The 72,089-nt window shown below is 40.4% G+C and overlaps 1 pseudogene; it reads right to left on the bottom strand.

Moving 5' to 3' along the window:
- Positions 1 to 46,442: 46,442 nt before the first annotated feature.
- On the bottom strand, positions 46,443 to 48,033 carry LOC148029252 (dnaJ protein homolog 2 pseudogene; annotated as a pseudogene).
- Between the last annotated feature and the right edge of the window lie 24,056 nt (positions 48,034 to 72,089).

Genomic DNA, 72,089 nt, shown 5'->3' with positions numbered 1-72,089 from the left:
TTTCTCTATTTTTTTGTATTTTTCCGCAATATTAAATAACTAAAAATACAAAATGAGTTGTGGGCTATGGCCCTTAGGTTCATTTGTAGCAAAAACACAAATTTAGTTAGTGTGTCTTACTATATTTCCATTTATATCTCGAAAACACCCAATTTTCCCATATTTCGTGTGTTTTACGGGTTTTACACTATTAATTTCATTCACAACACTTATGATTTTCTGATTTTCTGAGCATAAACTGATCAAACTCATAGCGAATAACATTATAATGCATAATCATCCCATGGGAACAAATATTCATGAAGCAAATTGCATAAAACATCAATTTCCTTTGTAAAAATGAGATTACCGTTCTTTGCGGGTTGCGGGTTTTATTTGCCATATCTCGGGACTGATGTCCAGCCACCATTAATACTCATGACAGTCCACAATCAGCAATCTTCATTCCTCTTGAACCATGGAGCAATCCGGTCTTCGTTGGACAAGCATCCGTCATCCATTCCTCTTCTTCTTCACCACATGAATCTGCCCTTAGAGAAGAGAGAGGGAGGAGAGAGAAAAACTGAAATCAGAGATGTTCATTGAGACCGCCATTGGAGGAGCGAAGGACGGCGAAAGGATTAGCATCCAGGGGGGATTGAAGGCCCAATGTCAATTGGCATGGTTGCTCACAGGCAGAAGATTGGTCTCCTCCATCCATGGCGTAAATTTCGGCACCTATAGGCCACGCCTTCTCTCCACGTTTTTTCCTATCCTATGCATGAAAAGTTTCATGCTACATTAAGTTGCTACATGCCCCCCCCAAAGGTCATGACCATTTGGCCAAACTTTGGTCCATCTCTTCGTATCTTGCCCATTTCTTGGCTCCTTCCCTGTCCGGACTCCGAATCGAGCTCTAAAAAATCCTGGGCGTCCGGCTCGGCATTCCGCATTGGTTGATAACACTTGTCAACCCGCATGACAGTCTAAAAAATCATGAAAAATCAACAAGTGTTGCTCAGGCATCTTTAAAGCACTTTGATGCTTAAAATCGTCCTAGATCGAGCTGCCCGCCTTCGACGTTGAATATTTTTCCCTTGATATTCATAATTTTTAGCTATTTTTAAGTACTTCTCGACATCAAAATTCCGCTCTCACATCAGTAGGGTATTATGAGAGGTTTATCAATGCCTTGGCAGAAAGAATGTTGCTAGTAATGAACCTATTGTCCTTCAATTGTCTGTTTGCATAGAGTGATGCTTACAAAGTATCTTTTGATGATGTGAAGCAAGAGCTTGCCAAAGCACTTGTTTTAAAAGCATCTGAAAGGGGCAAAATGTTTTATATATTACCGTTGCCTGATCATTTAGCAAAGTGGTTAATCACTTTGCAAGAATTTGATTACGATATTAAGAGCAAGCCACTGAAGCTGTAGGGCATTGTAGCATGTCTTGTGGATTTCAGAGAGCTAAAAGAGGTCTTGGCTGAAGAAAATGACTTGGAAACACTTTTTTAGATTCATACAGCTTCTATTCCCTCCTGATATGTTGCTATAACACACTATCTATCTATAGAAGAGATTGTAGCTTCTCTATCAAAATCCGAGAATAGAAAAAATAAAGAGCAGGCTTTAAAATTCATGTTAATCATAGGAACACTATATCGGCAGGGTGTTGATGATTCTATTGTCGATGTGTAATGCTTGACGAGGTTCCATTCATCTTGCAGGAGTGCCATGACTCCGCTTGTGGAGGACAATCTGCTAGGCAGTTGACAGTGGCACAGAAGGCCTTAAGAGCTGGATATTGGTGGCCATCCATCTTCCAATATTCATTTGAGTATGTTAAGAGATGTGATACTTATCAATGGCATGAGAATAGGGAGAATAGGAAGTGACCACTTATCCCAATTATGGCTATACTTCCGTTTGAAAAGTGAGGTATCAATTTTGTGGGTCCTATTACTCCATCGTCCGCTATACAAAAAGTGATATATTATCATGGTGATTGACTACTTTACAAAGTGGTCTCAGAAGCACGAGTGACAAGGAAGGATGATGTAAAAGAGACAGCCAGTTTCCTATTAGAGCAGATTATATGCCGATTTGGTTTGCCAAAAGAATTAGTATCGGACTGTGGAACCCATTTCCTCAACAAGGTGATTAAAAGCTTGACTGAGGTGTGGCAAATTAAGCACAACCAAATGACTCCTTATAACCCACAGGAAAATGGGCAGGTTGAAAGTACTAACAAGCAACTTGTGGGTATTCTATAAAAAATAGTGTCTGAAAAGAAACGTGACTCGGATAAAAAACTATATGTGGCGATATGGGTGTATAACATGATGTTTAAATGAGCCACTGGCCACACCCCGTTCAAATTAGTTTATAGGGAGGAGTGTGTCTTGCCCTTAGAGATTGAGTTTCCAACCATAAGATTCATGATCAATCATTCTTTAGGTGATGAGGATGCCCTCTTCGAGTGTTTTACAACTCTGGCCCACTTGGATGAGCTCAAATTGTAGAGTCTGTTGCACCAGGAAGTGGCTAAGCGTTGGATGAAGAAGCTGCATGATATAAAATCAAAGAAATATACCTTTAAGAAGGGGAAGTTAGTTCTTTATTATGATGCACAGAGAGAATTGTTTCTAGGAAAGCTTCAGCCCAAATGGGACGGTCCCTACAAGATTGTAAGAATAAATCCACAGCATTACTAGTTGATCTTGAGGGAGTGGAATTAAAAAATAAGGTTAATCTTAATAAGATTAAACCTTATTATATCTAAATGCACTAATGAAATAAATGCATGGCAGGTCAATATTAGACTGATCAAGAACCTACAAGAGACCAAAGAGGTTGATGGGGCGGTTGATTCTTTATTTGGAACACCCATACTTGGAGTAGAGATATCATCAGGGGAAGCTTATTGATTCGGGTTTTTTACAAACCGGATTGCTACCACAAAATTTGGCCAAAAATCCTATCAAGAGCCTTACCATATCACTTTGGGTTTACTCTTCAAGCACTAGATATGCTACATTTCTTCTTGATTATGATAACTCTAGCAAATGGGGGGGGACAAGTTCTTAGGAGGGATGTCAATGTAAAGGGTAAAGGGGATGGTTATCTTAGTGAAGATGGAAATGGATTACACCTAGGAGTTGAGTGAGTGCATAGATTTTTCAAAGGACTAGCCTCCAACTATACGTGGGTTCCGCCTACATGACTAAGATTTGGAATCTATCACCATCATTAGAGGACACCTCACCCTAGTACACAAGTCAATATCCACATCATGGTGTCATTTGGATCTTACAAAAAAGCTTACAAGCATGGACCCCTTTTATCACATGCTTATATGTATTTATATATATATATATAAGGAACTAAAGTCAAAGCAGTTTTTGGAAGCTATTTTTAATAATCTCAATAACTCCCAAGGAAAAGTGAATTTCAAGAAAATTCCGGTGATGCCCAATCAGTTTCGACCTAATCTAAAAAGTTGCAGAAGAAACTTTTTTCAGATTCTTCACCGATTTGAAGTTACGAAGGTGCAGACTGTTGGCTACATGAAATTTTCTTCTATCTTTCACCACACCAACTTTCCATTCTATCCTTCTTATAAATATATTATAATAATGTGCTTTGGGTACCCACCTCTTCTAATCTAGCTCCTTTTCTCTATTTTGTCTACCACCACCCTTGGCTTCTTGCATGATGACCAAGGTGGGGACTTGTCCCATCCACTATTCTCCATATTTTCAAAGATGCCATACATTGTGGGGGCTGAAAGATGAATGGGTTGCCTCTTACCCATCCAACCTCCAATCCTCACTAAGAGAACTAAAGAGGGGCACCACCTAGCCAAAGGGAGGATGGGCTAGGACATCCCTTTTCCCAAAGAGAATTAGAAGAACCAAGACACAACTTCACAAGAGAGAATATATGTACTAGACACCATATTAGAACATGAGAGAGAGAGAGAGAGAGAGAGGAGAGGAGAGGGAGACAAGAGGAGAAAAGGTAGAGGAAGCTTGCAATTATATATTCATGGAATGACAAGATGAGAAGAGAGGGAGACAAGAGGAGAAGAGGTAGAGAAAGCTTGCCATTAGGAGAAGAGGTAGAGGAAGCTTTCCATTGTGTATTCATGGAATGAGAAGATGAGAAGAGAGGAAGACAAGAGGAGAAGAAGTAGATGAAGCTTGCCATGATGCTACATAATAAAAGAACTCACTCATAGCTTACCTCAAAGAGATGGACTACCATGAGGGTATTTTAGAGTGCTCTCATGTGCTTGTCATTGTTTTTCCTTTCCATCTCCATGGGCTCCTTATATAGCCTCCATGAGGGATTAAATTAAGCTAATCTTCTTGATTAACATAATCCTAGATTATGTATGGCATCTTTGAAAATATGCAGAAATAGTGGATGGGACAAGTCCCCACCTTGGTCATCATGCAAGAAGTCAAGGGTGGTGGTAGACAAAATAGAGAAAGGGAGCTAGATTACAAGAGGTGGGTGTCCAAAGCACATTATTATAATATATTTATAAGAAGGATAGAATGGAAAGTAAGTGTGGTGAAAGAGAGAAGAAAATTTCATGTAGCCAACAGTCTGCACCTTCGTAACTTCAAATTGGTGAAGAATCTGAAAAAAGTTTCTTCTGCAACTTTTTAGATTAGGTCGAAACTGATTGGGCATCACCGGAATTTTCTTGAAATTCACTTTTCCTTGGGAGTTATTGAGATGATTAAAAATAGCTTCCAAAAGCTGCTTTGACTTTAGTTCCTTATATATATATATATAAATACATATAAGCATGTGACAGAAGGGGTCCATGCTTGTAAGCTTTTGTGTAAGATCCAAATGACACCATGATGTGGATATTGACTTGTGTACTAGGGTGAGGTGTCCTCTAATGATGGTGATAGATTCCAAATCTTAGTGATGCAGGCGGAATCCACGTGTAGTTGGAGGCTAGCCCTTTGAAAAATCTATGCACTCACTCAACTCCTAGGTGTAATCTATTTCCATCTTCACTAAGATAACCATCCCTTTTACCCTTTATATTGACATCCCTCCTAAGAACTTGTCCCCCCCATTTGCTAGAGTTATCATAATCGACAAGCAATGTAGCATACCTAGTGCTTGAAGAATAAACCCAAAGTGATATGGTAAGGTACTTGATAGGGGTTTTGGCCAAATTTTGTGGTAGAAATTCGGTTTGTAAAAACCTGGATCATTAGCCCTCCCCTTAGGCCAAAGGCATTCATGCCTCCAGCTTGCTAATTATGGTCCAATAGAGTAAGAAGGAATGCACCCCCTCATTGGTGGCTCTTTGTTGAATAACTGCTCCAAAGTGTCTATATTTCTTTGAAAGTAAAGCTTTAGTCACCATCCATTTACCCTTGTCTTGTGAACCCTCCCATCCATATCACCTAACTTATAGCTGCCATTTAGATATCTCCTTATGAGCATGAATGGCCCTTCCCACTTGAACACAAGTTGAGCATCCTTTCTGTTATCAAAGTAGTTATCATAGCGTAGCATAAGTGATCCTTCCCTTATGTATTTGCTAGGCAGCTTCTTATGTCTTCCTCCTCTCTTCAGCCTGCATGGAATAGTGTTGGACTGCTGCTTCTCTGTCTAACTCCAACCTCTCTAGATCCAATATCCTTTCCTCTTACTTTTTATCTTGATTCTTCTCTCAACCCTCCACTAAAATACATAAGCTAGCCAGTTCCACCTCTATAGGAAGCAAAGCCTCTTGCCCATAGACGATGTGAAATGGAGTATAGCCAAGTGAGGTTCTAAATGAAGTCCCATAGGCCCAAAGAGCTGCATTCAATTTTTTATCCTAGTGCTTGGGGTGCATGTGTACTTGCTTGGTAATTATCTTAGAAATCAGTCCATTCACTTTTTCGACCAAACCATTACACTGTGGGTAGTAGGGAGTAGAATGCATGCACTTGATTTTTAGCCTTTGCATTAGCTCCCCTACTAGATTGGCCCTAAAACCAGGACCCGGTCAGAGATAATTTTCAAAGGTGTGCTGCCAAACTTGCAACAAATGTTTTCAAACACAAATTTTCCCACTTCTTGGGCTATGATCCTACTAGTTGCTGAAGCCTCTGCACACCTCATCATGTAGTCCACACCCATTATGATGTATTCCTTGCCAAACTAAGTTCGTGGGAGTGGCCCTATTGCATCAATCCCCCATTTCTCAAATTGGCCATATGTAGTTATGGGATTTTTTTCCTCATGCACTAGCTTCCTTGGTCCGGCCTTTTGGCAATCATCACAAGTACGACACCAATGTTGCACATCTCGATATAGACTAGGCCACACAAAACCGGTTTGGAGAATCTTTCTGCTGGTTATTTCTTGAGCAAAATGTCTGCCACAAATCCCCTCATGGCAGCTCTTAATCAGATCCATAATCTCCTTTACTGTTGGCGCCCTTCTAAGCGCCGCATCCTTTCCTTTGCAATACAACACATCATTTATCAAGCGGTATTTAGTGGCCTTAGTAGCCAACCACCTTTTCTCACTCTTACTCATATGTGTAGGTGCCTCACCATGCTCAAGAAAATAAATCACATCTTGTAGTTGAAACTTATCGTGAAACAAGGGAAGCTTTATTGTAATGATGCCCACCATTACCTCTTTAATTTTTCAGCTACTAGAGCATCTGTGTCACAATTTGTGCACCTTGGCACAAAACAGATTTGGGCTTTCTGTAGCTTCCTCATGAGAGTTTTAGCTTCTCTCATTTTCATTACTAAGTTATCATTTTTACAATCCTAGATTCCTTTCATTTGCTTAACAATTAGCATAGAATCCCCAAAAACATTAAGTCGAGTGATACCATGTGAGAGACTGAGAGCAGAGTTTTGAGCTCGAGATGTGCCTAAAAATTGCCAAAAAATCTGGAATTTAGGGGAAAAATATTTAACATCGAAGGCCGTGGCTCCAGCTAGGACGATTTTAAGCACCAAGTGAAATACAACTCTTAAAAGGCGCCCGAGCGACACTTGTGGATTTTTGATAATTTTTTGGTCTGTGGTGCGGGGTGTCAGGAGTTGTCAGTCAGTGCGGGATATCAAGCCAGACATGCAGAAATTTACAGCACTCGAATTGGAGCCCGGACGGGGAAATGGCCACAAAATCGGAGCCCGGACGAGGAAATGGCCACAAAATTGGCAAGATATGAAAAGGTGGACATTTGAGAGGACCAAAAGGGATGCCCTTTGGGGGAATTTCAACCCCCCCTTCAATTTTTGATCAAGGGGGGCATGAAAAAATGTGGAGAGAGAAGGAAGACATGGTGTGAGCACGTAGGGCGCATTTTTTGCCTCTCTCCTCTCTCATCAAACATGGGGTTGTGAAGAATCCCTGGAACCGATGTTACCCCTGTTCTTCTCTCTATGGCCCGGTCTTATCACTTGTCTTTGCCCATCCAATGGTGGCCTGAATGAAGAGAGCCAATTCTAGTCTTTCTCTCTCCTCCCTCTCTCTCCCTTAAGGGGTTGTTCTTGTGTGCAAGAGGAAAATGAATAATGGTAAAGGAAAGCTTGTCCGGTTGGAACCGGATTGCTCCTGGGTGGATGTAGACATGAAGATTGCTGATTGTGAAGATGCTGGACATTGAATGTGAGCTGACCCGTAGTACCGCACCAAAACCGAGATCCCGAAACACAAAACCTAAGCGGTAATTCAAATTTTATGAAGGAAAAATGAGTTTTTATTCCATTTGGTTGATGAAATATTGTTCCCATGGACTGATTATGTATCATGATGTTGTTTGCTATGAGTTCTATCAGTTTATGCTCTAAAAATCAGAAAATCATAAGTGATATGGCTGAAATTAGTGGTATAAAACCCGTAAAACACGTGCTTAAGGGGTAAAATGGGGGTTTTTTGCAAAATAAATGGAAAATATGAGATATAACATCAACAAAACCTAAAATTTTGCTATCAAAGAACCTAAGGGCCACAACCCACAATCAATCTTAATTTCTAATCATTTTTTATTGAAGAAAATAAAGGAAAAATACCAAAAAATGGTGAGAAATGGGTTTTAAATGGGCGAAAATTAGGAAACGATAAAAGGAAAACTCCAAAAAATTACATGTGTGTTTGTGCAATAAATAATGAAGGTAGAGCACGAGGTTGGCCTCGGTTTACCCTCGTTTCTATGTTTCCGTCCATGTTTATCGCTTTCTCTATAAAGAAATACACCTGAAATGACATTTTCACCTATCAACGATTGCAAAAAATTAAACGGTAGGGTGAGAGGGGAGTTTGAGCATCAAAGTATAATCTTAAATCTGATTTATGTGTTGCATCATGCCTATAGGACGTTGTTTTAAAATAAAGAGAAAGGTAGCATGAGCGTAAGGCTCGGTGTCTTTTCTCTTTGCAGTACATAAACGCTAGTATGGAAATCATGAAAAGATTGGTTTCGCATGATACACAATGCTGATTTTCTGTTGTTTGTGCACTAAACCATTCACATTATGCAATATGCATAGTTCATGGTATCAAAGGAAGAGCTCCTGGACTACATAGCAATTGTTTTCTTAGGAATTTGACCCACGATTGAGAGTGTGAGGTTATCCCTTGCCGTAGGATAGAGGGTCGGTTTCCTAAGGGACTGTTAAGTGAGGAAACATGGTATTGGATTCGAAATAAAGAGAGGAGTTTGTGTTCGTTTGTGTTATATGTTGAGTAGTGCATCAAGGGGCCAATTCCTGCGATGTAGGAGAGCTGCAGTGGGGCCGCGGTGTTTCTATCGAGAGGTTGCCTCCATATGTGTGTGATCATGGCATTGCTAATGTGTAAGGGTTCTCCCTCTGAGGAGTTTATGGGAAAGGAAAACATTGGACTATAAACTATAAACACATAGATTAAGCTTTAGGGCAGTTTGTCCTTTAGCATTAGATTGACGCTCCTGGTCCGCGAGGCCGTGAGGGTGTTTGTGTGTAATGAGCATGAGGTCTGGCTAGTGCCATAGCCAGTGCCGGCCCATTTTAGGTCCCATCAGTGGTGCGTCTGTCGGGAGCTACCAATAAGTGGTGGTTCTCGAATCTAGGATTTCTAAGGACCAAAAGGAAGTTGGTTTATGTCCGCTAACAAGGACCATCAAGCCGAAATACAAAAAGAAAAACGTGCTGAGAGGGCTAGATGGCGGTTGGAGATCATAAGTCGTTATTCTCCTCAAAGGAGTAGCCCGATACGCATAAGAGGCAGTGGTCTTAGTAACCCAACTGCTCCACATAGTCCTTTAGGTGCAGGAGGAAGCATAAGTTCTTCCTCTTTTCCACCAAGTCTACCCACTTCAAGTGGGGTTGTGATTCCATTAGTTCAAGCTCCTATTGTGAATCCGATTGTCGCCATGGCACAACCCATTGCAATTCCTGCAGGGACGCCGGATTTGCCAGTTTTAGGAGTTCCTTTGCCCATTTTAATGGGTTAGCCGAAGAAGATGCAGAGTTCCACATTTGTGAATTCCAAAGATTGATGTTTAATTACCGCATCCAAGATGAGGGACATCTCATGATGTTCTTTAACATGACGTTAAAAGGAAGGGCTGCGGTATGGTATCATAGCATAGAGTCCGGAACCATAACCACAATCGATCAATTCTATGCAGCTTTCCGAGGAGAATATGCCCCTGAAAGAGGTGGCCAATATTGGTTGCATAAACACGCCAAGACCCCCATGAGAATATGAAAGCATATGCCAAGAAGCTTAAGGAAGTGTTTCGTAAGCTACAAACTTACATTCCCATTCCATCGGCGGCTGCCCAATTGCAATACTTCTTGCATGGATTGGATTTCAATATTCAGGTGCAATTGAGTAGTGTGGCTTTGGCTCACTGCCATTGCGCACGCAGAAGGAGCAGAAGCACGATTACAAATGGCTTACTCCTCTCGAATAAATGTCAATGCGGATTTAGTACTTGGAGGCAATCTATCGTTGACAAATGGAAGTCAAGGGATGTCTATGACTGACCCTAATGCAAGAGGAAGCATGGTTCAAAATGTACCTTTGTTGCCAGCTCCTCCCAGTGTGACTATGCCTATGGCAAGTCAGTTGGCTCCACCAAATGTTGAAGGCCAAGTTTCAAACCCTAATGTTGTTCCTGTGAGTCAATAACCAATGCCCAATCAAATTGTTAGGCCAATGGAACGACGGATAATGATCAAGGCTATGAGTCGAGTGCCTCTAATATCCTTGACGAAGTTAAGGATATGATGAAGCATTATACCGACATGATTTCTGAACAATATCGGCAAATAGCTGTTGATGTCAATTTCTTGAAGAAGTAGCAGAATCTGATAGGGAGTCGACACCCTGAAGAGGGTGGACCCTCAAGATTCAGCTTATAAGTGATGTGGCGGACAACATTTCCCTAGAAATTGTCCAAATGTTAAATGTGATATTTATGGAAAGTCGGGCCACTTAGCTGCTACCTATTGGAGTAAGATTAGTTTCCTCCAACAAGGGAGTAAACAGCCAGGTCCAGTTAATCATGGAGCGCAAGGTAATAACCTGCAGCAAAATGATGGACCAAGACAAATATTGCAAAGGGGAAAGACCACTATAGAAGAGTTGCCACAAGGCAATGGAGTCAGCCTTATCGAGGCTGTATGCGTTAATGATGCTGAAACCTCTAACCTAAGAGTCGTGACAAGAGGCCAAAAGGCTAAAGAGGTTGACAAAGATAATGCAAAACCGGGTGAGGGAAACCCTAAGCAAGGGGATAAGGGGACGCAAGTCCAGAATCCCAGCATGGAAGGTGGACCTCTAAGGCCTGTTGACAAAAAAGTTGATCCTAAGAAGGATGAGGAAGTGCCAAGAAAAAGGGGAAGAGCTAAAAGAGAAGCACCAAAACCGGTCCAGAGACCAAAAGAAAGGATGGTTTCGCGAGAAAAGAGAGCTTTGGCTACCTATCATGATTTTGATTTAGCAAGTTCTCTTTGCGAAGTTAAACCATATGTAAACCTCTTACAGTTGATTAAATTATCTCCAAGAGTACGCAAGGAATTCAAGAAGATCCTGCGTATCGGGTATATTGTAGAACCTTTGGGAATAGCATGAGTAGGGGAAGATTGGTTTGATCATGCTGAAAAGAATTGCCCTAGGGTTCCAGCATATGTGGATGGAATACTAGTAGAGCATGCCATCGTAGACACTGGATCCTCCGTCAATATCATGAGTTCAGAGTTGATGGAGAGGTTGGGTCTAGGCATCCAAAAAGATAGCTCCACCCTTCTTAGAATGGCTGATGACAGTCTAAGACAACCAGAAGGTTGCGTTACTAAAGTCCATGTTACAGTTGCAAGTGTAGAATGCTTTTTGGACTTTAGGGTGATAAGATTTGCAAGACGTGCTAGCTATCATAACCGCCAGTCGAGTGGTTCTAGGTAGAGGTGCTAATCGAGTAGTAGTCGATGCTTATCCTGAGTCTCCTCACAGTGAGAGAGCTCCTTTATCCTCTACTGAATTAGAAACATCAGATGATCCATCTGGTAGTGAGACATCATCTAGCGATGAATCTAAAGAGGGGTCCACTACAGAGGATATTTATCAGATAACTCTAAATGAGTCGATAGAGCCGCAAGATAGGATAAGAGACGCGGATGTGATTGAGTTGGACCTTGGCACGCCGAATGATTTGCGGCCAATTAAATTAGTTCCATGCTTAGTCCAGCAGAAAGGGAGGACTATGTGTCCTTGATCCAAGAATTTTGCAATATCTTTGCTTGGAGTTATGATGTGCTGAGAGGCATTCCTCCCAGCCTGGCTGTTCATACTATTCTTGTAAAAGAAGGTTGTCATCCTGTGCGTCAAAAGGTAAGGTGTATGCCTTTTAAATTGAGGGATGGGCTGTTTGGGAAGTTACAGAAGTTAAGAAAAGCTGAGTTAATCTTCCCTGTACAACACATAGAATGGTGTTCACCAAATGTTATCAGAAAGAAGAAAAACAACCAGATCCGACTATGTGTAGACTTTAGAGAGCTGAATAAGCAGACGGTTAAGGATTACTACCTATTGCTGTTTATTGACCAGATTTTGGATCAATTAGCAGGTAGGGAAATATATTCGTTTATGGATTGCTTTGCAGGATACAACCAAATGGCAATTGCAGAAGAAGACAAGTTGAAAACAACTTTTATTACTGTCTTTGGTACTTTTTGCGTACCATGTGATGGCCTTTGGTTTGTGCAATGCACTTGGATCATGGTAACGAATAGCAGACAAGACCTTTGGTGACATCTCCCCCGATGAGTTGAAAGTATTTATCGATGACTGGGGGTAGCCACTGTAAGGGAAAGGATGTTGATTATTTTAAGAAAGTGCTTTGAGCATTGCAGACAATTTTGTATCGCTCTTAACCCACAAAAGTGTGTCTTTGGAGTGCCTTATGGGCTATTGCTAGGCCATGTGGTCAGTTCAGTAGGGATTGCAACTGACCTTGAAAGGATCAAGGTTATAGTCGCTATGAGTCCACCACATACTCCAAAAGGGGTACATAGCTTTCTGTCATCAATAGGGTACTATCGAAGGTTTATAAATGCCTTGGCAGAAAGGATTTTGCCATTAACGAATTTATTATCCTTTACCTGTCTATTTGAATGGAGCAACCCTTGTAAGGTAGCTTTCGAGGATGTGAAACATGAGCTAGTAAAAGCACCCGTTTTAAAAGCACCTAAAAGAGGCGAGATGTTGTATATATTTTCAGCTGCCACCATGCATAGTATCAGCTGGCTGTTTGGCCGAAATTTGGGAGGAAAAGTGGTATCATCCGATAGCTTTTGCTAGTTGAAAATTGGGCATTTCAGAAATTAATTACACCTACATGGAGAAGTTGTGTCTTGCGATGGTCTTTGGGACTAAGAAATTCAGGCACTACATTCTCTATGAGAAGGTAGTTTTCTATATGAAGGCGGAAGGGCTTAGATTGCTTATGAACAAGTTACAATTGCCTGATCGTCTGGCAAAGTGGTTAATCACTTTGTAGGAGTTTGATTATCAGATTAAGAGTAAGCCACTGAGGTTGCAGGGTATTGTGGAATGCCTTGTGGATTTTGGGGAGTCGAAAGAGACTTTGGCTGAGGGAAGTGATATTGAAGAAATGTTTAAAATTGATACAGCTTCTATCCCATCTTGGTATGCTTCTATCACGCATTATCTATCAACAGGAGAGACTGGAGCTAGTTTGTCAAAGTTTGAAAAGAGGAAAATCAAACAACAGGCTTTGAAGTTTTCCTTGATATCACAAGAACACTATATTGGCAGGGTGTTGATGATATTTACCGCCGATGTGTGATGCCTGATGAGGTCCCTTTCATATTGGAAGAGTGTCATGACTCTGCATGTGGAGGGCACTTTGCGGGACAGTTGACGGCGTAGAAAGCTTTAAGAGCTAGATATTGGTGGCCGTCCATCTTCCAAGATTCCTTTGAATATGTTAAGAGATGTGATACTTGTCAAAGACATGACAGCAGAGAGAATATGGAATGCCCACTTATGCCTATCATGGCTATCCTTCCATTTGAGAAGTGGGGCATTGATTTTGTGGGTCCTATCACCCCGTCGTCTACTACCCAGAAGAGGTACACTTTAGTGGCAACTAATTATTTTACAAAATGGTCAAAAGCGCGGGCGACGAGACAAGACAATGCAAAAGAGATCGCAAGTTTCCTTTTAGAGCAGATTATCTGCCGTTTCGGTCCACCAAAGGAATTAGTGTCGGACCGTGGAACCCACTTTTTGAATAAGGTGATCAAAAGCTTGACTGAAGCTTAGCAAATCAAGCACAAGAAAATGACCCCTTATAATCCGCAAGCAAATGGACAAGTCGAAAGTACTAATAAGCAGCTTGTGGGTATCTTGTCTAAAATAGTCTTTGAGAAGAAACGAGAGTGGGACAGGAAGTTGTATGTGGCACTATGGACGTACAATACGACATTCAAACGAGCTACCGGCCATACTTCATTTAAATTAGTTTATGGAGAAGAGTGTGTGTTACCCATTGAAATTGAGTTGCCAACCATACGGTTGCAATTAACCACTCTTTAGGAGATGAGGATTCCCTCTTTGAACGTTTTACGACCATAGCCCACCTAGATGAACTGAAGTTGTAGAGCTTATTACACCAGGAGGTAGCTAAACGTCGGATGAAGCAGCTGCATGACCTTAAAGCAAAGAGTACCTTTAAAAAAGGGCAATTAGTTCTATACTATGATGCGCATAGGGAGCTATTTCTAGGAAAGTTGGAACCTAGATGAGATGGCTCCTACAAGATTGTAAGGATAGGGAAAAATAGGTCTACGGTTCTACTAGCTGATCTGCAGGAAGTAGAGTTTAAAAATAAGGTTAATCTTAATAAGATTAAACCTTATTATTTCTGAGTATGCTAATACAGGAAAAATGCATTGCAGGTCCATGCTGGGGTTGATTTGAGACCTGCACGAGAGCTTAAAGCTGGTTGATGGGTCGGTTAATTCCTTATTTGGAGCACCCATATCTGGAGCAGAGATACCATCAGGGGAAACTTATCTGGTGGAGCAAAGGATACAAAGTGATTGAGCAAGAAGACGAAACCTTTGTGTGGGAGATCAAAGTCTTCTGCCATCACTACTTATGAATGTTGACAAGTATCCCTGTTGGGTTTAATGAAGAAGGTGGGATGGAGCCGTCAGTTCATCCTCTCAACATGTTAAATTTTGACTATCACAATTACGAATAGAGGAGTTCATGATGGCAGGCTGTGTAAACCCATTGTGGACGTGCACATTATATTTTGACGGAGCATCCAGGGGCCCTAATAAAAAAGGGAGTGTTGGAGTAGTAATCCGAGATCCCCGACGTAGAGTTACAATGAAGTTAGCTGCTTATCTCGGGGTAGGATTCACTAACAATATGGCGGAGTATAAAGCCTTGATTATGGGACTGTATATTGCCAAACAAGAAGGTATTCAGCAGTTGCTAGTAAAAGGGGATTCCCAGTTGATCCTGAATCAGCTAGATGGGACATACACAGTGCGAAATCCCATCCTTTGTATGTATCATCGAACTGCGATGACCCTATTTGAGGAGTTTGAGAGAGTGTCTTTTCAGCTGATTCCACGTTACTGGAATCAGTTTGCGGATTCACTGGCAAATCTTGCTTATGAAGAAGACCTTTTCTTCAACTGTGGTCCTAGTTTGGATATTGCTATCAATGATGAAATAGGACTCGGTCGCTTGTGGGGAATATTATCGGAACATGCAATATATGGCAGACGATGGTTGATATGGGTGATGTAAAGAGTAGCCGAGACCAATCTACCATTGTTATCCTAGACCCATAGGCTGATTTCTCAATTACTTTGAGTCTTCTTACCAGTAGTAGTTGAAGCACATCACCATATGTAGCCTCTTACCAATACCGTACGCCATTGATGTGTAACTCCCCCTCTAAAAACTTGTTAATCCCTGAATTTGAAAGCACCTTCACCACTTGAAGACGAGGCTCCTTAGGGAGTTTCTTTATACTAGACACTAACAAGCACTCAACACAATGCCTTGACGTAGAGATGATGAGAGCAAGATTTCTGTTGAAACAAAGAAGGGTGTGTGTAATTAACTTGCTTTACCCGCATACGTGCTGTTTGCTGATAAAGATTCTTTTTCTCTAGAGCTTCTTTTGGAGACCATAGTGGTACTCTTGAGCAATGAATCCCTTGAATAGGGTTTGATGAAGATTCCTCCTTAGTGATTCCTTGAAGAAGAGGACAACTCCTTAGATGTTTCTTCCTTAATAGAAATTGTAGAGCGTAGCTTGAGAACTCATCAGCGAGGCACCAAAAATGAGGGCTGAAATGATGAATGGGTTGCCTCTTATCCATCCAACCTCCAATCCTCACTAGGAGAACCAAAGAGGGGCACCACCTAGCCAAAGGGAGGATGGGCTAGGACATTCCTTTTCTCAAATATTATCAAAAAAACCAAGACACAACTTCACAAGAGAGAATATATGTACTAGACACCATATTAGAATGAGAGAGAGAGAGAGAGAGATGAGAGGAGAGGGAGACAAGAGGAGAAGAGGTAGAGGAAGCTTGTCATTATGTATTCATGGAATGAGAATATAAGAAGAGAGGGAGACAAGAGGAGAAGAGGTAGATGAAGCTTTCCATTATGCTACATAATAAAAGAGCTCACTCATAGCTTACCTCGAAGAGATGAACTAGCATGAGGATATTTTAGAGTGCTCTCATGTGCTTGTCATTGTCCCTTTTTTTACATCTCCATGGGCTCCTTATATAGCCTCCATGAGGGATTAGATTAAGCTAATCTTCTTGATTAACATAATCCTAGATGATGTTGATCCGGGTTTTTTACAAACCGGATTTCTACCACAAAATTTTGCCAAAACCCCTATCAAGAACCTTACCATATCACTTTGGGTTTACTCTTCAAGCATTATGTATGCTACATTGCTTCTCGATTATGATTACTCTAGCAAATGGGGGGGACAAGTTCTTTGGAGGGATATCAATGTAAAGGGTAAAAGGGATGGTTATCTTAGTGAAGATGGAAATGGATTACACTTAGGAGTTGAGTGAGTGCATAGATTTTTCAAAGGACTAGCCTCCAACTATACGTGAGTTCCACCTGCATCATTAAGATTTGGAATCTATCACCATCATTAGAGGATACCTCACCCTAGTACACAAGTCAATATCCACATCATGGTGTCATTTGGATCTTACACAAAAGCTTACAAGCATGGATCCCTTCTGTCACATGCTTATATGTATTTATATATATATAAGGAACTAAAGTCAAAGCAGAATTTGGAAGCCATTTTTTATAAACTCAATAACTCTCAAGGAAAAGTGTATTTCAAGAAAATTCTTGTGTTGCCCAATCGGTTTCAACCTAGTCTACAAAGTCGCAAAAGAAACTTTTTTCAGATACTTCACCGATTTAAAGTTACGAAGGCACAGACTACTGGCTACATGCATTTTTCTTCTCTCTTTCACCACACCAACTTTCCATTCTATCCTTCTTGTAAATATATTATAATAATGTGCTTTGGGCACCCACCTCTTGTAATCTAGCTCCCTTTCTCTATTTTTTAAACCACTACTCTTGGCTTCTTGTTCTCCATATTTTCAAAGATATCATACATAATCTAGGATTATGTTAATCAAGAAGATTAGCTTAATCTAATCCCTCATGGAAGCTATATAAGAAGCCCATGGAGATGTAAAGGAAAAACAATGACAAGTACATGAGATCACTTTAAAACACCCTCATGCTAGTCCATCTCTTTGAGGTAAGCTATGAGTGAGTTTTTTTATTCTGTAGCATAATGGCAAGCTTTATCTACCACTTCTCCTCTTGTCTTCCTCTCTTCTCATCTTCTCATTCCATGAATACATAATGGCAAGCTTCCTCTACCTCTTCTCCTAATGGCAAGATTCCTCTACCTCTTCTCCTCTCGTCTCCCTCTCCTCTCATCTCTCTCTCTCTCTCTCATATTCTAATATGGTGTCTAGTACATATATTCTCTCTTGTGAAGTTGTGTCTTGGTTCGTTTGATTCTCTTTGAGAAAAGGGATGTCCTAGCCCATCCTCCCTTTGGCTAGGTGGTAGCCCTCTTTAGTTCTCTTAGAGAGAATTGGAGGTTGGATAGGTAAGAGGCAACTCATTCATCATTTCAGCCCTCATTTTTGGTGCCAGGAGTTGCACATCAATGGTATGCGGTATTGGCAAGAGGGTACATATGGCGATGCACTTCAACTTCTACTAGCAAGAAGACTCAAAGTAATTGAGAAGGTAACTATCGAAGCCTATGAACTTTACAAGGCTGATGATGGTCATACCAAAGCTACGCTAATCAGTGGTGAGCAAATCCTTCGCATCTCTTGAATGGTGCGATCTAAGAGGCCATAGCTTCAACAACACACTTTATAAAATTTTATTGTGGAGATTTGTAGTTAATGCATAAATGACTACTCCTACTTTCTATAACTTTCAATCGGTTCAAAACATTCGGGTGGATGTGTGCATTAGTAGAAAGATACATTTTCAGCAAAGGTTGGTCTTCTATTTTGGAGCTGAGAGGTTGAGAGAGATCTTGTTGTTCCCTGATCCCATAATATTTTCTATTTTGGATTATAAAATCTCCTTTAATGTGCACATATTCATTCTACTCTAAGTGCATCCCATAAAATCTCCTTTAATGTGCACATATTTTCTATTTTGGGCACAAAGGAGAGAAAGGTCTAGACTTTCTAGATGACTTAGAAATGACCTTCCTAGTCACAGGACGGGATGATGAAGCAACGAAAGTACGGGCCTCCTCTTTAGTTCTAAAGGTTGATGCTCGAGTGTGGTACAGAGCTCTCCCAGAGGCTACAAGGGGTAACTTGGAGGATCTCAAGACCGCATTCATGCATGAGTACCAAGATACAGAGCCTCCTAAAGATATTTGGAGACAGCTCCTAGATCTTCACCAAACCTTACCAGGGAAGTACCAAGCATATGAAGGCATATTTATAAAATTGTGGGATAAATGGGCAGCCTCCTTAACCGAGGGAGAGAGAGTAATTGAATTCCTTAAGAAAGATTGTTTTCTGGCCGGAGTCCACCCTCTACTAAAGAAGGTCAAATGCAAGTTTTTCACATGCTGTAAAGAATCAATCACTTATGCTAGGGAGAAAGATAGGAAACTGAAGTATCAAGCCTAGTTGAAGGGGAGACTTGAGCCCATGCAGGTTTTACCAACCATGCCAAGGCCTAGAGAAATAATAGAGGCCCCACCCAAACTAGAGATGCCACAGCAAGAGCTCCTAAAACTTATTACTAATCAACTTGAAAGCCTTTCATTGAATTTCTGCAAGGATTACGGCCCCCTCCCCTCACAAATGAAGCCAATCAAGGTCCAAGGAGACAAGAAAGAGAGCATATTTGCTATAATTGTGGGGATACTGGCCATGGTATGTACTTTTGCTCTCATCCTAGGCACTTGCTAGGAAATGGGTTCCAACCAAGGAGGAGGGGACAAAAAGTGACACCACCTAGGGAGAGGCTTGTTCCACCGAATCCGGGGCCTCCACTGCCAGTTCAAGTTCTCCAACATCCTCGACCACTTGCAGAAGGAGGGGACAACAAGTGACACCACCTAGGGAGAGGCTTGTTCCACTGAATCTAGGGCCTCCACTACCGGTTCAAGCCCGTAGAATTGAGAGGATGGAGCCTATACCATCAGAGGAGGTTAAAAATATGGAAGAGGAGGCAGAGTCTTCAAATGCTACAAAGACACGCTGCACTAAATAGAGGAGGGCTCGCTCACACCGACACATTGAGCCAGATGGTTTTTCCCTGGGTAAAGGTACTAGAGCTTATGATTTGCTTGCTGATGTGAGGGATTAAGGGAAAAAAATTTCATGGCCACAATTACTACATCTATCTCCAATAGTGCGGCGACAATGGTCAAAGATGGTAAGCATTAGACCCATGAAGAATAGACATGTGAATGCAATCCAGACTAGAAAGACGAAAGATATTGTGCCTCTAATGGAAGCCGAAATCAATGGGCCAAGAGTATAAAATACATATGTGGATGGAGGTGCAGAGATTTGTGTCATGACGAAAAAGTTGATGCATCGTTTGGGATTAGAGGTAAATGAAACTACTGAATTTGGGGCCAAAATGGCTAACAATGTAGTAGTAAATTTTTTGGGAGTTATAAAGAAAGTCAAGGTAAAGGTGTGTGGAGTGCAATTGGAGCTTGACATGTATGTGATGCCAGTGAAGGGGGAAGGCTATCCACTCATTCTCGGGCGACTATGGCTAATGGAAATGAAAGCCAGACAAGATTGGGAGACAGGGGCTTTAGAGCTAAGGCCACAGAAGGGGCTGCAAAAAAAAGAAAGAGCACTATCTACAACATGAAGGAGGGCCGATAGGAGGATCTTGTGTTAGAGACCACCGCTGATGAATGGAGTTCCAGGAGGATTGGTCATCTATGATAGAGGGAGAGTCTTCTAATGAGGAGGAAGAAAACTCTCTAGAAGTGATGGGGATTACATTAAGAGGGCCTTCTAATAGTGAAATTTCGCAGCAGCTTTCAAAGGTCGAGAAGGAGGGGTTAAAGAAATGTTGGCTAAGGATCTGTCAGTTGAGGAGAAGGCAGCCTACATGGAAGTGGTGATAAAACACTCTACACTTTTTATTTCTAATTATGAACACATCACAGGTGTGGCAGCAGTACAACATCACATCAATCTAAAAGAGGGAGCAAGGCCAGTGGTGCAGCAACTACGACGGTTGGGAGTAGTTCAACAAAACGCTCTACTGACTGAGGTGCAACGACTTTTGAAGGCAGGTTTCATCTATCCAATAGGGGACTTAGAGTGGGTTTCACCTGTACTGGTAACACCCAACAAGAATGGCAAGTGGAGGATTTGTGTGGACTACAAGCCACTAAATGCTGCAACAAAGAGAGATTACTTTCCTCTTCCCTTTCAGGATGAAATACTCAACGAGGGTGGCCGGGCGGGCATGAGAGATACATTGTTTGTGATGGGTATTCAAGTTATTTTTTGTAATATTTATCAAATATTTTTTTTCCTCTCTCGACGGCGCGTCATGCTGGAAGGGAGTGAGTATTTAGTAAGGACATAAAGCTCCTCGTTGGAGCTTGCGTATCCGCAATCATCATGCAAGGCGACACGCCATGAGGGAAGGATTCCTTCCCTCCCCCTATAAAACCTTCGCCATGAGAGCAAGGGGGGAGAGAGCTAAGGTGGTGGAGAGGCTGAAAGGAGAATCGGAAGGCTAACAGAGGAAGAGAAGAAAGTACACGCTACCGCCAAGACTGAGGGAACTATCATCGTACTACCGTCGTGGAGTGGAGGAATGCTGCGTCAGCTGTCACCGCCCGAAGCCAGAGTATGCCGCCATTGCCATCTTCATTTCCTACCACCTGGGAAGCGCCAACCGCCGCCTTGAAGAGACTCCATCCTCTCTCCCCACATGGCCTTCGAGCCCACAGAAGCTTCAAGAAGCTTCTTGAAGCTTCTAAGGGGGGCTCCTCTAAGCTCCCCTTCCTATACCCTTCATTTACCCCTTCACCCCCTCCCGGTTTTATCCCCTTTTACCCTTTCACCCTCCCCCCCAAAAAAAAGAACTAAGGCTTGAAAAGCCTTATTACCTTCCCCCCCCCCCCCCATGCTTAAATTTATAAGCCCCCTTCTTGTGTTTTTTTTGAAATCCCGTGTTTCACCCCACTCATGTCCCCTTTTTTCTTACACACCCTTTTCCCTCCCCTGTGCTATAAGCCTTCACCCTAACCTTCCAGCAATTCATGAATTATGTCTTCCAACCATATTTTGGTAAGTCCATTAGGGTCTTTATTGATGATTTTTGTATTTATAGCTCTAAGGCTCTACATCTAGGAAAGGTGGATGAAGCTTTCAACTGCCTCGTACAAATGGGGGGATAGTTAAACCATGAGAAGTGTCGTATTAGTGAAAGTAGTGTAACTTTGCTAGGGCATGTCATAAGTGAGAGGGGCATTGAAGCGGATCCAAACAAATTTAAGACCCTATTGGTGGTGCCATCACCATCTTCTGTGAAGCAACTAACCTCTTTTATTCAGAAGGTGCAATATATGGGGCGGTTCATTCATCTCCTCTTCCAATTAGTATTTCCACTGCAACAGTTGACCCACTCTAAGGAGCTCCTGTGGAGTGACGAAAATGAAAGGTGCTTTCACAAGGTGAAGAAGGCTCTCAGTACCCTTCCTATAATTTTACAGCCTTGCTAGTATCGAGTTTTTTGTCAACCTGAGTTTTGGGGAAGATACTCTAGGGGCAACACTAATACAAAAGAATGCTAAAACTGGCCTGATGAGGCCGGTTTACTTTTCTAGCAGAGTAATGACATCATCAGAATGAGGATACAAGATGGTGGAGGTGATGGTTCTATCTCTAATGTTTGTTGTAAGAAAGTTTCGTCATTATCTTCTCCCTAGGCCATTCATAGTGATCAGAATAGAAGAGAATTTTCCCTATGCCTTACAACACATGGATGTTTCAACCAGAATTGCTAATTGGATGATACAACTCCAAGAGTTTGACTACACCTTCAAGGTGGAGGATTCTACTCAAGCCTGCCTAGCTGATTTATTGACCCATAGATGCCATCAAAAGAAGAAAAAAGAGAAGGGAAAGGTAAAAGAGGAAACATCTCCTTTTGAGGACCTGCCACGGGTGGAGAATGCCCATGCCCTCTACTTTGATGGGGCCTACAAGCGTATTAAAGACAGAGCAGCAGCAGGAATAGTGGTGTTCAGTCCCGAAAGTGGCAAACTTTATGGAGAAGGTATCATCTTGGAGGATGTCCATTCTAACAATGAGGCAGAATATCAAGCCTTGCTTTTAGGTTTGAGGTGGTGCCTCTCACATGGTGTCACTTGACTTAATGTTTTTGGGGATTCTATGTTAATTGTTAAGCAAATGAAAGGAATCTGGGCTTGTAAAAATGATAACTTAGCAGTGAAAATGAGAGAAGCTAAAACTCTCATGAGAAAGCTACAGAAAGCCCAAATCTATTTTGTGCCAAGACGCACAAATGGCGACGTAGATGCTCTAGTAGCTGAAAATTTGAAAGAGGTAATGGTGGGCATCATTGCAGTAAAGCTTCCCTTGTTTCAGGGTAAGTTTCAACTACAAGATATGATTTATTTTCTTAAGCATGGTGAGGCACCTACACATATGAGTAAGAGTGAGAAAAGGTGGTTGGCTACTAAGACCACTAAATACCGCTTAATAAATGATGTGTTGTATTGCAAAGGAAAGGATGAGGTGCTTAGAAGGGTACCAACAGTAAACAAGTTTATGAATGTGATTAAGAGCTGCCATGAGGGCATTTGTGGTGGACATTTTGCTCAAGAAATAACCAGGAGAAAGATTCTCCAAGCTGGTTTTGTGTGGCCTAGTCTGCATTGAGATGTAAAACATTGGTACCGCACTTGTGATGATTGCCAAAAGGCTGGACCAAGGAAGTTAGTACATGAGGAACAAAATCCCATAACTACATATGGCACATTTGAGAAATGGGGGATTGATGCAATAGGGCCACTCCCACGAACTCAGTTTGGCAAGGAATACATCATAATGGGTGTGGACTACATGACAAGGTGGATTGATGCAATAGGGCCACTCCCACAAACTCAGTTTGGCAAGGAATACATCATAATGGGTGTGGACTACATGACGAGGTGGGCAGAGGCTTCAGCAACTAGTAGGATCACAACCTAAGAAGTGGAAAAATTTATGTTTGAAAATATTTATTGCAGGTTTGGCACACATTTGGAAATTATCTCTGACTAGAATCCTGGTTTTAGGGCCAATCTAGTAGGGGAGCTAATGGAAAGGATAAAAATCAAGTGCATGCATTCTACTCCCTATTACCCACAGTGTAATGGTTTGGTCTAAGAAGTGAATGGGATGATTTGTAAGATAATTACCAAGCAAGTACACATGCACCCCAAGAATTAGGATAAAAAATTGAGTGCAGCTCTTAGGGCCTATAGGACTTCATTCAGAACCTCACTTGGCTATACTCCATTTCACCTCGTCTATGGCCAAGAGGCTTTGCTTCCTATAGAGGTGGAACTGGCCAGCTTATATGTTTTAGTGGAGGGTCGAGAGAAGAATCAAGATAAGAAGTTAGAGGAAAGGATCTTGGATCTAGAGAGGCTGGAATTAGGTAGAGAAGCATCAGTCCAACACTATTCCATGCAGGCTGAAGAGAGGAGAAAGACATTTAATAAGAAGTTGGCTAGCAAACACATAAGGGAAGGATCACTTGTACTATGCTATGATAACTTCTTTGATAATAGAAAGGATGCTGAACTTGTGTCCAAGTGGTAAGGGCCATTCATGGTCATAAGAGATATCCAAATGGCAGCTATAAGCTAGGTGACATGGATGGGAGAGTTCACAAGACAAGGGTAAATGGATGGCGACTCAAGCCTTATTTTCAAAGAGACAGTGACACTTTGGAGCAGTCATTTGATGAAGAGCCACCAATGAGAGGGTGCAGTCCTCCCTGCTCTATTGGACCATCATTAGTAAGCTAGAGGCATTAATGCCTCTAGGCTAAGGGGATAGCTAATGATCTGGGTTTTTTACAAACCAGATTGCTACCACAAAATTTGGCCAAAACTCCTATCAAGAGCCTTACCATATCACTTTGGGTTTACTCTTCAAGCACTAGGTATGCTACATTGCTTCTCGATTATGATAACTCTAGCAAATGGGGGAAACAAGTTCTTAGGAGGGATGTCAATGTAAAGGGTAAAAGGGATGGTTATCTTAGTGAAGATGGAAATGGATTACACCTAGAAGTTGAGTGAGTGCATATATTTTTCAAAGGACTAGCCTCCAACTACACATGGGTTATGATAACTCTAGCAAATGGGAGAAACAAGTTCTTAGGAGGGATGTCAATGTAAAGCGTAAAAGGGATGGTTATCTTAGTGAAGATGGAAATGGATTACACCTAGAAGTTGAGTGAGTGCATAGATTTTTCAAAGGATTAGCCTCCAACTACACATGGGTTCCGCCTACATTACTAAGATTTGGAATCTATCACCATCATTAGAGGACACCTCACCCTAGTACACAAGTTAATATCCACATCATGGTGTCATTTGAATCATACACAAAAGCTTACAAGCATGGAACCCTTCTGTCATATGCTTATATGTATTTATATATATATAAGGAACTAAAGTCAAAGCAGCTTTTGGAAGCCATTTTTATCATCTCAATAACTCCCAAGGAAAAGTGAAATTTAAGAAAATTCCTGTGTTGCCCAATCGATTTCGACTTGGTTTACAAAGTTGCAAAAGAAACTTTTTTCAGATTCTTCACCTCTTCACCGATTTGAAGTTACGAAGGTGCAGACTACTGGCTACATCAAATTTTCTTCTCTCTTTCACCACACCAACTTTCCATTCTATCCTTCTTGTAAATATATTATAATAATGTGCTTTGGGCATCCACCTCTTGTAATCTAGCTCCCTTTCTCTATTTTGTCTACCACCACCCTTGGCTTCTTGCATGATGACCAAGGTGGCGACTTGTCCCATCCACTATTCTCCATATTTTCAAAGATACCATACATCATCTAGGATTATGTTAATCAAGAAGTTTAGCTTAATCTAATTCCTCATGGAGGCTATATAAGGAGCCCATGGAGATGTAAAGGAAAAACAATGACAAGTACATGAGAGCACTCTAAAATACCCTCATGCTAGTCCATCTCTTTGAGGTAAGCTAAGAGTGAGTTCTTTTATTATATAGCATAATGGCAAGCTTCATCTACCTCTTCTCCTCTTGTCTCCCTCTCTTATCATCTTTTCATTCCATGAATATATAATGGCAAGCTTCCTCTACCTCTTCTCCTCTTGTCTCCCTCTTCTCCCATCTCTCACTCTCTCTCATGTTCTAATATGGTGTCCAGTACATATATTCTCTCTTGTGAAGTTGTGTCTTGGTTCTTTTGATTCTCTTTGAGAAAATGGATGTTCTAGCCCATCCTCCCTTTGGCTAGGTGGTGCCCCTCTTTAGTTCTCTTAGTGAGGATTGGAGGTTGGATGGGTAAGAGGCAACCCATTCATCGTTTCAGCCCTCACTTATCTAGTGGAGTAAAGGAAATAAGGTGATTGAGCAAGAGGATGGATCATTTGTTTGGGAAATAAAATTTTTCTATCATCACTGAATACGAATCTTGATAAGCATCCCTGTTATATTCAATGAAGAGGGTGTGATGGAGCCTTCAGTACATCCTCTGAGCATGCTAAAGTTTAACTACCTTAACTACGAGTAGAGTTGACAATGGCTGGCTGTGTGAACCCATTGTGGACATACACAATGTACTTTGATGGAGCGTCCAGGGGTTCCAACAAGAAAGGGAGTATAGGGGTAGTTATTAAAGACCCCCGACATAGATTCATGATGAAATTAGCTATTTATCTTGGGGTTTGATTTACCAATAACATGGTAGAATACAAAGCCTTAATCATGGGATTAAATATTGCTAAGAAATGTGGTATCCTTCGGTTGCTAGTAAAAGGGGATTCCCAATTGGTATTGAACCAACTAAATGGAACATATACAGTTTGAAATCCTATTCTCTCTAAATATTATTGCACTACTATGACCCTACTCGATGAGTTTGAGAGAGTGTCTCTTCAGCTAGCTCCACATTATTGGAATCACTTTGCAGACTCATTAGCAAACTTTGCTTATGAATAAAATACCTTTTTTTCGACTCTGGTCTGAGTTTGGATATCTCTGTGGATGATGAGATAAGACCCAGTAGAGCATGCCCTATATGGCAGGTGCTGGTTTGTGTGGGTAATGCAAAGGGTAGCTGAGACCCATTTACCTTTGTTATCTTGGACCCATAGGTTGGTTAGACGACATGTTATGCGTACACCCCTTGCTATTTATGCAGGAGGTATGGGTCACAATTTGATGCATTTAGTTTAGGGTAGGAGCTCTAATTTCTCCTTGGGATGGAGCATCTGGTTGTCTATAATAAAATCTTCCAAGGGGGGATATAAATGAGCTGGTTTGCTTGATTTCCTTAGGCTAAGAGGGCCAATTTAGTCGAATTTGAATGTTTTCTTTCTTTAGGCCAAGAGGGCCAGTTAGTTTGCATTAAAATGTGCTATGTCTTTTGGCCAAGAGGGTCATATGTCTGTTTGGTGCAGGTATGTTTAATGGTTTTCTATTTTAGTGATTGCATCATACAAGTTAACGAAGTCACTAGAGGGAGCCTTCCCTGTGGAGGAGCTTCTCATGACCATCCCACTTTTGAGTTTTCCCTTAAGTAGATAATGATATATGTGTACATCGGGGTTACTCTCTTTTCATTTGTTGGGGACTGGCAATCAAGGCATGAAGTCCCAAGTTTAGATTATGTATGTTTGTGGGAGATATGAGTAGTTGTTGCCTCCTGTAAAGACATTGTCAAGCATTGAAAGACTTGTTTTAGAAGGAAATCCTAGTGAACTTGTTCTGCTAACCTACTAGGCAGCCGTTCTAGGAGTTTCTGTTAGTTGTAAGGCAATTAGAAAATCCTACCAGACAAAATGATGATACAAAGAAGAAAAACCCTAAATATCTGAAAGAACATATAAAAATATACAGAGGTGTGTAAAAAGAGCTTTTAACACCTCTAAAAATAGAAAAGGAAAGAAAGAAAAATCATTTACGAGTTGTTCATCGCCTTGCGAAGGCTTGGTAGGTTCTTGGGGCCGAGATAAGACCCGAGGCCGATGCCTTGACTTCCTAGGGGTAGCAACTAGTTGAAAAGGAAAAAAAACTAAGGAAGATTGGAGCAAAAATAAAAGTGAGCGTCAAAAAAGGATTAAGTGTCACCTCACAAGGGCTTGGTAGGTTCTTGGGTACCGAGACAGGACCTGAGGCCAATGCCATGTTCTTCTTGGGTCATTATGCTCAGCTCCCTCCTTTTTACATGCCCGAGTATGGACAAGTCAAAACCTCAAAGAGAAATATGCTAAAAGAAAATATCTCTTGATCAAGCTATAGGATTCCTCGCCTAGTAGGAGCTCTTGGATGAGTTGTCCTCAGATAGGTAGGTAGTCCAGACCACCACTAAGGATCCCCTCTTTGATAGTTCTTTTTAGCTTGGCCATGTTGGAGCAGTTGGTTAGTGACTAGCTTTGTGCTTTCTCTCAGATTATACTAGACCTTCTCCTCATGGATTTCCTGCCTTGGTTTTGATAGGGGATAGGGTGAGAGCTCTGATGTGTTTTGTTGTGTATTTTTTGTTTCAGCTTGATGTGCTCTTTGTAGTTGTGTTGATGTGCAGATTTCTTCGAGGGATTCAACGGGCTGAGTTGCCCTAACCCATGGCGCCAATGAGTGGTGGATTCTTGCCCCAAAAAAGTGCTCAAAATTTGCCAAAAAATCCAAATTTCAAGGGAAATTTGAATCCCATTGAAGGTGGCAGAGGCAGTTGGGTCGATTTTAAGCGGGTCGATTTTAAGCGGCAAGCAACAAATAGGTTTCAAAATTGCTTTAAAGACCCACCAAGCAACGGTTGGGGAATTTTCATAAATTTTAAGAGTATGAGATGAGACTTCTGGGAGTGGTCAATAGTGGGGGACTTTGAGTCGATAAGGCAAAAATTTTTGGGAGTCAAATCGGAGGCCAAACACGAAAATGGTAGTGCCCTAGGCCAAGATCAAAAGAAGGCATTGTAAATGGACTTAAGTGGTAGGAGGGGGTTTGACCCTTGGGGCCTCCACCCCCCAAATTCTCACGTGACAATATAGGGGGGATTTTTTTAAATGAAAAAAAAGGGAGAGGCCATGGCGGCAGGTGACAGTAAAAACATAAAGAGGGGGGGATATAGGCTATGGCACCTCAAAGAACTCATAGTAACTGATAAGATCAGCCTCATAGCATCATCCCATCCTTGTTTGTATGTTTTAGTGCATTTTTATTGCTTTATATATTGAGAATGACAAAAAAATAAAACCCTACACCTATGCAAAGCTGCAACACATAAGCAGTAGGAAAAAAAACAGATTGTGGAAGTGTTAAAGTGCTAATAATGAAGTAAAGTCTGATCTTTTGGTTAAGCATGCCATATAGGGCGATAATCATTTAAGTTTAAAGAGACTAGTAGCACGAGGAAACTCGGTGCTAGTCTCTACTAACGCAGCAACAACGCATAGATTGAAAATCATTGAAGGATTGGTTTTACACTCCACTTTTCTTATTTGTTTTAAAATAAAATGTTTGTACACAATAAGCATCCACGTTCGCATTTTGCATGCCACATGGTATAAAATCCTAGATGCATAGCATATGTATGCCAAAGATTGACCAACGCTGAGAGTGTGAAAGGAAGTCCTCGCTGTTGAATTAGACAAGCAATTCCTTGGGATAAGTTTAGTGAGGAAACATCAACTCTTGGATCGTTTGATGTACAAAAGAGTGGAGCTTGTATGCTTGTTCTTTATGTTGAGATAACGCATCTTGGGGCCAATCCCCTTGATGTGGGTGAGCTAGAGTGAGGCCATAGTGTTTCAGTCGAGAGGTTGCATGTGTATGTGATACGAGGTATTATACTTGTATGCTATGGGATTGCCCTCTGAGGAGTAGGGAAAGGCAAACGTTAGACTGTGTCCTATTACAAATGCAAAATCGATATTAGAGTTTAGTGTAGTGCGACGCTCCCGGCCATGAAGCCGTGTGGGGTGTCTTGTGTGTCTCGGGCTAGTGGTAGTAGAGAGCCAGTGTTGGGCCTGTTTTAGGTCTTGACAATCCTCAAAAACCATATAGCTTTCTGCAACAAGAAGTGCCATTGCAAAGTGATGCACCTTCTTGTGGATGAAGAGTTATTTCAAATGTTTACAAGAAAATAAATTCAAAGATAGTCAAGATCAATGGGGTTAATGTAAGTATTTTTCACATTGTTTATTTTTTGAGGAGCCCATCTTTGAGTTTTCCAACTTATTACATTTTTTCTCACATTGCCAAGATTACCTTGATTCATACATTCGATGGTAAGGGAGTGATGTATTGAGTTCATTTCGGATAGGGACATCATGCTACTCCCCTCCACAAAAATCGTCAACTAAGACTAAGGGTAAGGGCAAGGGCAAGTCATCTGGAAAAACAAGGTAAACTCCAAAAAAAAAACTTTCTTCTATGGAGTCTCATCCATCGCCTGGTTAGCCTGAAGAGAAGAGGCCCCCTATCCAAGTCAAATTCTTCCAGCAACCAAAGAAAAAAGCCATTATAACGAGATTAGATATCTTTGCAGAAAGTGACGAAGAAAGTACAAAGCCAAAAGAACACAAATAGATTCAAACAGTGTCGTACTACTATGCGAACACACTGTGAAAAACTTTAGAGTGCATTGTCATCCGACTTTCTTATTGATCTAGAGATTCAATGCCATATTAGTCATTAATGTCAATGTCAATAGTATGGATGGTTCAAAAATACTAGATTTTTGGATAAGTTTAGCTTATTTTTTATATTTTGGATAATATTTTTTTGTAAATATCCTAAAAAGTAGTAGAAAAATTATAGAATAGGGTGACATGTAGAAAGGAAAGTTGCTTTTTCAATCAGTTTGGGAGGTTTCATGCAAAAAGAAGGATGGGAAAATTTGTGTGGGGCACAATCGTAGTTGTCAAGCAGCAAACAACACTCTAAATTGGGGAAAGAAGAAGGAGTGACCTGAGAGATTTCTGTACAAGTGTCTTGAAGTTTTATCCCTCTTTCAAAGCCAACGGAACCATCACATTTGCAGTCTAAGCAACAGAGAAGAATCTACTGTTTGATGCTCTTTTTTAAATCTACAAGGGAGATCCAAGAGATTTAATACTTGGAGATTGCTTCTGAGTAGTGTCAGACAAGGAATTTCAAGTTTTATCAATACATAGTGCTTTGATCCATTGAGCTTTGTCTTTATCTTGTGTACCTCTTCTCTATTCTTTTTCTTCTCTTCTATCTCCTATTCTCTACTTCCTTCTATCTCTAATCCCCGATGGATACAACCGTTTAACTAAGACCTCTGTGTTGGTAAACCCGACGTGAAAGTCGTCGAAAGGAAATACATGATGGGAGAACCTGCAAGCACAATTTCTAGTGATGTTTTGTAGTAGTTAGTGTAGAATATGAACATGCTTATGCAGATACAACAACAACAATAGGTGATGTCGGCTTCTGCTCAAATAGAAACTGTCGTGATCAATGCTCTGTTGGCAATAGAGTGTGAGATAAAGTTATTTAACAGTAGAAATATATTCGCATATTTACATATCTATGCTCAAAGGATGGAGTTCTTTGGGGTAGCTCCACTTGCATGGAGTTGATATTTTGTACATGTTACTATATATGAATTGAAAGCCTGAGTTACTGAATTATACATGCAGGATGCTAACTAGGAAGTATTCAAGAAGACACTCAAGGAAGAATTTTACATTGAAGACACTAGTTTAATTACGCATAAGACTTTCTAACAATGGGATTACCCGTTTAAGGAAGCTGTTAATTCACTTGTGAAAAAGCATAAAAGAAGAGAAAGATTACACATTTCTAGCTTGCCCACTATTATAGACAATACAATTGATGTATCCAATAAGCCATCCACTCTTGTGGCTAATCCTATGGCTTCACCTATTGTTCCCAATGTTAGGGAGAAAGATGTATTAGATGAATTGGTTAAAGACATGCAGGATCTATAGTTGAAGGTTGCAAAATCGGATGAGAAAGGACAATAGGAAAGGGAATGGGAAGCAACCCCTAAACCAAGAAAAATATATATGTGGTGTGATAGTTTGCAACATGAAAGAAAGGATTGTGCTGCTTATCAAGAGGCCTTGGAACAACTCATCTTTTGGAAAGATGGCAAGATCCATGCACAAGAAACAAGATTTCCTCTTGCTTTGAATTTTGGAAAGGCATGTATGCAAAAGTTGTTGGAAGACTTGGCTATCCCAAATGCTTATGTGGCTGTATATGGTTCTACTTTTGGTCTAGTCTACAGTTGGATAGAATGCCTGGACAAGTGATGGTTGGTGTGAAAGCTACAATATGGACACATGCTTTGCATGCAGCTAAAAAGAGGAAAGTCACTGATAGTAAAATGCCTCATGCAAGGCAAGACATTCATGACATAACTAGCTAGGAATCACCAATAGATGCATATTCAGTGGATGCATACTTAGCAAAATGACAAAACACAGACATACTTGTGGAAAAGTAATAGAAGAGAGATGAAGATAATGCAGGGTTATCTAAGAGTGTGATAAGAAGAAGTGTGGATCCTCCTAAAGCTACAAATCATCCACCTCTCAAGCATGTTATGGAAGAGGTTGCACAAGAGTAGAAACATGATGGCAAGCAAGAGGGCAAGCAAGTAGGATATAAGCTACAATCTGATATTGAGATAGCCCCACTGATGCCTTGGTAGATCCTGTAGTGGAAGATCTAGCCAATGCATATGTAGATTCTCTTAATGCATCTAAAGAGGATTATGAAGATCATGTTTTACTTGATGCAGGGACTCAAAGGGAGATTGGTGACTTGTTGGATAAACATGATTTGCAAGATAAAGTTATTATTTTTGAGACAATTCATGATTTTGAGGATATGCCTTTAGAGGATGCTAGATGTAATGCTCCACAGTTGGAAAATATTTCAGATGATTTGTCAGAGGCCTTGCTAGGCAATTCAAAGATGCCTCAAGATATGGACTACTTCACTATTTTTGGTAATGGTCAGCATGTGTTGGATGTAAGTGAGGCTCAGTTTATGTTTGATGTGGTACACAATTGTCCGTATATGTAGATTTCCATGCATAGACTTTGAAAGAGCAGGCATATTACTATGTATTTGTTGATGGGTGCATTGATAGCTTGTATATGGAGAATCAACAACCTCTAGTGTATGATGATACACACCCAAGGCCCTATGACCCTAGAGGGGGTACTAGATCAGGCTCAAGAGTTATGTAGATATTTTGAGTATTTTGATATATGATCTAGGGGAATGCCTTCTTATGTGCATAATGAGCAACAAGTTGAAGCTATGGGTGTTTGTGACCTAGGTCATGCATCGGTGGCACATACCGGAGGATATGCAGATTCTAAGGGGGTGGATATTGTGCTGCTATGCAGAAACAATGTGAAATACTCTAGAGTGTATCGGCATCCAGCTTTCTTATTGATCTAGAGAGTCAATGCCATATTAGTCATTAATGTTAATGTCCATAGTATGGATGGTTCAAAAATACTAGATTTTTAGACAAACTTAGCTTATTTTTTATATTTTGGATATTATTTATCATAAATATCCTAAAAAGCAATAGAAAACTTCTAGAATAGGGTGACCTGTAAAAAAGTAAGCTTCTTTTTCAACCAGTTTGGGAGATTTCATGCAAAAAGAAGGATGGGAAAAATCATATGGGGCACGACGATCGCAATTGACAGGCAACAAACATCACGTTGAACTGGGGGAAGAAGGAGTGATCTGGGAGATTTATGCTCAAGCGTCTTGTAGTTTTACCCCCCTTTTGGAGCCAACAAAACCATTAGATTTGTGGTCTAAGCAGCAGAGAAGAAGATACTATTTGATGCACGTTTAAGTCTACAAGGGAGCTCTAGGAGATCTAATACTTGGAGATTAATTCTGAGTAGTGCCCAGACAAGGAATTTCAGGTTCTATCAATACATTGTGCTTTGATTCATTGAGCTATCTTTATCTTGTGTACCTCTTTTCTATTCTTTTTCTTCTCTTCTATCTCCTATTCTCTACTTCTTTCTATCTCTAATCCTCAGTGGATACGGCCTTTTGACTAAAACTCCTCTGTCAATGGAGACTAGAAGCATCGTTGTATATTTTCACTTCAATTTTGTAATGCTTGATTCAATGAAAATCTTTTAATCCTATGTAAATGTAATCAATGTTTTCATATTTATGGCTCGAAGCTTACAATTATGGGAGGTAAGCAACTCATATAAGGGAAAGAGTGTTCAACTCTTTTTCCAATTGTTTAACCATTTACTTTGAACTTATATTCAGGGGATGTACTATCTAGTAGCTCCAAGGTATCCCTTACATCTTTAAGACTCCAATTGGAAGTGATATTTACCTCATTTTCTTCTTCATGCGCTATAACTTGCACTTGAAGTTTGAAGGGCATGCAATGTATATCCAAATCCAAGGGAATCCAAATGCCTAGTTTAAGTTTATATCTCCTATAATCAAAGCCCGAAGCAAGAGTTTATGGTGCAATGTTATAACACAAAGACAAGTGTTGGGGGACATATAATACACCTCATGATATCACCCTTATGGTCATACTCTCTAGGTTTCCAAATCCTTTCTATAATGCTATCTAGTTCTACTCCTACAAAATTTCTACTTAGCCAAGATACATTTTTCCTTTGTAAATTTGCTATTTTGAAGCAAGCCACAAATATATGTAAGGGTATAGACCATGATAGGCGTATTGTTCTCTTGATATCCTTCCAGTTGTCATGGACTTTTGAATACCTTGACATATTGTGAATTTTAAATTATGCATCATTGCCTTATCAAGAATACCCCAATTTAGAGGTGAGAGACTTGGCTCAGACTTGGCAATGGTAGATCCTCGATATGTCCATATGTACCTTCTCTAGAGGAAACCACATACTGTGCATAATATATTAAAACCCTTCTCTCACTAAAAGAACCAACGGTTTCATTAGCATAGATCATTTGTGCAAACACCTTATGGATGGCATTGAAAGTTCCACTCAAGCTCTCTACAAGTTGCCATTCAGCACTTGTTGATGGAAATATATCTACAACCAAGAATTTGATATTGGTACTTGCTTAAATGAGAAAACTATCAAATATGTTATCAACTTAAGACTTACAATGTGTCTGCTAGCAAACACATTCATTTGGAGGCAAGTGCATATCCTTGGCCATGTAAACATGTTGCACTTTGACAAACCACCCTTCATGCGTAATTTTGAAAGTAATGATATGTCCCTTTCAATGATGTTTTATATCCTCTCTTTTTCTTCTTTTCACCTTGTGAGAGTCCTTGCAAGAGGGCAACATGGTAAATCAATCATTTATACAAAAGGCTTTGGGCTCCCAATTTCCGTTAACTCCTTGGTTACAGACAAAGTAGGAGTTTACTAAATGAGAAGGGCGCCCTCTAGATGCCATACTTAGATTGAACTCACAGATCTGAAAGGAGCTCACCAAGAAAGGAAAATGAACTAAAAAAGATTATCAAGAAGACAATGAAAATATATTGGGTGCCAAAAGCTCCTGAATTTCAAATTATTTGTTATTAACTTCATAACATCTTTATCATGTCCTTTGTCAGATTTTATAAGTAAATAAGGAATTCATGACTACCAAAACATGTCAAACTTTGGAGATTTTGGCTAAAAGAGAGGAGAGAATCATGAAGTGGACTCTACTATCTCCAAAGAGGAGACAAGAATACCATATTCTTGTAGCCATGGAAAACTCTCTTTGGCCCTTTTCTTAATCCCATGATTAACATTTTGAAGCATTTTTGGCCCTAATGCTAGGCATGGAGGATACTATATTATAGTTGCTACAATAATTACTTGGATATTTGATTGTTTCATCACCCACATGGAGAGACCTCTTACATATTAAATCATACATTGGACCTTCCTCTAGCCTTGTATTGATGAGGACCTCCATTTTGGTATCATGCATGCACTTATTTGCACCTTGAGGTTATAGTATTGCATGCAATGGGAGGAGTATAGGGAGAGAAGTTCCTTCCCTTAATTGTCTTTTTCTTTTCTCTTGGGGAAGATTGACACAATCAAGGTTGAGCACATCAGCACTAACATCTTAGGAGAATTCTTAAACTCCACCTTTATCAACTCCATCGAGTTGACCACATAGAGAAGGTATCACCTTGAGATAACACCATAGTGGTACTTTTCTCTAAGAAGGATTAGGAGGTTTCAACACCTCAAATTGAGCAAGATGTGAAAGTGTGAAGCCATCAAAGTGTGCTACACACTTCCTTGTGCTAAAATCACCCTTGTGAATCAAGTCCATATGAATCCTAAATTGTGCCACATCAACATAAGACATTGCTAGGAATAGTCATCCTAACCAATCAAGGGCCATAGTGCCATGAGCATTTATATCATGCCAATATGAATAACCTTCACTCACCCATGGTGAATTTAGCACTTGCCTTGAGTGGAACTTACCTCTCACCTCCAGTTGTATCCTAAGAAACTAAATGGTCACATAGTCTTGACTTTAAAGTCATCTTGGGACTTGGCAACTACAAGGGTGTCTAGAGCCACACACTCCTAGTTTCCCAGAAAGAACCTAACCCACCTCAAGTTTTCTATTCTCCATTACCTTGAGTTGTGCATCATGCCCTCCTTAGATTTCTTTTGACACCACCCTCGAGTTGTACACTTGATCTAGGAGGTCACTTACTTACAATGGCCAAGAACCCTTGGAGCCACAATCACCAACTCAACCAAGCAACCTATCTACTCCAAAGTACTTACTTAAGCTCAAGTTGCAAAACATCTTGATCACTTTGAGTAGTGCACACTTAGAATGAATTTAGTTGCATCTTTGAGCACCCTTTGATTTGTACATTTGACATTAACGGTTTCCCTCTTGAGAGCAGAAGAGCCTAATAGATTCAAGAGCTTTAGTGTAACCAAGCAGCTGAGCTACTAGGGGATGGCCACCCAGTTGACCTCGAAGACTTTAAGGTGGACCACCTCAATTTGATGCTTATTAGTTACCTCAAGTTGATGACTATAGACTATCTTGAGTTGTGTGATTGATTCTCATTCAGGTCAAGTTCTTGAGAGTAAGACCTAGAAAGAGCCTTAATATTGCATGCCAACCTTGCCATTCTAGCACTAAGACTATAGGACCTCATCACTTGGGTCCTCCACACATGTTGAGTGGCATACATGGAGCTGATTATCATTAAAGCTAATCCCTACCTTGAGTTGTTGATCACACAATTTCCCTATAAAGGGTTAACCACATGGCTACCACTACACCTAGTTGACTCTCTTGTGCTAGTACCTCTAGCATAGTACATGATCAACAACTACCTTGGGTGCATCATGAAGCCACCTCAAGTTGCATCAAGATATACATCACCTCAAGTTCCACACATCCTCTCTCACCTTGAGTTGTAGCACATATCTAAAATTAAATAAAACCACTTACCTTGAGAACTCCCCTAACTACAATGCATTCACCCATGCCTAGAGCTAGCAAATCACCCTTGGAGCTCTAAGTATTCAATCGTTACCTGCACCTTAGAACCAGTAGCTCCCCATAGCATTAGTTCCAGGGAAAATCATTGCAGTTCACCACAACCAATAGACCCAAATTGGCTTGCTCACGGCACCTTTATTGATGCAAGATTGAGGTGACCAACACCATCTCCAACTCGATGTGGAAAGTAGCTCAAGGTAGAATCACACTCCCAATTTGAGGAGATCCTCACACTATCTCGTGAGAAATCAAGGTAAGTCTTGTTTCCTATTATACCTTAAGGTCAACAGTCAAGCAAGTACTTTATATAGAAATGACAGGCACTCGAGGTGATAGATTGTAGCCAACTTCAGGGCCCCAATTAGAGACAAAACAACAAAGTCCATACATAAGCAAGCTCAAGATAGATCCCAAGAGCATCAAGTTGAGACAATTATCGCAGTCAACTTGAGGTAATGATCATAAAAAGCCAACTCAACACACAAGCAATAATCGCAGAAAGCAATAAACATAAAAGGCATAATGAACTCAAGACAAAAGCACTCAAACAAAAACTCAAGGCAAAAGCACTCGAGGTGATAGCCTATAGTCAATTCAAGGCAAAAGCACAATCATCAACTCAAGGTGAAAAGAAAAAGAACTCAAGGTGAAAAGAAGAAGCATTTGACACAATAGATAACTTAATAATATTACAACAACACAAACATTAGGCCAACGAAAGGCAACCAGCCACACTAAAGCTCCTTGAGGAAATTCATGATTTTGGCTCACAAGGCAAACATCACAACCCATGTAGCCTATTTAAATCAAAACATCTCTCCAGCCCCAAAGGAAGTCCCACAAACCTTATTGACTCAAGGCTCATAAGAAAGCCAGATGCATTGAGGCCTACTTGCCAAGCCACCACTCACAGCACACACACCAGCTTCTCCACCAACAAATCAAGAAAGAAGTGATCGAGGCACTTTTTCCTCTTGAGAAACACCTCAGCCACATCCCTTTTGCTACTAATCAACCTTGCACAGGAAGTAACTTGCCTTGCCATTTGGGGTACTCTACCTTGCTCACTTTGCACAAAGAGAAAAAGGAACACATAAGTTGTCTAATAACACTAAGTGCTCATAACCTAGCCTGGCTCAAGACAACCCATTGTGGTAGAGGAAAATTGAGCCTCATCACTCAAGGCACTGCAATGGAGTCAAAATAATCACCACCTAGTTGAAGCTCTTTTGGAAAATACCATTACCCTACTAATCAATGGAGCTAGCTAGCCTATGTGCCATCCACTTACTTGTGTCTAGACAAGTCAAAATCTTGGAGTGATCCCACAAGTTTTGATTCATAAATTGACCCAAAAACCTCAGGCAATATCATCACCATCTTCACAAGGTTCTTCCCAAAACTCTTGCATCAGTTGTACTTAAAAGGATGTTATCTCCTTGATAGAATCTCTTCAATCGGTGCCTTGATAAAGCTCTATAATTTCCATCTTGGTGTGATAGGATTATAAAAAAGTATGTTTCTCATTGTGCATCCATTAAATCATGTTTCTCTAATGGACCTTATCACATGGCTCAGGAGCTTTAGAGGTGACCCTACTGCAAACTTTAGAATACAATCATTATCAAAAAACCAATATTGCTTAGTGCATCTACAGCTCAAAATCCAAACTCCAAGACCTTCAGTGTCTCAAATTGATTAGTGATTGCAACCATATTCTTGAACAAGTCAAAAAATTTGCTACAAACATCTAGTTGACTATGTGAAAGGAAAACATCCTCATAGAAATCAAGAGAGAGATTTTAAAGCCACTCCCCATTAGCTACTCCTTAGGGATCTTTACATAGAGAGCCTTAAGACTCATACAAGTCGTACTCGATTTTGGGACCTTTAGAAAAGATGGAAACTTTAAAGAGAGGCAAACCATTGATAGATACATTAGTACACATAAAATTAGCAACTCTAGACGGTTCAAAGGCATCGAAAGTAACTCCTTTAATAAAGTTGTTGTTAGACCTACATGCTCTTGCATGGCATTTCATGACCTATATCATCACAATCCTTACTGTACAAGAGAGGCTCCCAAAATCAATAAATTGGATAGAGTATTCAATTACAATGTAGTCAAAAGAAACTGAGCAATTGGAAGAACCAAGAAAGGAGAAGGAGCAAAAAACACAAGCAAGAAGGTGAGGATGACCAAAAAACCAAAACCATTGAGACCTAGACAAGTACAAAACACCCAAAGCAAGCATCCCCTAAAGGCAATAACTGAAATACTAATAAGAAATAATAGAAAAAAGAGAAAAATAAGATTCTTCTCCTGTGATCTTACATGATTATCTATTCATGTTGCCACAATGAGACTAGCTTTTAAAGACCATTTTTGAAGCAGAAAACAGTCATGAGGCCATAAAAGACCAAATTTTATTGCAAAATGAAACGGTTGCACATCGATGACTTGGAGCTTTCCTAGATGGAGTTCAATGCCAGGACCCAACGCAAGTCTTAGTTTGTTGATCAGAGTACGTTTGACGCCCCATTCAACCTCACAAGGTTTTGTGTTATGAAGTAGCTACATGATTCAGGACCCGAAAGTGCGTCACGGGCCTAGATTTATAAATTTCGATGTCATGAGGCCATCTGGCCAAAGAGATCTTGAATTCGAGCTCGTTTGCCCCTCCAAAACTGAAAATTCCACTTTGGTTGCAGTGTGAACACAAAGAGATGAACTAGATATTTTAAATTTAAAACCTTAACCTTAATTAATGAAAGAAAACCCAATTTTTCAGTCGTAAGGAGGTTACGCCCGATTTTTCTTAAGATTTTTTCCTCTCTGATGCTAGGATTGATCAAGAATCGATCAAGAACCGACTGAACATTCCTATTCTACTCTTTGAGGGCTTCATTTTGGTTGTGAGCACTCTGATTTTCATGGAGGGAATCAAAATATTGATTTTTAGTCTTTCTCTCTCCTCTCTCCTCTTGCTGCTTGTTTACACATGTGATTCTATGAGAGAAGGGGATGGGACTCTCATGGGTCTTGATGGAAATTTTTGATGGAATAATGGTTCCAAAGCGGAGGATATTGTAGATCAGGCTGTGAGCGAGCATCGGCGGCCTCCCAACCAGGAAATATGAGCCTCAAAACCGTGGTTTTTATGAGTAAGTGATCTTTCCTTTTATTTCAAGATAAATGGTAGAAGAAATTGCTTGAGAACAATTGGTTTTGGTTCCCCATGCTATGTTTTCTCAAAAATATTAAAGAAAATCAAAAAATTCAGTAGTATAATAATTTTTCCCTAAACACGCAAAACCCACAAGTTTTGGTTTTCATGGAAATAATGAAATTTGGGGCTTTTGTTGGGTTTTCTTTAGGTTCATATGAGATGAAAATGAATATGGAAATATTGTTGAGCATATTTGATTAAGAAAAACCAATAATTTTGAAATATCATAATTTTCTAACAAATAAATATGGAAAATTAGTGAAAAAATGAAAAAAAAGGGTATTGCATCTAAAAATTAACAAAAAATATGATTTATGTGCATGAATTTATAACAAGGTTGGAGCATGATAGATAGACTTGTTTCTATGTTAGAGTATGTTTTTTATCGATTTTTACATGAAAAACTACACAAAATAAATGTTACACCTATCCAACGAATGCAAAATCTAAACAATAGGAGGAAAGAGGGGTTGTAAAAGTGAGTGGTTGCTAAAAATGTTTTAAATTTTGATTTATTTGATTATACATAGCATACAAGTATATCACCATTTAAATTTAAGAGGGATGAGTAGCACAAGAAAACACGATGCTAGTCTCTAGTAATGTCACAATTACGAGTAGTTTGGAAATCATTAAAGGATTGTCTTTGCACCTTACGTTGCTAGTTTTTTTTTTATCATAAATTTTTTTAGCACGAGGTGTGTCATCCACAATTGCATTATGCATATCACATGGTAACTCCTGGGATGCATTGCAATTAGTTTCTGAGATATATGACCCACGTTGAGTTGTGAGGAAACCCAAGCTGTAGACTAGACAATCGAATCTTTGGGGTGATATTGGTAAGAGAAATTTTATATCCTAGAATGTTTCAAATAAATAAGAGTGGAGTGTGTTCGTATTTGCTTTATGTTTTGGAACATCTCCTTAAACAAGGTCGCAAACAAATCTTTATATGTATTAATTCAATTTTCTCTAAGATACCGTGTGTGATGTGCCCACTAAAAGATATCCTTAATGGCATGATTTAGCGGTCCATTGAGATGATTTTCTAGGAAAACTGCTTGGTAGTCTTTTAAATAACACAAGTTTTACTATCTAGACTCTATCGAGTCCACTTTGCAGTGGAAGGTCTTGTCCATTTACATGAGAATCGACCTGAATTTCAAGGTCTAAGTAAACTAATGTTTCCTATTCAAATTAACTAGCACTGGTCTTTGAGCATCTTCTTATGCTAGATTGCTCAAAGCACCGAACCAAAGCAGTACAACTCTTTTACTGAAGCTAATCATCATGGCAGAGCTTGAACAAATAGCCAAGTTCAATGGAGAAGGAAAAATCTCACTCCATTCCCTTAAAATGATACGAAGTAAAGGTTCTAGCTAATTCTAATATGTGATCAATATCTCTTACACTATACTGCATCAAAATGTAGAGAAATTCTCGACTTACCAAGACCACCTTGCCTTAAGGAAGATTCATCAAGAATCTCGCTCTCTCGCTTCCCTCAATTGGATAGCTTTAGCTCTCTACTTAGCTAACACATTTATATTGTACAATTAGCCACCTTAATTAGTCCTTTTAGTTATAACACTCATTCATGTAATATAAATCCCAATACACAAACAATGAAAACAATCCTTTGGAATACAACTTCTTTATTTATTGGAGAATCTTATACAAGTGTTTACCTTTAGTGCATACAGAAGAATGATCCAAAGGCCCTTATTTACTAACATTTCTATCCCTAGCTAGTATCACCATGCTTAAGAAGTTCATCCTATGTCACATAGGGGTTTGAATAGTTCTTCGAGCCTAAAAGTTTACTAGCCAAAGCCCAATTGGCACCTTGAAATCCTCCTATCTAAGGATCCCCTAGAGAGACACCTCTTGCCATTACAATCAGTTTGAACTCTCTGAGGTTGCAAAAACCAATCCCCCTTGGTAAAGAGATCTACAGCTAGCCTTGAGAGAGGTCTAGCATGCATTTCTTTTATCCTATTGTAAATTTTGTACATTAGGATTTTGACCGATTCAATCAAACTTGCCAAGTCCATCAAGTTGCATCATTTGCAATCATAAGTAATTGTTTTTCAAGAAAATTTTATACACAATAGGGAGGTTTTAACCTAGTAGAAATCCTTTCCAACTTGGTCTTGTCCCCTCCTAAGATTTTTCTTAGTTTTCCTTTGGATTTTTCTAGGTTCTCTTTGTAATCTCGATCCCAATTAGTCCTCTTTATTAGATCTTTCCTTGGTTTTTATTAATTTTTCCAACGTTGTCGTAGAGTTCACGCAAGGGCTGCAGAACATGGGGTTCAAGATACAGCAAGAAATGAGGCTAACAAGAAAAACTCAAATATTTGATGCCAAAGTTCACTATATTCCTTGTCAAATGAGTTACAAGAAGTTCATATTCAGAATAATTTGAAGTTTCTCATAAACTGTTCACATTCAGGTTTTTGAAGACAGTTATGAATTTGGTACATAGGCTTGAGGAGACTTGAAGAGTTCTGCTGGAAGAATTCTACTGGGCAGTAATCCCTATGAACAAATTTTCAGAAATCCTTTCAATGCCAATACAATGAAGTTCTGTGGGCAGCCTGCTGCTTCCTCCTCATCTCCTCCTCGATGTTGACATCTTGCAAAATTGTTTCTTCACACTCATCAAGTTCCAACTCTGTCATTTCAGGCTCAGGCCTAGAAGGTAAGATTCCCTCCAATGCACGGCACTGATCTGGGGTAAGAGAACCAGATTCAGGAAAATCTACAGAGAAATGAATGTAAAGCTTTCCCTTCATGAAAGGTCTCTGATCCTTTCATCATTGATAGCCTTAAATTGAGCTGGTTTTATAATCTTCCTAGGGAATGACTTCTCTCTAAAACATTCTTTTTCCACTGGAAGCAAAAAATCATCATTTCCAATCTTCAATTCTACAAGAGTTTCAGCTGTAAACTTATGTCCAATATTTGCAGGGTCTCTCAACATAGGCTGCTTCATAGCTTTTTCAATCTGTTCATCACTATCAAAAGGAAGCGGGCCAGCAACCGGCTTAACCTTCTTATCAACTGTTTTATATTTTGTGTCAACCTTGGCATCATTCAAGCACTCTTTTCTTTGCTGCAATTTCTGCAAATTTTCAGCAACTTTCACCTCTGTTGGCTGAAAAATTTCAGCCTTTCGCTCTATGGACTGCATGGGTGCAGCCTGAAACTCTGTATGCAGAAATTTTTGTGCATTCAACTCTGTTGGCTGAATGGATTCAGCCCTCGGCTCTATGGACTGCATAGGTGCATCCTAAAACTCTGTATGAGCCATAAATTCAGTTTGCCGAGTTTTCTCAGCCTCTAACTCTGTTTGTAGCATAAAACCAGAAATTTCCTGAAACATATCCAAGGTTTGCACAGGTATGATCTTTGAACCCTTACATACATCAGTTTTCAGCATTGCTCCCATCTCAAACAATGTATCTGCATAAGACATCCCTTCATACAATCCATCTACATGCTCTTCTGCTTGCAAAATACCTGCATTCTTCAACTCTTTCTCCTTACGACCAATGTACTGCCTGGCAGCTCTAGGCAAATCTGAAATTTTCTGATAACTCACTGAACTATCTAAAGAAAAACCAACAAAATTATTGGAGAAAGATTGGCTGCTAGGAGGCGAGATCTCCACTTTTCTCCGCTCTGTACCACTGGCGTCTCGCAAGACAGCGGTACCTAATGAAAATCCAACTCCTTTGCAGGTAGTGGTGCCTCACGCAAGGAGTCCCTGCTTCTCGGATGATTTACCCCAATAGTCATAAACTGAATAGCTCGCATACCATCTTTACTGCGTATCCGCGCATAAGCTGACCCGTCATCCATCACTTTCGTTTCCATTCTTGCTTCTGTAATGAAAGGCTGTCCAAGAATAATCGGATAAGAGCAAGAATCCTGAACAAAGCAATGATAATCCTCTTCAATATTACCAATAGAAATTCTGATACTCGGACAAGCAGCATACATATCACCAGAAGTATTATTGGCGGCTCTCATGCGCCAGCCATGCTTTGCATCCATAGGCCACTTGCCACTCTCATAAACACCTCGAGCAATAAGATTAATCTCAGAACCATGATCAACTAAAGCGACCAATGGAATTTGTTTCTCTCCAATCCTTACCACTGTCTTAGTGGTTGCTCTAGCCCAATGACTTCGTGAAAAATGGCTGCGAGGAATGAGAATAGGGGTATCATCATCTTCATACTGCATAGGCTGCACTATTTTCTCCAATTGCGGATTAACAGAAGCATTCTCAACCATCACTGCATCATCATGCTCTTTCCCAAGAGCTCCATGCCACAATCCCTGTAAAGCAGGTCCTTCCATCGCATGTCGTTTCCTCCGCAAAAGATCCTACATCTGATCCTGTATTTCTCTTCTAGCAATCCCAAGAGCCTCTCCAACAGTAAAAGTGACTTCACTATTCAAAATTCTTTCATGAAAAATCTTACTCATATCCCTTTGCATATTAAGGTCTGACGAGAGCTTGAATCATGGCTCTTTTCTTGGTTGCCTCTTTTCTTTTTGTTTATCTCCCATTGGTTGTTCAGGACCTGATTGAGCTGGAGAACTTGACATAGGTGGAGCTGTAACAGGTGGTGAAACAAAGTCACCCCCTCTAGTCTTTTTGGAGGTGCTGGGACCCTCCTCATCTCTTCTTCTCTTTTCCTCAACCATGGCATCTAAACCCTGTGTTTTAGCCATATAAGCAAAAATAGAATACCTGCCAACAGGAGAATCCCATCCTGTTTCTCCTCGGATGCTGGAGCCCACACAAGTCATAGTAGATGCCTGAACTTTCCCTCTTCTCGCTATCTCCAAGGCAGAGGACCATAAAGCAGAGTCACCATCAGATTTATGCTCAAGCTGGACTTCAAAAGCTGAAGCATCTCCTCTAGCACTCACATAAGCTGATCGCGCAGCCATATCATCAACAAGCTTCTTCATGCCTCCCTTACCGAAGTTTGTGTCAAGAGGAGCGCCAGTCTCTATCAGCCATATCTTCCCATCTTGTCCCCAGAACACTACATTCTTCTTACGTGCTTCCTGAAAAGCATCACAATCTCTGCAGTGTTGGTGCTCTGTACTATCGCACCAAATACATCGTCGCCCTTTTCTTTGACTAGCTGGAAAAGCAGTTGCTGGAGCAGGTGCTACAGCAGGTACTGACATAAGTTGCTCCTTTAACTTACCAACTTCAGCTTTGACTGCTTCAATCGTCAAATCTGCCAAGCCTTTAATAACATCATCTACAGATAAGGGCACTGGAGCAGCAGGAACTGGTGGATTCACAGCAGGAGGAGTAGGCTTAGGCAAAGAAGTTGCAGCAGGGGTAGAAGAAGAAGTCTCCAAGGATTTTTCAGGAACTGATCCTGTATTACGATGCAATCTTACTCTCCTGCGCTGCTTCTTAACAAGAGCATTCACAGCATCAATGACATGTCTCCACTCGGTCTTTAAACCTGAATCAGTAGCTTGATCTTCCAAAAGATCATCCAACTTTTCCTGTAAATCAGCATCTGCAGCTTGTAAAAATAACTCCACTTTCTGCATCTCCAAAGCTTGCTGTTCAGTCCCATCTAACTGATCATAGCGGCTTTCAAACTCTCGCAGAAGAGCAGTAACAGAAAGTCCCTTATTAGGCATAGAAACCCATGCTAAAAAATTCCTGTGATTCATAAGACCTGTATCCTCCAAGAAATATTCATCTTTTAATGCCTTCTTAAATTCAACCCAACCTGCATGTGTTTCTTGAATTTCTGCAATTCGGCCTTCAAGAGCGCGCACCACGATCCGCAAGAAGTAGCGGTTCCAAACATCTTGAGAAACCCCAAAAAACTTCATCTTTTCTTCATACAAATGCAGGTAAGTTGACACTTGCTGGCCATTAAACTGCTTCATCTCCTGTTGGACAGCTTTCAAGGCATCCATAGCATCACTGTCACGTTTTGCGTGAGCTTGCTGCTGCATATACATGGTAAATGACTGAAACAGGTTCTTCATAACATTATCATCTGTCATCTCTTCTTGCGAGTCTCCCATCTTGCTGAAAAAAATGACGCAGCACTTTCACGTCGGGTTCACCAGAAATGTCGTAGAGTTCACGCAAGGGCTGCAGAACACGGGGTTCAAGATACAGCAAGAAAGGAGGCTAACAAGAAAAACTCAAATATTTGATGCCAAAGTTCACTATATTCCTTGTCAAGTGAGTTACAAGAAGTTCATATTCAGAATAATTTGAAGTTTCTCATAAACTGTTCACATTCAGGTTTTTGAAGACAGTTATGACTTTGGTACATAGGCTTGAGGAGACTTGAAGAGTTCTGCTGGAAGAATTCTACTGGGCAGTAATCCCTATGAACAAATTTTCAGAAACAGCCTGCTGCTTCCTCCTCATCTCCTCCTCGATGTTGACATCTTGCAAAATTGTTTCTTCACACACATCAAGTTCCAACTCTGTCATTTCAGGCTGAGGCCTAGAAGGTAAGATTCCCTCCAATGCACGGCACTGATCTGGGATAAGAGAACCAGATTCAGGAAAATCTACAGAGAAATGAATGTAAAGCTTTCCCTTCATGAAAGGTCTCTGATCCTTTCATCATTGATAGCCTTAAATTGAGCTGGTTTTATAATCTTCCCAGGGAATGACTTAATAAGCAGTTGTCGAGAGTCAAGATGACTCAAAACAAATTGGAAGCCACAAAGAGCCTCTGTTAAGTTCAAAGTGTGCTCAATAAAAAGATCATCGCCCTTTCTCTTGAATTTTGGATGCTCTCTGAGTTGGAGGACAAATACAATGTCACTGGTAACAGTTTCAGGCGCCTCATCAGCTTGCAGAGATGCTTTAGCTATCTGCTCTTGCTCAGGTCTGTGGTAATAGATGCCCGATCTGTATTGTGTTCCAACAACATTTCCCTGTCGTTTGTATTGAGTGGGATCATGCTTTCCCCAAAAGCAGCTTGAGAGAGAGACCTCCCTGTTTAGTTATGTCGAGATGCCACTGCTTTTCGCAAGCTCACACTCGTGCTAATCATGCAGAATTCCACAGCTAATCTGAGGCGATGATTTCCAAAGAGAAGGATTGGCAATGGCTTCAGCTAGCTCCTCACAATGAGCTTCAATAAGATCGAAGGCAGGATCGGGGCACAACTGGTCGCTGTTCACATCGCTTTCATAGAATCCAATTGGCTCGTCAAACGATTAGATAAGTCTGTTGATTGTTTGTTTTGGTGCCATGATCAAGGAAGATCTATCGATATCCCTCGATTCAGGATCAAGAGGTTCCCAGTTAAGGCGAAGGCGAAATTTTCCCCCCAAATCGATCCTTCAGAACCCTCTCGGAGTCCTGTGCCTTCATGATCCTTCCCTCTCGTGTCCCAGCAGAGTCGGCCCACACTTCCTCTCTTCCCTTTTTGAGTTAACTGAAATGAACGAATGCAAACCACATCCTTTCCAGCAGCAGTTTTAAATCTGAGCTTAATCTGCCCTTTAACCTCTGTCTCTCCGGCAAACTTTGGATCATGTACAAAGCTTTGGCCTGACCGAGCATTTGGTGGTAATTCTCCCGTGCATGCATGCTTCAATGCTTCAATAATTGTTTGGTGGTAGAAAATATGTCGTCAAACTTTTTCTTCACAATTGAACCCTCTGCTAAGGGCCAGTTTCCTTCATCCTGATGAACAAAGATCACATTTTCCAGAATAGCCTTTGACACTCCCATCAGAGCTGGAACCTCCCTGTCCATATCAGCACATCTATAACTCAAGCAAACTTTTTCTCCTGTTTCTTGATCGATTCTCTGCAGCGCACTCCCAATTGCTTTTTTACTCTAGGTTGATCCCCTCCTGTACAGTATTCCCCTTTTTCGCAATGGTTCCAGGCATGGACAAAGATGTCAGTCGCTTATGAGTGCTTCGCGAAGGCATTCTATTGCACGAATTTTCTTCTACAAGCTGGACAGGGCCAAGGAATGGCTTGAAAAAAAATCTGAGAGAGACCGTCCGAGCTATGCGAATTCTCCCCCCATGGAAACCATAGCAGGGTGCGGACATTACTGGACTGCCTTTTTTGCTTTTTCCCGAGTTTTTAGCTTCTTGAATCGGTTTTTGCTGCAACAGCTTGATATTCTTGGACAAATCTAAGAATATCTTTTGCTATTCTATCACCTTGTCCCTCTCTGAGACGGTGAAGAAAGCCAAGGAATCCTTGCCATGTCTGCCTCCCCCACAGAGGAACCGGAATAGCCGTCTTCAGGTTGCCATTTCACGAAAAAAAAAAACTATTTTTCAAATAAAGCAGCAGACTCCACTTTTCTGGACACTTCCCCCCCCCCCCCCCCCCCATTTTCTCCACAAGCCAAGTCCGCCAAACTTTTAGTCCCATTATCATATAAAGTGACGGCCCCCAGGAAAAGCTTCTTCCCTCTAATAGTAGGCATGAGTGATTGTACACATTCAGCATGCAGACAAAAGAACTTGGGACTGGGGACACACCCTCTTCTTGCATCTGCTCAAAACAGTCCAACACACTTCCAATCTACCCATGTAAAGCATAACCTGTGATAAGGGCATTCCAAGTTATTGCATTTCGGACAAGAAGCTCATCCAACACTCCCTGTGCTTTGCCAAATGCACCACATTTGGCATACATATCCACCACAGTAGTCCTAAGCAGAATATCACTTTGCAACCAACCTAGTCTGACAATTGCTTCATGAACTTGTTGACTCTTGGCAAGTGCTCATATGTCAGCACATGCTTTCAAGGCGCAGATAAATGAGACTGCATTGGGAGAGTGACCCTCAGATTGCATCTTATCAAATAACTTTAGCGCTTCTTCACCTGGTCCATGCTGTGCATACCCAGCAATAAGTGCATTCCAAGAGACTACATCTCGACAAGGAAACCCGTCCAGCACTCCTTGAACTTTTCCCATTGCACATGATATTCCTGAATTTACACCTTTGTCTTCAGAGCTTAAATGTCAGCTTCTATAAAGCTTCCTTTGATTCCACGGTATCCTGCACTTTTCTTGGAGTTCATCATTAAAATTATCAGCTTGATAATGTCCTTTGGCATCAGATTTTCATATTTTTCTAACACTCACACATCATGCATCCAAACAAAATCATACACATGCACTAAGGGAATATATACATTGGATGCGAATTATCAAAATGCATCACACAAACAATGAATCACACGCAGAAAATAACACAAATGCACAACAAAAGAAATGGAGGTGTATACGACTCGGATGCGCAGCAGCATGACAACGTGTTTTGACATTTTCTCGCAATCTTTCTTGACCCAAACCTTTGTTGAAGGTTGGATAATTGACCATATTCCAAGTCTTAACTACTGTTCTAGACTTCTATGTTTTAGGATATGGTTAAATTTTATCTTAATTTATGGAAACTAAGTTGGAAACCTTGGAATCTTGATTTTTACCTTGGAAGCCACATAAGTTAAGAAGGCGAGTATTTTTCTTAGGAATTTTAGACTTCTATTTTCTTGAAAGAGGATCATATTTGCTCTTTGGCTACTTCATAAGCTAGGATTTGTACTCCAATTTCTTTTATTAGAAGCGAGTCGATTGGAATATACTAGATTTCTAAGGGATAAATATGCAATTTAATAATTTCAAATTAACTAATAATGATGAAATTTTCTCTATTGAATATACTCAATAAATTTAATGGTCTACTTTTAACAGCTTAATTCACTTTTCTCTATATTTATATGCTTTATAAATTCCAATAAAAATATAATTGATACAATTGTTTGATTCCTTATTTGTTGTGGATTTTTCTAAGTTGAAATTTGATTTATTTTGATGCACTTTGTTCATGGACAACTAAATAAGTGTTTGATTCAATATAATGCAATATCGTGCAATTTATCTTACCTTTCAAAATTTAAAAGTATAAATTAATAGTTTCTACTTTATTCTAACATTCCTTCCTTGTTGAATTTTCACTTTTATCTATTTGTTAAGCTAAAGATTCTTTATCCAATATTGAAAGATTTTTTATTTATATTTGTAATCCTTGTAAGAGATGAATATTAACCTACAAAGAAACCTAGATTTGCATTACATAAGATGGTGTGTTGTCCATGCTCATGACTGCATTTGTAACTGCTCCACTCCCTACTCCAAAGTATCATCTCTTCAAGGCGATCATGAATAAGATCCTTGTACGCTAGCTTTTTGAGCTTTATCAGCCATGAAAATATGATTGGAAACCTCAAGCAGTTAGGTGGATTCCGTGCGAGATAGAGACTTTGTAGGGAGAAGAAGAAGCCATTCCACAAATGCTAGAGGCAAGAGAGTGAACAAAGTCTCTGCAAGGCGGAGTAGTGCTCTCTTACATGGTGATTCTCGGTGATGATGGTCTTGTCTTACTCTTCTCTTCCCTTACTAATCCCTCTCTTCCTCTTCTATCATTCTTCTTCTTCTCCTCCCTTTCCTCTATTATCTTTCCCTTAATCCTCCCTCCTATATCTTCTCTATTACTTCTTCCTACTCCCTCCTTCTTCTATTCTTTTCCTACTATTCTCCTCTCTTACTCTCCTTCTTCTTCCCTCCCACCTTCTACTTCTTTGTCTCTTCCTCTCACTCCTCCTATCTTCTTCTCCTACCTCTTTCTTTTTCTCACTTCTTCTTCTTCTCCTTGTTCTTCTTCTTCTTCTTCTTCTTCTTCTTCTTCTTCTTCTTCTCTCTCTCTCTCTCTCTCTCTCTCTCTCTCTCTCTCTCTCTCTCTCTCTCAATAGCAGTGACTAGCGCGTAAGGAAGAAAGTCAACTTTGTTTAAGCTTATACTAAGGCTCCTTATAGTCTTAGTTACTAAGGATTTGATAAGCCTTAATCAAAGGCTACTACTCGCCATCATAACTCAAAGTTGTCTCCCTCTTATCGATTACAAGGCTCATCATGTGGTGCATGGTGTCATAAAAGAAAATACCTTAATATTTTTGTACTTTGGAATCATGCTAATTCCATATCTTGTAATTTTCAACCCTTGTAAATTCAGCCCTTGCCTATGTAAATGTACCCTTAACTTTGGAGATGAGGAGTTAGGATAAAGAAGGCAAGAGGCTAAGGGAAGACATCTTTTGGCACATTTACAAAAATTGGTTGTTCATTTTTCTTGTTGTTAGCTTCTTTCTTGCTAGATGAAGCATCAGCCATGGCTGTCATGTATTTTTGGAACTGTCATCATTAATACATGGCAAGATGTCTTGGTGCAATAATTATTTTATTATTTTATGTCAATTTCAATTTTAGTTAGTTTTCTTTTCTTGTTGAATGCTTCATTACATTGGTATCAAAGCATTAGCTTAGATCCTGTCAGAAGTCATTTTCATGCAATAGACTTAGTTGCAGTGACTAGGGAGTGAAAACCGCAGTCAAAATTGTAACGTGTCCCCCTGTCCACTTGTAGGACATGTCTTAGTAGCCCATCAGGAAGAGAGTCTAGAAAGCGCCGCCTGGCACTCACAAGGAATGTCATGGGGTTTGCGATCTAGGTCTCCCGGAGTCTGTCACAAAGCAGAAGAACCTGGCCATTCCCACTTAGGACCGACTGGAATCAGGGTTTTCCTAATAGTGAAGTTCCTAGCAGGTAGCTAGCGTGGAGCCCCAGACGAACTACTTTGCGCAGAAACATCAGGGTCGAAGCAGAGTTATACTACACTTGGTTCAAGGAGAATGGGAAACGAGAGGGATGCGAAGCTCGACCTCTCTGCCGATAAGGCATAGGCCCATTCTGTTCCCTAAAACAGCATAAATCGGGACTCTTGCTCTATAGATTCTAGGTCATTGTTACCTCACTATCAATTCCTTTTAGAAAAGCTCCTGGCCAACCAGGACCACCCTTCCGTAGGACGGACCCAGAGTCATGTCTAGTGCACTTTCCTCAGGTTGCTTCAGATCTAATTACCTACCACATTTAGTTTGACAAGCAAAAACAACTTCCTTAATTAACCAAATTAATTACTGGTTCCTTCACGTAACTTAAGCACTGACACAGAAAAACAATGTCAAGCAAGTTCCTTTTTCAACATTTGATCTTTATTTATCAGTCTTTGGAATACATCAAATAAACCTGCCTGAAGGCTATCCCAACAATCCTCAGGGATCGCTATTCCAAGTTTCGCCCGTTGACTAGTATGCGAGCCTCGAGATCCCATCTCGAGTCACGTCAGCCTCTTGTGCAGGATTTGGAGGCAAGAAATTTACGGCCAAAGCCTCCACTGGCACCCAAGCGTCCTCCTGCTCCAAGTAGCATCCACGGAGAGACCTCTCGCGGCGGGTTCGGTCCACGTACTCGGTGCGGCTAACAACCCCCTTGGATAGGGTCAGGCAGATAGTCGGAGGTTACTGATACTGCCTCTCCCTCCATGCTTTTAACCTGAAGCATTAGTTGTTTTTCCTAAATTAGTTCCTTGAGCAAAGAACTACAAACAATGCACCTAAGTGTACAATCACAAGCATTCCAGTGGTGGTCGTTCTTTAGATTTTTTACTAAATAGAAAAATTATGGTATTAAATTACTATATAGTTATTTGAAAAAGTGGTAAATTGTAGGAAATTGCTAACTAGCAATCTTTGCAAATTTGCTACTCAATCAAATAGCTATATTGTATTTTTTCTAGATTGATTTTGCTATCTAGTACATATTTTACTATATACATATCTAGCAAACATCCACTTTTTACTAGTTGAGACTTTTGCTAGATATGCTCTAACTTATCTAGTAAACTTATCTTTTTTTGCTATATAGAAAATGGTTTAGAGTTCCTTGTGCAATGACAATACGGAAAAAATATTAAGGGGATAATTATTGATGATGAACTCGAGTAATCGAGCCAAATCTAGAGGACGACAATGGCCCTAGAGGTCGAAAAGCTGATGGTTGCAAGGATATGGCAAGTTTGAGAAAAGAAGAAGCTAGGGTTAAGTAATGAAGGCCATGGCAATATTGATAGGAGGCATAATAGGACGAAGAATATGGTTTGGTGTTCGAGACACTAAAGCAGCAATTGATTTAGTAAACGTATGTGAAAGGGATCTAGCTACGGGTTATGGCGGCTTGCATGTGGCAAGCTCCTTTCGTCAGGGGCTGCTACTGTCACGTTGCGCCATCATCGCCATCATCATCATAATCATCATCCTCTTCCTCTCCTTCATCATCATCCTCATCGACATCTCCACCGCCATCCTTATCATCTTCTATCTCCATGTTGTCATCTGTCTGTCTCTCAGAAGCTTAGAAGCTTCCACTAAAGGCTTCCTTAAGCCTTGTTTACATGTGCCTTCCCCGGTTTCTAAAATCAGTATTGTAAAGCCCCAGTTTCTGCGCGGGGAAAGAAATATCGGCCTAATAGGCAGTTTCGGAGATCGAGAAAAAGGGCAAGGAGAATTCGCGGAGTCCAAGTCCACTACGTCATCAATGGCTCCAAAGCAAAAGTCGCGAGGTGCACACGCGGGAGCTTCCACCCCGAGTACACGTGTGGACAACATCCCAAACCTCAATGCCCAGGTCCTTAAAAATTAATTCCGCATGAAAGGATGCATTAGGCATGTTTAATTTTCATAGGGAAGTTATAAATGCATTTATTCATTCGATTTACAAAGTTGAGTGCATGTCGAATATTGGAATTGCTTGCACTCCCGTGGGACAAGGGTAGCTGTAATCTTCTTGAATGTATAGTGCATGTCGAATATTGGAATTGCTTGCACTCCTGTGGGACAAGGGTAGTTGCAATCTTCTTGAACGTATAATGCATAACTTAGAAGATGATATCGTGCTAAGAAGGATAGAGCTTATGTCGCATGATGCACTTATGAATTAAATTCATGGTCATGGTTCATATTGAGGATAATCTTAGACGCCCATTGAATGATGTCCAAATCGTCGCAATGCATGGAAAGGAATTATGAACTTTGCAAATTTCCTGTGAAGATGGTTGCATTTTAGGTCGGGTTGAGTGCTGAAGGAAGGATTAATTTAATGTTGGACTCATGGTATTCGCTCATGCATGGAGTCCTTCTATCAAAGTTTGAATGCATCTTCATCAAAAATATTAAAGCTTTGATTTCGTTGCATCAACGTAGGATTTATACGAGTTAGCTCTGAATTGTCAATCATTATAGTTTAGGCAAGGAAAAGTAATGATCATTGTAGATCTTATAGCTACATAGAAGGAAAAAGTCTATGAATTGCATATTTGCATGGAATGATGCATCTCACTTATCTTCCAGTTATTTATATCTTTTAGGGGAAAAACTTGCAATTTTAGAATAATGTATTTGCATCTAATAGAAAGATAATCTTAAATAGTGGGTTGGTTAGAGCAACTAAGTAATCCGCATGAAAATCATAAAGGTACGATTAGATTTCAAATAACGATCACCTCTAAGTGCTAGGTAGGATTAAGTTACGTTAAAATTCTGCCTAGTATCGCACTTAGGATGCCGACGTAATATTTTCGATCCCTAAGATCCTACCCACATTCACGGAATGTTAGGGTTAGCTAAATGCCCATGCAAGAATGATCTAGGGTTCCCACCCTAAGGATCAATTGACCAAAGGCTAGACTTGTGCAAGGGAATTAGGAACCCTAGCGCCAAGATGTTATCGGCCTAGTAGGGTTAGGGTTGGGTTGGGTCAAGAAGACTCCCAAGCCCTTATCTTGATCAAGGGTATTCTTGATCAAGGAAGACCATACAAAGAAAGATATAATCTCCACAAGTTGGGCGCTGATGCCTATCTCATGCCACAAGTTGCAATGTTGCATGGTTTTGTGTCTAAATCACAAAAATAAGAGGATAAACAAGCAATTCAGCTTACGAAACCCTTGGGATCTTGCCAAGACAGAATTGATCCCGGATCAAATGCTGGATGTATTCAGAGAGAAGGATTCACACCTTAGCAGTTGGCTGTACAAACGACCACTAGAATGCTTATGTTTGTACAGTTTAGGAGTACTGTTTGTTCTTCTTTGCTCAAGAAACTAATGCTGGAAAGTAATTAATGCTTCAGGTTGAAAGCGTGGTGGGAGAGGCACTATCAGTTACCCCCGACTGTCTGCTTGAACCTATCTAAGTCCAAGGTATTGCCAACCCTATAGGATCCTCAAATGCCTAGGGCCCAATGCCTACAAACTCCAACTCCCTAAGAACGTAAAGCTTCACAATGTATTTCATGTTAGCGTACTAAAGAAATATGTATCCAATCTTAACCATGTACTCTATGATCAACAAATTGTAATGCCAAGCCAAGGAGTCCTTGAGCTCTCGCCAACTAGAATCCTAGACATTGAAGAAAAGAGATTGAGAAGTAAAACCCTCAAGGAGTACCTCATCCAACGTAAGGACTTTCCAGAAGAAGATGCCACATGGATTGACGAGAGTACCCTCAACCAACAATACCCCCAATTCCTTTTGAGATGATGACATCTCGATTCCTTAAGGGGAAAGAATGTAACATATCCCTCCCATATGACCTCCCCTATTTTTTAAAAAAAAATTAAAAAGAAAAGAAGAATTGACCCCCCCGCTCATGCCGCCAACTAGTGGACGGGGAGGGGGGGGACTGCTGGGTGTCATCAGAGAAAGGAGGGGGGGCTGCTGTTGATAATGTGTGGGAAGGGGGGGAGCTCTAGGATGACGTGGGTAGGGGGTAATGAATACTTCCTCTTCCCCTCCCCCATTCTCTGCATGGCGACGTCCATCCAGCTAGTCACTCTATTAGGAGTAGAAGGGGGAGGGGGCTCCATACCGTACCAAACCCCTGCCCCCCCTCAAAATCTCTATAAAAGGGCCCTTGGGCATTGAAAGGAGAGAGGGAGGATCATTGTTGTCCGATTGGTGATGAGAGAGTAGGAGAAAAGAGAGAGAGTATGTGTGTGTGAGAGAAAAGAGAGAGAGAGAGAGAGAGTACGATAAAAGATATAAAGAGAGAGGGTAAATTTTTCCCTATGAAGGCCTCCAAGATGAACAATTTCCTCTTGCTAGGAATCAACTCTTCTGAAGCCTGAGTGCGTAGTCGCGAAGCAAAAGCCAAATTATACGATGCCTCCCAAGTGAAGTAAGGTCCAATCGAGTGCAAATCCCGCTTCAACCGATGGAGTTGCGGGTCAAGGAACCGTGAAGCTTGGTAACTAGGTGCGTCCCATAAATCCTACCTTGATGGGAGCCCTTAAGAACATAGACCAAATTCATTGGGAAGGGAGAAGTATTCGGGAAAAAGTCTATGATAACTAACCACCATTTAGGTTGCATCATTCTATCATGTTGAAAATTGCATTTTATTGCACTTTGGCATGTTTTGAATGAATAAACTGCACAAAATATTTTGTATTCATGCACACTAAAAAAAAATTCAAGGACCTTATTGATTGTGTTCGTAGTGCTCTAGATTATGCACTAGCATTGGCATGCTTGAAGGTACTGAAAAATGGGTTGTTAGGACGCTTACGCATATTTGTCATTAAGCGAAAATCATACTTCTTTTTGCATTGCAAAATTTGTGAAATTGGAAAGGTAGGATTAAAGACTTTAATTAAGTATGTGAGAATGGTGAGTTTCTACGATAACGGTTAAGTATATTTTGGTTATTGCATTACTGTCGGATATTAGGCTCCTATAAACCTTTAGAGGGGAAGTGGTTCACTTTTACATTAGGCCTGATAACTTCATATGTCGGGGAAAAAGAAAAATACAAGTCTCTATTTATGTTTTGCATAAGCGCATCGAAATGAATTCCAAAAGCAAAAGCTCTGCATTGCATCATCGTCTTACGAAAGACACGCATCTAGATTGCATGGCATCATGGTTAGTTTCAGTTGCATTGCTAGGGATTCATCTTAAATAGAACCCTTACTTGCGTATATGAAATGCTAAAATTGCTCAGGGCTAAAATTACTTGCGTATATGAAATGCTAAAATTGCTCAGGGCTGTTCAATAAAATGAACCCTATATACACAAGGATAGGGCTTAACTCGACTTATTAGGGGTTTAAAAGTAAGTGATCCAAACTACTAGGAGGACCCTGAGACAAGTAAAACACTCTTTGGTCTCTATGCTACATCTAGCATCGACAAAGTCAAAACAACCTTGTTGATATCACCCTTAACCATGACACAACTCAATGTTAATACAAGAAAAATTTGGGTGTCGCTTTCCAATGCCAAAACCCTGGACTAAAGACTAGCAAGCTAGGATAGCTACCATATGAGAACTATCGGATATAGATCCAATTGCATATATGCTCACTCCTATCACAAAGGAGTGGGGTCGGAAAGAAGGTATTCCCTAACCCTCAGAGGATATTGGAAATTTCCCCCAAGGCAATAAGGCCAAATGCTAGCGTCAAGGGAGGGATCCCACCTTAGCAGATGTCCAGAGCACTCACATGCACCCTTGTTTGCGCTTGTAAATTTAGGAACACTACTTATAAAAAGGAGTGTGTGACCGCAAACTCAAAAAAAAAGAGGAAATAATAAATTAGGTTGAAATTTTGGAGGGCACGCCAAACCACCCCCAGTTGGCTGCCAACCCTAGCCAAGGGGGTTCTAAATAGTTGTGATGGGAACGTGGACCGAACCCGCCACGAGAGGTCTCACTGCGGGTTTGTTTGATTATAGGAGGATGCTTGGATGCTAGGGGAGCTCTAGCTGTAAATTCCCTACCTCTGGGTCCTACTCAAACCATCTGCGTGACTCGGGATAGATTCTTGAGGGCCCCTTGTTACTAGTGCAAGGCGCGAAAATTGTTGAGATATCGAGCTCCACTCGTGATATGCCAGGGTGACCGTTGTGCATTTATGTCACCGACTTGTTAGCTGCAGATGCGGTTGGTACACCACCCATGAATAATAGCTAGATGATAGCTACCCTTATCTACTCTAGTTCGTGGCTCAGTTAGTATGCCACCTTAGCTAGTTGAGCTTGGTTTGAGACCCATATATAGGGTTGTTCTATTTCTATGTACTTGCGTTTTTTTGGCTTACACAACTAAGAAGAGAAAAACTGTTTTCAACCTCCACCTGTGTGTGTATTCCCCCATTGTGCAAGCAAGAAAGCTACAAGTGAGACTCCTTCCTTCTCTCCCACAATCTTGACATGGTATCAGAGCCTTGTCGTCGTAAGGAGCTCAAGAAAGCAAATCAAGTTTGCGATGTTCTGGTAAGAGGACCAGTGTTGCTTTCATTTTTCTGTTTTGGGAGCAAGTCTCTGCAGCAGGTAGCACAGCCGGAAAGTGCAAGAGTGTGTTGTCTCAGATTGAGATGTCCTTCGCGGTGTAGCAAGAGGGCAGTATATGCTGCGGGATAGAGCTTTAGCCTTTGGTTGCTTTGTTTTTTTGATTTGAGGCCATTTCGGGGCCTGTTTTGGAGGCGAAAGTTTTCTGCACGCACTCAGGAAAAGGCCCTGTTTTATGTTGTGCGGCGACTATTCTACAGGTCGGTGAAAAGTTACCATAGAAATTGCATCGTATGCTTGTGCGCAGAGACATTGGGAGTTACAGAATCATCCTTGTTTCCTGTTGATGCAAAATCATCACTAGGAAGTGACTGTGTGGTCAAATACCACTTTCATCAGTTTTACAGATTTGCCCTTGTGAGGCTGAAGCTGTGTTTTTTACAGTGACAGAATTTTTTGCAGTGTTCTGTAATGGCGTCTGATTCTCTTTCACAGATTGTCACTAAAAAGCTTGACAAGAACAACTTCCAAGCATGGAAGTTTAGAATGACGAATTTCCTTATGGGAAAAGGATATTGGGAATTTGTTGTAGGAAATGAAGAAGAACCAGTTCTTCCTGATGTTCCCAATCAATAGCAAATGCAGGCATTTAAAGCATGGCATGAGAGAGCCAAAAAAGTTATGTATTGGATGTCTATCAGTATTTCAGACTCTATGATTGTGCATATTCAGGATGCAAGTACGCCAAAGGAGGCATGGGATACTTTGTCAAAAATGTATAGCACAAATACGCAAGCCAGGAAAATGCAGCTCAAGTAAGAGTTGCACAATGTGCAAAGAGAAAGTATGAGCATCAATGACTACCACATGAAGGCGAAGAAGATTGTAGATGCACTTGCTTCCATTGGGTCACCAGTGGAAGATGATGATTTAGTTTCCGTGACCTTGAATGGTCTGGGAAAGGATTATGCACAGTTCCGAACATCCATTTCCATCCGTGAAAAGTTTCCTGATTTTGAGGAGTTGATTGCTCTTCTAATTTCTAAGGAGCAGAGAAATGGTGGTGCATCTTCTTCAGGAGGAACTTCAAAAGAAGCTGTCTTCTACTCAAATGCTGGAATAGGTAGAGATAGAGGTAGAGGAGGCCGATCTGGAGGCCGTGGTAGAAATCAGAATATGCGACGTGGTAACTCTAGAGGCAGGGGGAGCCAAAGAGGTCGTGGTGGATGGCAAAGAGGCCAAAATCCAAATAGCAATGTTGAATACTACTACTGTGGTAAAATGGGTCATATGGCTAAAGACTGCTATAAAAAGCAGAATGACATCATGAATGGAAAATTGCAACAAGGGAATTATGCATCTTCTAGTAGACAGGGTAATGACAGAAATGAGCATTTGTTTATGGTGCAGCATATGACCAATTCTATGACAAGTGCAGAAGAAAGCAATGATCTGTGGTATGTTGACTCAGGTGCATCAAACCACATGACAGGTCATGCAGAATGGATGCAGGATGCAAGGAAAATGGAAAAACCAGGATTTGTGGAGACTGGTGATGATACTGCACATCCTATTGTGCAGATTGGAAAATTTCCTTTGTCTATGCAGGATGGGAAAAAGAAATACCTGTCGGATATATTCCATGTCCCGAATATCACCAAGAACCTGGTTTCTGTTGGTCAAATGGTTGAGCAGGGCTTGCAGGTCAGATTTAATTCTCATGGATGCTTTGTTGAGGATATGAAAAATAAAGGTCGCTTGATAGCAAAAGGAAAGAAGAAGGGCAGAATGTTTACGTTGGATGTAGACATGCCTAAATTGAGTGCAGCAATGTTTGCACATGGGACCGGTGTAGTTGCAGATATTGATATCTGGCATAAACGCATTGGTCATGTTAATGTACAACGACTTAAATCAATGCAAGCCCAAAATATTGTTGCAGGATTGCCTAAATTCAAGGTTGCAGAAATGTATAAGGTATGTGAAGCCTGTCAGTTTGGAAAACAGGCAAGGAAACCATTTCCTAGACATGTTCAAGAGAGTAAGAAGCCATTGGAATTAATCCACTCTGATGTGTGGACTACTAAAGCTGCATCTCTTGGAGGCTGTCATTATTTTGTCACTTTTATTGATGACTATAGTAGAAAAGTTTGGGTGTATTTTATGAAAAAGAAAAGTGAAGTTTTTGGGCATTTCAAAACTCTTAAAGCTATGGTTGAAAAAGAAACAGGCCTGCAAATAAAATGCCTAAGGTCAGATGGAGGGGGAGAGTACCTCTCAAATGAGTTTGCAAGGTTCCTACAGGAGCACAGCATAAAGCAGCAATATTCATGCAGTCATACCCCACAACAAAATGGAATTGCAGAAAGGAAAAACAAGCATATTGGAGAGGTATCTCGTGCCATGCTAAACGAAAAAGACTTGCCAGATTTTTACTGGGCTGAAGCAGTTGCTACAACAATCTACATAATGAACAGGACTCCCACTACAACAATACATGGGATGACTCCAGAGGAGAGGTATACTAGTAGGAAACTAGATATTTCTCATTTGAAGATTTTTGGTTGCATTGTCTATGTTCATGTGCCAGATGAGTTGAGATCCAAGTTGGATCCAAAAGCTGAGAAGTGCATCTTTATTGGTTACTCTCTGCAGCAGCAGAAAGGATATAGATGCTATAACCCTTCTACTCGTAAGTTTACAGTGAGCAGAGATGTTGTTTTTTATGAGATGAGTAGCTGGTATAAACTAGTAAATGTGATTTATGATGTAGATGCACAAAATGGTAATGCTGCACAGAATTCACAGCAGCAGTCACAAAATATTAGTGGACCTGGAGTGTCCTCTAGCAGTGATTCACATTCTTCGCCATTGACAGGTAGATTGAGATCAGGAGAATCTCCTCAAAACAATGCAGATAGTGGTATGCAGGTTTCACGAAAAGGAAAAGAGAAGGTAGATTAGCCCATGTTTGATGTGAATGTAGGTCACTCTTATGTGGATGGTGAATCCAGTGGCTCAGAACAGAGCATTGATGATGAGTTGCGTATTCCTTCTATTGTTACACCTAGAGTAAGAAAGACCAGGGATGTTTTGAGAGCAGCTCGGAGTGAACCTACTTTGCGCAGGTCTACCAGAGCTAGGTATCCTGTGGATAGGCTGAAATATGATGGGTTTATAGCCATTCACTATGCCTATATGGTCAGAGTGATACAAGAACCAGAACCAACTTCTTTTGAGCAAGCCATGGGAAAAGAAAAATGGGAGAAAGCCATGGATGAAGAAATGGATACCTTGGAAGAAAATGCTACATGGGAATTGGTACCTTTGCCTAAAGATAAGAATGCAATTGGTTGTAAGTGGGTTTATAAGGTGAAGCAGAATGCAGATGGCTCTGTGAACAAATACAAGGAAAGATTAGTAGTCAAGGGGTATGCACAAACATATGGCATTGATTATAAAGAAACATTCAGTCCGGTTGCAAGGATGGCAACCGTAAGAGCAGTCATTGCTATGGCTGCATCAAAGGGATGGTCTTTACATCAGATGGATGTAAAGAATACCTTCTTGCATGGTGATTTGCAAGAAGAGGTCTATATGGAGCAGCCACCAGGTTATGTGCATGCTGTTCATTTTGAGTTTGTTTGCAGGTTGAAGAAAGCCTTGTATGGCTTGAAGCAAGCACCTAGAGCATGGTCTGACAAGATAGGACAATATCTTGTCACTATTGGCTTCCAGATTTCCAAGGCAGATTTCTCACTTTATGTGAGAAAAACAGAGAAAGGTATTATGCTACTTGTCATTTATGTTGATGATTTGATTATCACAGGTGATAGTGATAAAGATATCCTTCATGTGAAAATGCTATTGAAGCAGAAGTTTGAGATGAAGGATTTGGGAGAGCTGCATTATTTCTTAGGCATTGAGGTGATTAGATCACCAAGTGGGATATGGCTCTTGCAGAGGCAGTATGGATTGGACATGCTGTCCAAATATGGGATGACAGGCTGTAAGCCTATTTCAAGTCCTTTGGAGAAGAATGTGAAGTTGAGCGCAAATGCAGGTGAGCTTCTCGAAGACCCTACTATGTATAGACGCATAGTAGGAAGTTTGATTTATATGACTATTACCAGGCCAGATTTGAGCTATACTGTTGGATTGGTAAGTTAGTTTATGCAGGCTCCAAGGAAACCACATTTGGATGCGGCTAGACGCATACTCAGGTATGTGAAGTCCACTTTGCAGTATGGACTATTTTATGAGACTGGGGTTCAAATACAGTTGCATGGATACACTGATGCTGATTGGGCTGGTAGTATTTCTGATAGACGATCTACCAGTGGACATGTGTTCTCTTTTGGGAGTGCTGCAGTCACTTGGAGCAGCAAGAAACAACCTACAGTTGCCTTGTCGAGCACAGAGGCTGAGTACAGGGGTGCAGCAATGGCTGCATGTGAGGCAGCTTGGTTGCATAAGCTACTTTATGATATGCATCAGTCTACAGATGGGCCAGTTGTCATTTATTGTGACAACATGAGTAGTATACACTTGGCAAATAACCCAGTCTATCATGCTAGAACAAAGCACATTGAGGTGCATTATCACTATGTGCGGGAGAGGGTTTTACTAGGTCTTATTGATCTAGTTTATGTTAGCACAGAGGATCAGGTAGCTGACATATTTACGAAGGCATTGGGCGCAGAGAAGCTGCGCAAGTTCAGAGACCTGCTTGTTGTGTAGGAATTGGGATTGAGCTCGAGGGGGAGTGTTGAGATATCGAGCTCCACTCGTGATATGCCAGGGTGACCGTTGTGCATTTATGTCACCGACTTGTTAGTTGCAGATGCGGTTGGTACACCGCCCATGAATAATAGGTAGATGACAGCTATCCTTATCTACTCTAGTTCGTGGCTCAGTTAGTATGCCACCTTAGTTAGTTGAGTTTGGTTTGAGACCCATATATAGGGTTCTTCTATTTCTATGTACTTGTGTTCTTTTGGCTTACACAACTAAGAAGAGGAAAACTATTTTTAGCCTCCATCTGTGTGTGTATTCCCCCATTGTGCAAGCAAGAAAGCTACAAGTAAGACTCCTTCCTTCTCTCACACAATCTTGACAAAAACTTGGGGAAAATAAAGTGCATCCTTACAGATTGTGGATGTTGTTCCTTTTGAACAAGACTTGTATCTCACTAGTGGATTCAACCTCAAACATTCCATTGCAAGGCAGACTCGAAAAACCCTAGGCAACAAACCCCGTGACACTCGGTGGGAGTGCTGGGCAGCGACGCTTAGATTCGTTTCTCAATGGACCATTACTTCAATAAGCAAAATGTAACTTTTTCCACCCATTGTAGTCATGCAGCCAAGGAACCATAACATTCCCTTCCTCATTGATGGGTGCTAAGAGAAACTTCCTAGCCTTTGCTCCTCCAAAGCAAGGCTTTTTTCACAAGTTACCATATTTTCCTGATCTCTTCTCATCTTTTTCAATCGTAACTTGATGCATGTGTGTCCCAATTTCTGATAGCACTCGCTCCACATTCCTATGCGTTGCAATGGTTTTTTTTTCTAGTTGCATCCTATAAGCAAAGAAAATGTATTCATATACAAGTTTCTCCATGATTCTTACAAAAGCATGCAATGAATAAATGTAAATACAATCCAATGGAATATTGAAGATGGGCTTCCAAGTGGGATCTTCTCTATTGAGTGTCGGTGCAGCACTTGTCGCCCTTTTCCAGTTCTTCTTTCCATCCTTTCCTTCCACCCTCTCTATCAAGCAATATAGGCATGGATTCTTTTTATTTGCACCATTGGAGATTCCACACATGCATTTTAAAGTTTTCACGTCTCCTACAAGATGCCATTCAACCAAGTATTGACCATACCCTTCAACTGAGAGAATCCTACCATGTTTCTGATGATGGATGATATTTCAAATGCTTGTGTGTGTAAAGAATAGCTGCAGCACCTCAAATGTTTCCTTGGAAACTTCAAATGCAGCGAGTCACCACACATGGCGCTTGAATTGAACACTAAATTTACATGGTTGTTCTTGTCAAATTGTAAAGCTCTATTCATCAAAGTTACACTAATGCTTTTAAGCTTTACTCCTTTGACGACCTCACTTTCATCCAATTTTATAACAAACTACAATTTACCATTACATTCCTCAACAGACATATTGTAGTACATTACCATTTCTAATTGCACCTTGTACAAATCTAAATAGTAATTGTTGAGTTCGGTGAACGTCACGTCATATACGTTTTTTGTCCCAAGCTTTAGTATTTCCGTGCATTGAATATGCATGGGTTCTCCTATCAACTCCAAAACCTTTGCATTAAGTTACTCTCGTTAGACCTCTATTAACTTTGAAGGTTGAGGAAGAGACACATTTCTATTTCTCTTCAGAACACAACCAAACCCAGCCGTCATACCTTTGAATATCTTTGAGTAAGTTTCTGTGCTAATACTGGCCCTATCACAAATGGATTGTGCATCCATAGCTGAGAACTCATTTGACACATCTTTTAATGTGCACCCAATCAACTTTTCCTTCACAGCCTTAAACTTAGGATTACTCAAAGTATTTTTCAATGAACTTACCTTCAACAATCTACTGATACATGATCCCCAAACCCACCCTCATATAGGCTCTCATTCTGAGCTACCTTGCATGCTTTGATATCTTGGGGGTTTCACTAGATATATATTCTCTATATAACATGCCTTCATGGCCTGTTTATAAATATTCATCTGTGAATTTTTCTTAAATAAAACACAACCCTTTTCTATTCAATCTGTAAGTAACCCCTTTATATGACACCCTTTTGTATGTAAAAAAAGTATAAAAGTGGTGTTTTATAAACCCCTTATTTTGAACTCACATTATATATACATATATTCATAAGTGACCCCCCTTCCTCCCCCCCCCCCCTCGAGTTTGATATGTCACTTCCACTGGCCGTTATTCACAAGTAACTCATTGATTAAGCTAATATTTGATAACCATAGTAGGAGACTATAGTCACAATTAAGGCTTGCTTTACGTTGATTCTTCTAGGGGATTGAGGTGGAACTTTCCCTACGATGTAGACTTACGTAGTTTGAGATAATGCAGTTTGATTATTACAAGGGAGTTATGAGCGGAAGTTACATTGACTACCTCTTGATAAATTTGTGCCATTAGGATTCGATGGATAGACATGTTACAAATATAGATATGCACCTAGATATGACTATAGTCTCTAGACTTGCAAGGCCATGCACTCTCTAGAATTTGGATGAAAAGGGATCAATTTGTGCACACCTTAGATTGCCTTTATGATCTTTCTACATAATGAAATATATTGGATATGGAATGATATATATTTCTTTATTAATGTTGATCATCTTCCCTATATTAGAATCAACCTTAAGTGGATATAGTAGATAGAAAATCTAAAAGTTATTTAATGTTTATTTTGAAGAAATCTATGGTTAACCATACTATTAATATGTCTAATTTCCATGTATCTAAAGTTATTACGTATTGTAAACTGAGACGTTTCAGTTGATGTTAATTTTATTGAGTTACAGGAGAAGAAATCCCTTCTTAAACAAATTAAAAAAGAAAAAGAGAACAATAACAAAAACTAGTTGTTTGTTGTAATATAGACAAAATGGAAAATGATGATGGTTGTGATGTTCAAGATCGCGAAGCATATCTTAAACAGGGTGTCCCAAGTCCCTGTGCTCAATGCAAGCTAGCAATCAAACGAAAGCGTCGCTTGTATATAGAACACGTACGATGCTTTAGTGAGTTCCAATCAGAGATCATTGATCAAGTGATCTTAGAATTTGAGAAAATCGTAAGAAAAATGTGTATTAATCATGCCTTATATTCACAAACTAATTGAATATCATGTACAAAAACATTAGATGTGGCCGTAAAATTTATACAGGGAGGTGATATCTCATCCCAAGGAGAAACACACCTATTGCAGCCAATTAGAAGAGTTCGTGGGTGTGCGATGGATGGAGTACCTAAGCCAATCTACCACATGGAAGGCACGACCTAGTCTATACCGTCAATACTAGAGGAGATAGGTAGCATTTTAGACTTTCCTCCAATCTTAGAGTTTGAGATGGAGGCAATGATTGATGCATTGATGCCCATGGATGTCGAGACATCTGATCTGCTAAGAGAGAAATCATCCATACCATTATATGATGGGTAACGATTATCTCACTTGAAGATGTTGCTTGTACTCCTAACTGTACAAGTGTGCAAGTAAAATACGGGTGGAGCGATGCAAGTGTGACCAAGTTGTTTAGGTACATTATACGTACGCTTCATTGATTTCTTTTCAGCACCATTATAGAAAACAATTGTGCTTTTTCAAGGTGTTTTATGATTTCTTTTTAGGTTTCTTAAGTATCATATGTTACCACTTGAAAATACCATGCCTACCTGAGTCTAGTGATGATGTGTGACATGTTTTACGAAAGCTTGACATGGATTACAATAGCATCCATGCATGCATCAATGATTGCATGCTGTTTTGAGGAGAGTACAGGACTATGAGGACATGTCCAAAATGTGGTACTCACAAGTATTGAAAGGACTTTCAAGGGCAAACCATCCCTTAGAAAGTTCTTAGACACTTTCCACTTATTCTCTTGATACGTCAGATGTTTGGTATGTTGGGCATACCAAGCTTGACAACATGGTATGCACAGATGGAGTCCAACGAATATCAACGGATTCAAACGCATGAAGCCACATTGACTCTACCTTTCCAAGCTTTGCACGAGAGCCAAGGAATCTTTGGCTTGGCCTTGCCATGGATGGAGTGAACCCATTCGGTCCCTGCTCAACTTTTTATGGTGTGTGACCTATAGTCCTTATTAACTACAGCATCCCACCATGTCTTTCTACAAAGAAAGGACACCTGATCCTTAACTTGCTTCCTCTTGGCCACTACAAAGTCAAGAATATGGATGTCTATCTCTGTCCATTAGTCGATAAGCTTAAGATTTTGTGGGAGGAGGGGGTCAATGTGGAAGATATAAGCAAATGCAATGGTCAATGGTTCGCCAATATACGAGCCATTCTGACCATGCATGACTTTCTAGGATTTGGGGAGTGCTCAGGTAAGTAGGCTTACGTTCTTGTTGGTCATATCTATCATAGCTCATTCAAGTTTGTGTTCACTAAATAAGGGTGTTGGGATAGGTCTGTTTACCTCAGGTTATCATGCATATCCATTATGTGGGCCATAGTTAGACTCCCGAAGGTCACGAACCATGAAAAAGATGGTATATGAAGGACACATCTCTTTCTTACCCAGGTTCATGAACTCAGGGAAGGTTTTCTTGGACGACCTCGAATGAATGCCCAAAGCTGGTATGAGTTGAAATGGTCCACACGGAGTCACATCCAAATGGAGTGCAATGGTTGTCAGTTTTCTATGAGTTGTTGTATTGGACCCACTTACATATCAACCACTTATTGGATCCCATGCATATTTTCAAAAATGTGGGCAGCTTACTATGGGACCACATCACAAGAAAGAGAGACATTGTAGGGGCATGAATGGATTTTAAGGATGTATGCAAGATGAAGCGCTTTTGGCCATAGTCAAATCCTGATGGGCGCATGCAACTACCTTGCACTCCTTGCGTTTCGTCCACTAAAGAAGAGTGCATTGTGAATCAAATTATCAGGTCTGTCCACACTCTGATGGGTTTGATGCATTCTCTCAGATCCATTTTTTCTAAAGACAAGCAAGTATTAGGGCTAAATACCATGATTGGCATAAGATATGTTAGGTTTGTACTTGCCTCGATTGTAAGTGGCCTGCGTATTTTGCTATTTCGAGTCTATTGGATGTTCTTGTAATGCTTATTTATTTGTGGTAGTTTATACTATCTATCACAATCGTAGGATGCCTCACTCTAGAAATACACAAGGTAATTTACTTTGGTCATTCTGTTAGATCTACTTTTGCACGCTCCGATACTTCAGTTTCCAGTAGATGAGGTCCATGCTCTAGATTGGGCCCGAATGGAGGGAGTGGTTCTAGAGGATGGTGCGGAGATGTGGATGCAATGAGCCCATGATCGGCTCAAGGTACAAGTCCTACTCCTCGCTCTCGTGCATGTTCGAGAGAGGGTGACTCATGTGGTTGTTGTGGAAGCACCGATGTAGTGTCTCTATCTTGTCATTCTGGTGGAGTTGTGTCACCTATAGGATTCATCACACATGTGGGGACACCTACTCCAATGACACTCTTTTGCTCAGTCATCCCCGCAAGTGGCACCCCTATATGGGTGCTATTCCCAGAGATACCACCCATGTAGGTACACCAAATGTAAAGGGATCTCCTAGTTATGCCCACCAAAAGCGTGGTCATAGTTGGGAGAGGACACATCTTAGATATACCCTAGAGGGGTATGGATACCTTATAGATGATATGACAGGATCCGTGATCATAAATGATGAGGGGAGGAGGGAGATGTCTTGTATGAGAGAGTTGTGCCAACAAGTTTTTCGGCACAACGTCTTGGACCATTAGAAAAACATACCCGAGGGGAGCAAGGACTATATAGTATCATCCTTGCGTGAGGAGTTTTTGGTATGCACCGTAAGCAGAGAGGTTTTTCATAGGCTGGATGATGGAGTATATGTGTGCTACATGTCACATAGACCATCGGTGCCGAACACACACAACACACTCAAGAGTCGCACCTCAAAGCCCGAGTGGCTAGACATTGTTAGAGCATTTGGGGTTGAAAGTCTACTGCGTGGGTAAGAGAAAGTGGGGTGGATAGTGAAGGGAGATTTAGGGAGAGGAGTAGACGGAAGAGAAGGGGTTGAAAGAAATAGAAAATGTATAAGAATACTCACAGAGGTGAAGCCTATCAATTTATTTTTGCATTGTGAGAAAATAAAACCTCTTATAGACAAAAACATGCATAAAATCCTACCTTTCTCTATGCTCCTTAGACCACCAATCTAATGCTTCCATTGGCTCTGAAAGGGGGGTAAAATACCAAGACATTTGGCCAGAATTCTACCAGATTGCTCCTTCATCTCCCAGTTCGGAGTGTTGTTCACTGCCTGAAAACTGCGATCATGTGTCATACAATTTTGCCAATCCTTCTTTTTACATAAAATCCTCTCAAAATGGCTAAGAGCTAACTGCTTTCTTTTATATGTCATCCGAATCTAGAAGTTGTCTATAGTTTTTGGATTTTTACAAGAGATAATATCTAAATTATAAAAAATAGGCTATACTTGTCTAAAAATCTAGTGTTTTTGAACCATCCATACTATAGACACATTATTAATGACTAATATGGCATTGGATCTCTAGATCAATAAGAAAGCCAAATGACAATGCATTCTAGAGTTTTTCACACTACTGTGAGCACGTAGTGGCATGACATCCATCCCCTCTTAGCCTGCACATCCTCCAGCATGTGCCAAAGTCTTATGGATCTGCAGTATTAGAAGAAGTATCCTCTGCCATGTCAATGACTTCATCTTCTACCTCTTCTTCTTCCATGTTCTCATGTTCATGCTCAGCAGACTCTTGAATGACTTCATACATCTCTAAAGTATCAACATAAATAACCTCTTTTTCTACCGTATTTTTAGCATTAATTACGACAGAAATTTCAGTTGCTATATCAACATCAACTAGCCCTGAAAACAACCCTGAAATACCTTTATTTTCAGCCATCGAACCATATTTCTTTAGCTCTTTTCTAGCCCATCTTAGATATTTCTTTTTAGCCTTACACATGGTTGAAATATTCTTAAAATTGCCAAGACTACATGATCTCAATTCCTGCAATCTAGACACAAACACAAATTTCCCCTTTCTTGGAGGCATACTTATCTTCCTAGAGGAATTGCCATAGCCTCCACTTACAACAATGCTATCTAAAAACCCTTAAACTCTCATGCATTAGGTGGATGGGATTATCCCATATCCTATCCCAATTGCGGGGATGATTCACACAAATAGTGAAAACTTTAATGCCTTTGTATTGTCTTTACTCTGAACCCAAGCATATGAAGAACCATCATCCAAGGCTTTTGTTTGTAGCCTTGATTTCGAAATATAGGGATGCCCCAAAATCACCAGATAACTATATGAATTCTGCACAAAAAAATGATATTCATCTCTAACATCTCCAATAGTCATGGATACATTCGGATAAGTTGCATAGAGATGCCCTGATGAATTGTTTCTTGCCCGCATACGCCAATCAATCATCCAACCTCCATTCTCACACACAAACTGCGCACCATAACATTGATTTCGGAACCATGATCCAAGAGAGTTGTGCAAGGTGTCTCTCTTTCTCCCACTTTAACAATGGTCTTTGTTGTAGCACGAGCCTAATGCGTTCATGAATAATTACTATTTGGAATAAAATGAGCATATTCTTCTTCATTTACTTGTTGATGGACATCCCCATTATACATAACCTTCTCTCTATGCTTATTATTACTACCCATAAGACCAATTTTAGCCACAAGCTTGTTGTCTATACTCCCATTTAACCCATTTTCAGCATCAACTTGCTCCAAATCAGCATTACATGCGTCATCATATTCCCTCTAAAGTTGTTTCTCTATATCTTTATCAACTTGTATCAATGCTTGCAAAACTTCACCATCAAACTATCTTTTACGTTTCAGCATATTAGTGATTGCATCATGAAATTCATGTTTTGCGATTCCAAGAACTTCTCAAAGTGTGAATTCCACTCTACTACCAAGCATGCGATATTCCAAGACCCTTTTAAGGTTTGTGGCAATCTCAAGATCTAATTGTAACCTGTAATGAGGATGCTTGCCCCTTTTCTTTCCTATTTTTTCTTCTCTTGAGATGCATCCTCCATAATATGCTCAAGTATGGCTTTTTCAGTCTCTTTCTGCTGCTCCATTTTACTTCATGTTATGCTTTAGATGGGCTTAAAGAGGAAGGATCAACAGTGTCCTCATCTCTTTTTCTCTTTTCATCCACAAAAGCTTCTTGATTATGAACCTCAGCCAAATAAGCATAGGCTGAAAATGAATCGACTAGTGCATTCCATCCTGTTCTTCCTCATATACTTTGACTTGCATTAGCCAATTCAGACTTTATTGTTTTTCCCTTTTCCATGCAATCTAATGCTTGCTTCGAAATGCAAGATTTTGCTTCAGCCATGCCTCCTTTACGAGCTTCATCAGTCCTTTCAATTCTCAACCCATATGTGGCTACATCTATGGCAACAAATGTTGTCCTTGTAGCCATATCTTCCAACCTCTTCTGCATGCCACCATTTCAAAAATTTGGATCTATTGGAAGACCAATTTCTATTGCATGTATTTTTCCATTTTTCCAAAAGACTAACCTTTTTCATACGCTTCACAATAAGCTATACAATCTCGCTTTTCGTGCTGTAAGTTGTCACACCAAATGCATCTTCTCTTGTATCCTTCTCTATACGGCCTTTGGGCTATTGCCTAACCCGTCTCTTCTACCTTAACATCCAATTTTTTGACCTTTGCATAGACTTCTGTCAAATTCAGCCTCAAATCACGCATGCCTTGGATTAATTCATCCACATCATCACCTTTAAGAGCCAGACCAATAGGTATAGCTAGTTGTTCTGCCATAGCTATAGGCGCCTTGGCCAGTCCCCCTTCTGAGCACTGGAAGGTGTGGTGCCTATAACCTATCTTAA

This window comes from Lygodium microphyllum, chromosome 11 (assembly GCF_053477565.2).
Source record: "Lygodium microphyllum isolate KBCC chromosome 11, Lygodium_microphyllum_v1.1.10, whole genome shotgun sequence".
Classification (NCBI taxonomy): domain Eukaryota; kingdom Viridiplantae; phylum Streptophyta; class Polypodiopsida; order Schizaeales; family Lygodiaceae; genus Lygodium; species Lygodium microphyllum.
This window is presented reverse-complemented; position numbering and strand designations above follow the sequence as displayed.